General features: G+C 46.8%; 1 protein-coding gene, 1 long non-coding RNA gene and 1 other non-coding gene across 3 annotated transcripts in view; 2 read left to right on the forward strand and 1 right to left on the reverse strand.

Annotated features, from left to right (window-relative positions):
- Positions 1–7,493, forward strand: part of LOC137301947 (probable G-protein coupled receptor 139) — a 7,882-nt gene extending 389 nt beyond the window's left edge. Inside the window, exons 2-3 of the mRNA XM_067971667.1 lie at positions 5,076–5,192; positions 6,592–7,493. Of these exons, the coding sequence (XP_067827768.1) occupies positions 5,076–5,192; positions 6,592–7,493 (1,019 nt within the window). The remainder of the gene's footprint in view (positions 1–5,075; positions 5,193–6,591) is intronic.
- A 17,714-nt stretch (positions 7,494–25,207) lies between these two features.
- LOC137302024 (uncharacterized) lies at positions 25,208–50,791 on the reverse strand. Its single transcript, XR_010958401.1, has 3 exons — positions 50,473–50,791; positions 44,389–44,478; positions 25,208–26,655 (listed from the first exon to the last, which is right to left on the reverse strand). It is a non-coding gene; the product is annotated as an uncharacterized lncRNA (long non-coding RNA).
- A 14,459-nt stretch (positions 50,792–65,250) lies between these two features.
- On the forward strand, positions 65,251–65,322 carry trnah-gug (transfer RNA histidin (anticodon GUG)). The gene has a single exon. It is a non-coding gene; the product is annotated as a tRNA-His (tRNA).
- Positions 65,323–72,089: the final 6,767 nt, after the last annotated feature.

Below are 72,089 nucleotides of genomic sequence, written 5' to 3' on the forward strand. Positions count from 1 at the left end.
AAGGTTCACCCACAGTGCTGGTAGATGGGGAGTTCCAGGATTTTGACCCAGCGACGATGAAGAAACGGCGATGTACTTCCAAGTCAGGATGGTGTGTGAATTGAAAGGGACTGTGCAGGTGGTGTTGTTCCCGTGGACCTGCTGTCCTTTTCCTTCTCGGTGGTAGAGGTCGTGGGATTGGGCGGTCCTTTCAATGAAGCTTTGACGATTTGCTGCAGTGCTTCCTGTGGATGGTACACACTGCAGCCACGGTGTGCCGGTGGTGGAGAGAGTTAATGTTAAAGGTGGATGAGGTGCCAATCAAGCGGGCTGTTTTGTCCTGGAAGGTGTCGAGCTTCTTGAGTGTTGTTGGAGCTGCACTCATCCAGGCAAGTGGCGAGTATTCCATCACACTCCTGACATGTGCGTTGTAGATGGTAGAAAGGTTTTGGGGAGTCAGGAGGTGAGTCACTCACCACAGAATACCCTACTATAGCCACAGTATTAATGTGGCTTGACAATTTAAGTGTCTGGTGAATGGTGACGCCCAGGATGTTGATGGTGGGCGATTCGGCAACCGTAATGCCATTAAATGTCAAGGGGCAGTGGTTGGACTCTCTCTTCTTGGAGATGATCATTGCCTGGCACTTGTCTGGCGCGAATGTTAGTTGGATGTTGTCCAGGTCTTGCTGCATGCGGGCACGGACTACTTCATTATTTGAGGGGTTGTGAATGAAACTGAACACTGTGCAATCAATAGTGAAAATCCCCACTTCTGACCTTATGATGGAGTGAAGGTCATTGATGAAGCAGCTGAAGATGGTTGGGCCTCGGACACTGCCCTGAGGAACTCCTGCAGCGATGTCCTGGGGCTGAGATGATTGGCCTCCAACAACTACTATCATCTTCCTCTGTGCTAGCTATGACGCCAGCCACTGGAGAGTTTTGTCTCTGATTCATATTTACTTCAATTTTATTCGGGCTCTTTGATGCCACACTCGGTCAAATGCTGCCTTGATGTCAAGGGCAATCACTCTCACCTCAACTCTGGCACTCAGCTCTTTTGTCCATGTTTGGACCAAGTCTATAATGAAGTCTGGAACCGAGTGGTCCTGGAGGAACCAAAAGTGAGCATCGGTGAGAAGGTTATTGGTGAGTAAATGCCGCTTGATAACACTGTCGACGACACCTTCCATCACTTTGCTGATGATTGAGAGTAGACTGATGTGGCGGTTATTGGATGAATTGGATTTGTCCTGCTTTTTGTGAACAGGACATACCTGGGCAATTTTCCACTTTGTTGGGTAGATCTCACTGTTGTAGCTGTACTGGAACAGCTTGGCTAGAGGCGCGGCTAGTTCTGGAACACAAGTCTTCAGCACTACAGCCAGGATTTTGTCGGGGCCCTTTGACTTTGCTGTATCCAATGCACTCAGCCTTTCCTTGATATCAAGTGGAGTGAATCGAATTGGCTGAAGACTGGCTTCTGTGATGGTGGGGATCTCAGGCGGAGGCCGAGAAGGAGCATCCACTTGGCACTTCCAGCTGAAGATGGTTGCAAACACTTCATCCTTGTCTTTTGTACTTACATGCTGGGCTCTGCCATTATTGAGGATGGTTGTCCATCACCAATCAGGACTGGATGTGGCAGGACTGCAGAGCTTTGATTTGATCCGTTGTTTGTGGGATTGCTTAGCTCTGCTCTATAGCATGCCACTTCCGCTGTTTGGCTTGTATGTAGTCCTGTGTTGTATCTTCATCAGGTTGGCACCTCATTTTAGGTACGCCTGGTGCTGCTCCTGACACGCTCTTCTACACCCCTCATTGAACCAGGGTTGATCCATTGGCTTGTTGGTAATGGTAGAGTGAGGGATATTTCGGGCCATGAGGTTACAGATTGTGGCGGAATACAATTCAACTGCTGCTGATGGCCCACAGCACCATTTGGATGCCCAGTTTGGAGCTGCATAGATCTGTTCTGAATCTATCCCATTGAGCACGGCCACCACACAATATGCTGGACAGTGTGAAGACGGGACTTTGACTTCACAAGGACTATGCGGTGATCACTCCTACCAATGCTGTCATGGGCAGATGCATCAGCAACAGGTAGATTGGTGTGGAAGAAGTCAAATAGGTTTTTCCCTCGTGTTTGTTCTCTCACCACCTGCCACAAGCCCAGTATGGCAGTTATGTCCTTCAGGACTCGGCCAGCAGTGGTGTTACCAAACCACTCTTGACGATGGACAGGGAAGTTCCCCACCCAGAGTACATCCGGTGCACTTGCTACCCTCACTGCTTCCTCCAAGTGGTGATCAACAGGGAGGAGTAACGATTCATCAGCTGAGGGAGGGCGGTCAGTGGGAATCAGCAGGAGGTTTCCTTCCCTTTTTTGACCTGATACCATGAGATTTCATAGGGTCCGGAGTCAATGTTGAGGACTCTCACGGCCACTCCCTCCTGACTGTACACCACAGTGCCGCCACCTCTGGTGGGTCTGCCCTGCAGGTGGGACAGGACCTACCCAGGAACAATGATGGACAAGTCTCGGGCTTTGGCTGAAAGATATGATTCTGTGAGTGTGGCGATGTCAGGCTGTTGCTTGATCAGTCTGGGACAGCTCCCCCAATTTTGGCACAAGTCTCCAGATGTTCGTGAGGTGAACTTTGTAGGGTCGACTGTGCTGGGATTGCCTGAGCCTTTTCCAGTGCCGGGTGGCCCGTACTGTTTTATTCTTATTACGACTTTTATGTAACAGGATTGTGCAACTGAGTGGCTTGTTAGGCCATTTCAGAGAACCGTTAAGAATCAACCACATTGCTATTGGTCTGAGGACGGCATGTTTCCTTCCCTCAGGCGGGCATCAGTGAACCAGAGGGATTTTTATGACAATCCAGTACATTCACAGTTACCATTTCTGATAGTAGCTTTTCAGTCCCGATTTTATTTAATTAACTGATTTTAAATTCCCCAGCTCCTGTGGTGGAGATTTGAACTCATGACTCCCGATTATTAGTCCGGGCCTACTGGATTACTCGTCCAGTAACATCATCACTATGCGACCGTACCCTTTCCCTTGGGCGAAAGGGAGAGGAGATGGGAGCTGTACCAGGGTGGCCGAACAGTGTGAGAGAGAGTAATGGTTTTAATGGGGACAACTGCATCAAAAGTGGAGGTGAGAGTGTGATTGAGCAGATCGGTAGCTGCAGAAATGTCGTGGTGAATGGAGGGCCAAAGGCTGGACAGTTGGGACTTTGAAATTGTGATTGTAAGTTAAATGGTGGGAGGGTTCTTTTGATGGGTGAACACAGAAGGAAGTAGGTTTTGGAGGGGGAAGGGGGATGTGGGTACAGAGGGATACAAGTGATCAGGGATGGCCTTCTCCGTGAGTATAGTGATGAGTATCTTCGCCTGTCACGTCGAAAGACAGGGGTTCAATTCCTCCGACGGGGCGATTAAACTTTCTGCCTTCAAAAGCTTCACTTTCATTTATCTGCAATATTGGATGCAGGAAATACAGAGCAAAACTGACTCGGAGTTTCTCACTTGCCACAATTTAATTTCACTGATATTCCAACGGTTTTAAAATCTGCTCTCTGTCACTCTTCACCTCGATGTCAGAACCACAATAATGAGGAAGAAATGAAACGCACAATCTCACCGTGAATAACATCAACTGCAACTTGCATTTATATCGAGCCTTTAAGGTGGTGAAACGTCCCAAGGCGCTTCAAAGGAGCGATTTTCAAACAAAGTTTGACACCGAGCCACGTGAGGAGATATTAGGACAGGTGACCAAAAGCTCGGTCAAACAGGCAGGTTTTAAGGAGTGTCTTAAAGGAGGATGTGAAAGGTGCTATATGAATGCAAGTTCTTTGTTTCTCACAGGGGGCCGTGTCTTGTTCCTCGTCTCATTGAGATCTCAGTTAATTGGTCTGTTCTCTCCACAGATGGGGCCCGACTCGCTGAGTGTTTCTAGAATGTTGTGAGTGACTCGGGTTTTAGAGTAAATGATAAAAGGACTGTCGTCAAACACCAGGCCATGAGCTGCTGCCCAGCTGCTGAGTGACCTGTCGGGACATTGTTGCTTGCTTCCCTTCAGCTTGTGGTTCTGGATTTTTGGTGCACTGTCCCTTTAAGAGCTGTGGTCTGCCTGCAGCGGTGAGACAAGTCGCAAAGGCTCCCAGAACTATGCTTGGCTCTGTCTTTTACTGAGGTGCAGAGATCAGCCGGACTTTAACGTAAATTCCACCAGCTGGCAGAAAAGAGTGAGTAACAACTCGTTTGAACCCAGAGTGTGAGCTGCGGCCAATAATAAAGAAGTGAAAAATTATCTTAGAAGAACAGAAGTGGGTCATTCAGCCCCTCGATCCTGTGCCGCCATTCAGTCAGATCATGGCTGATCTGTACCTCAACTCCAATTACCCGCCTTTGATCCATATCCCTTGATATCTTCATCAAACAAAAATCTATCAATCTCAGTCTCAAAAATCATTTTGAGTTAACTAACGTTAGCCAGAAAGAGAGGAAATCAGGAAGAAAATGGAGTTCCAGAGAAAGAGGGAATAAAAGAGGTAGATTAACAGAGAGAGAAATTCGGGAGTCAAGTAAAAGGAGTGTGTGTGAGGGAGAGAGGCCTGGACATTGGGAGAGACAGAAAGAGGGGGAATGAGTGAAACAAGGTGACAAGGACTGTGCTAAATTACATAGTAGGGTGACAGGGAATAGCAGGACCAGCCTGGGAATGGGAGTACAGAAGATTCAAGTAAAAATGTCACATTGGTGAACTGGGTTTCGATATTTCTTACACTGTGTGCTTGTGGTTTCAATCTTCATGTAATTTATTAAACTTAGAAATTGTGACTCTGTCATTGTTGAATTCATTGTTCCAAAAGTTTACTCAGCTGGTCGATGTGTAATGTTCCGTCACCTTAATGAGTGTGATAGTCAAAGGTCAGATGGGACCAAAACTTATTTGTTCAGGAGTCTGTAAGTAATATGTGATGTCAGTCGGGATGCGATCTAATTGTCCCATTCGGGGTTTATTTGCAATATAAGTATCTCGCTGTTTTAACTTCGTTACCTGACTATCGCAGTTCACATACCTCTTTACAGCACCGAAAGAAATCGTCTTCGCAGAGAAATGGGTCTGCCGCTATTTACGCAGATAGAATTCATTTATTATCCTGTTCTGGCAGCAATTGGAGTACCTGGTAAGTCATTATCAGCACGTACGGTGTAAGTAACAGAATGTTTAACGATATTGCTGTTTGTGCTCTGAGCCTGGTAAATGTAGAATGTTATTCTTCACCGCTTTGTGATACAGTTAAAACTTCCATCCTTGTCCCATTGGTCAATGCACCGAGTAACTCACCCTCGCTCTGTGCTGAACTGTCGAGTCTGGGGTCCAAATGTGTCCTTGGTGCTCCCTGGCCAGGCAGGGGTAAAACAGGCAGGGCGCACAGTCCTGAGTGTAATCCACTGCCTCCTGGTGGACAGCGCGCCTGTTGTGGAGATCGGGCGAGGAAAGACCGGGTGAGATTGTCGTGTTTCCCGAGGACCGATCGCCTGGGGTTCCGGAGAGCAGATTGCGGCTGTGTATCCCGGCATGAGTCAGTGTCTTCAGGATAGAAGGACAGGGAACAAACGGAATACGCATCAGATAAATAAAACATGTGACAGAAACTGTCCTCCTCACTCGAAGGTACAATCTTGTGTTCCCGTCAAATGTTCCTCTCAGATCATAATTATATTTCAGCAAAATGGCTTCACAGGACTTTTGATGTGTTTGATGTTTAAAGTATTGTTTGGACTAGTTGAATGACGATGACTGTATACTTCAGTCCATGTGTGTTATTGTGGAGAGTGGGGAAACCAGTCTTGACACTGGTTCGGGAGGGGGATTAACTGGAGACCATGAGTGAGAGTTGGCGGTGATTTGTTCTTTTCCCGCGCGGCTCCTGGGATCGATCTCTTATTCCGAGGATCCGACTGTCCTTTGTTTTTCTCACGCCTTGTGCTGAGATATAAAGACTGGACCTGGTTATAACTGGAGCACGTTACAGAATTTAATTCCTTGACATATTGTGTCATGATTCATTCACAATACTCCACTGGAAACCTCATCTAATTAATTACTAATAGATGACGGGCAGCAACTCAATACCAGGCTCGTGTTTTCAATGTATTTTCTAAAATCAATGTCTCTGGTATTGTGTGGGTCAAATCATTAGGTTTTCCCCCCGTATTACGATTTAAACCAAATTTAGAGTCACCTTGTCTGTATTTCCTGATTTAACTCGTCTTGTCGCCTTTCACTTTCATAGTTGGTGACGTCCTGCCCCGCGGACCTCCCAGTGTCGGAATCGACAAAATAAACTGAATCTCAAGGATCACAAGTGAGGACTCAGCTGTCGGGTGAGGGATCCCGGGGCCACCGTCACCCGAAAGGAACCTCCCAGAATGAGCTGCTCCTTCGGAACAGGAGGCAGAAGCCAAGGGGCAAAACCAATAAATAAACACAATCATAGCCCATGTCCATCGGTTAAACTGAGAGCTCATTGATCAGCCCGGTTAGTGATTTCACTGTTTCTGTCTCTCTCTTTCTCTCAGTGAACTTGCTGGCGATTGTGATCCTGTCCCGTGGAAAGTGCGGTCTCTCCAAATGTATCACTCGCTACCTGGTGGCCATGGCGACGGCGGATCTCCTGGTGATTGTCTGTAATGTGATCTTATATCGGATTGCTCATCTTTATTGGGGGGACACTTTCCTGCTCTGCACTCCTGTTTGCAGATTTATTCTCTTCCTGGCTCCTACTGCCACAGACAGTTCTGTTTGGTTAACGGTCGCTTTTACCTTTGATCGTTTTGTAGCCATTAGTTGTCAGAAGCTGAAAACAAAATATTGCACCGAGAAAACTTCACTTGTGATTATCGTGACTTTGAGCACGCTGTTCGGTTTAAAGAACATTCCCCGGCCCTTTGTGTATATTCATTACTATACTGTTAACAATATACCGTGGGGTTGCCTTGTATCATCACAGTTTTATATTCTACCCACATGGATCGCATTTTCTTGGATTGAACAGCTGTTAACCCCGTTGCTTCCATTCTGTTTGATTTTATTGTTTAATGCTCTCACCGTCAGACGCATTTTAGTGGCCAGTCGGGCCCGAAGGAGCCTCCGGGACCTCAGCAATGGTGAGAATGACAAGGACCCTGAGATGAAGAACCGCAGAAGGTCCATCGTTTTACTTTTTGCCATATCCGGCAGTTTTATCCTGCTCTGGATGACAACGGTCGTATATTTTTTATATTACCGAATTTCAGGTGTCTTTAACCGCAGATCTTTCTATAACCCTTTCGCAACTTTCGAACAAGCGGGAATTCTGCTTCAGCTTCTGAGTTCCTGTACGAACACGGCCATTTACACAGTGACCCAGAGTAAGTTCAGAGAGGAGCTGCTCAATGCGATTAAATATCCATTCACTCTAATTGGTAAACAGGTCAAATGAGGAAAATGATTGAAGTGAAGCGGGAACTGACTTCCCAACATCACAACTCAATTCCAGATCACAATTATCACCTCAATTTACCAAAGGGACTCAGCATCAGGGCCATCGATATCTCCTTTAAACACATTTCTTATCAAAAGTTAGATCAAAATTAAATTTAACAGCAGCCGACATAAAATGAACAAAACTTTTCTCAAAACATGTTCCTGTATTCAGATCATTTTTTAAACACGTCCTCAGGGAGTCTGACCTGAAATGTAATTGTCCGGAGGAAGGGCTGTGAATTAGCGACTGGATATTAGTTTCCACTGGACCGGACTAATAATCGAGCCCCGCCTACAGCATCTGTGGGGTTAATTCCCTTTCATTTCCGTGCCCCCTGAAAGCATTCCTGTAACTCCGATTGTCTGTGATATTTGAACAGCTGTTAATCCTCAATAGTCTGGGAATTACTGGTGTTGATCACACGAAAGGAATGTTTCGCTTTCAAATAAAACTCTGGCGCTGTTTTACAACAGCCGTTAAGTCTTTTTAACAAAATAACCGGGTTAATGAGCAGTCAAAATATCGGATAGAGGAATTTCACAGGATTAGATTAAATTTCCATCCGCCATTTCTTTAAATGGGAGGAGTGAGGCCGCCAGGTGGAAGGGTTTAACAGTCAGGATTGAAGAATCATAGAATGATACAGCACAGAAAGTGGCCATTCGACCCATCGTGGCTTGTACTGACTCTTTGGAAGAGCTTTCCAATTAGTCCCACTCCCGCGATCTTTCCCCATATCGCTGCATTTTTTTCTTTTTCAAGTATACATCCGATTCCCTTTTGAAAGTTACTATTGAATGTGTTTCCACCGCCCTGTCAGGCAGTGCATTCCAGATCACAACAACTCACTCTGTAAAAAATATTTTCCTCATGTCGCCCCTGGTTCTTTTGCGAATTACCTTAAACCTGCGTCCTCTGGTTACCGACCCTTCTGCCACTGGAAACAGTTTCTCCTCCTTTCTTCTATAAAAACCCTTCATAATTTAGAACACCTCAATCAAATCTCCCCTTAACCTTCTCTGCTCTAAAGAGAACAACCCCAGTTTCTCTAGTCTCTCCGTGTAATTGAAGAGAGTAAGGCCGGGTTAGCTGGAGGCACTGCCCCAGATGGGAGAACCAATGAATGAGGGAGTGCACAGAACGTCAGTGCTGGAGGATCAAAGAGTGTGGGACATGGAGATGTCGGGTTTGGCAAAGCTCGGAGAGGGCAAACCGTGGAGGGACTGACAGGGAATGTGTTGAGGGACAGGAAAACGATGGAGGTCAATGAGAACCGAGAAGTGGAGGAGTGGGAGGGTGGAGGAATGGAGACTGGCAGGGAGATGATTGAAGAGATGGAGGAGTGGGAGGGTGGAGGTATGGAGACCGGTCGGGAGGTGATTGAAGAGGTGGAGGAGTGGGAGGGTGGAGATATGGAGACCGGCAGGGAGGTGATTGAAGAGGTGGAGGAGTGGGAGGGTGGAGGTATAGAGACCGGTCGGGAGGTGATTGAAGAGGTGGAGGAGTGGGAGGGTGGAGGTATAGAGACCGGTCGGGAGGTGATTGAAGAGGTGGAGGAGTGGGAGGGTGGAGGTATAGAGACCGGTCGGGAGGTGATTGAAGAGGTGGAGGAGTGGGAGGGTGGAGGAATGGAGGAGTAGGAGGGTGGAGATATGGAGACCGGTCGGGAGGTGATTGAAGAGATGGAGGAGTGGGAGGGTGGAGGTATGGAGGAGTGGGAGGGTGGAGATATGGAGACCGGTCGGGAGGTGATTGAAGAGATGGAGGAGTGGGAGGGTGGAGGTATGGAGACCGGCAGGGAGGTGATTGAAGAGGTGGAGGAGTGGGAGGGTGGAGATATGGAGACCGGTCGGGAGGTGATTGAAGAGGTGGAGGAGTGGGAGGGTGGAGGTATGGAGACCGGCAGGGAGGTGATTGAAGGGATGGAGGAGTGGGAGGGTGGAGGTATGGAGACCGGCAGGGAGGTGATTGAAGAGATGGAGGAGTGGGAGGGTGGAGGAATGGAGACCGGCAGGGAGGTGATTGAAGAGATGGAGGAGTGGGAGGGTGGAGGAATGGAGACCGGCAGGGAGGTGATTGAAGAGATGGAGGAGTGGGAGGGTGGAGATATGGAGACCGGCAGGGAGGTGATTGAAGGGGTGGAGGAGTGGGAGGGTGGAGGTATGGAGACCGGCAGGGAGGTGATTGAAGAGGTGGAGGAGTGGGAGGGTGGAGGTATGGAGACCGGCAGGGAGGTGATTGAAGAGGTGGAGGAGTGGGAGGGTGGAGGTATGGAGACCGGCAGGGAGGTGATTGAAGAGGTGGAGGAGTGGGAGGGTGGAGGTATGGAGACCGGCAGGGAGGTGATTGAAGGGATGGAGGAGTGGGAGGGTGGAGGTATGGAGACCGGCAGGGAGGTGATTGAAGAGGTGGAGGAGTGGGAGGGTGGAGGTATGGAGACCGGCAGGGAGGTGATTGAAGGGATGGAGGAGTGGGAGGGTGGAGGTATGGAGACCGGCAGGGAGGTGATTGAAGAGGTGGAGGAGTGGGAGGGTGGAGGTATGGAGACCGGCAGGGAGGTGATTGAAGGGGTGGAGGAGTGGGAGGGTGGAGGTATGGAGACCGGCAGGGAGGTGATTGAAGAGGTGGAGGAGTGGGAGGGTGGAGGAATGGAGACCGCGGTGCAGGGAGGTGATTGAAGAGATGGAGGAGTGGGAGGGTGGAGGTATGGAGACCGCGGTGCAGGGAGGTGATTGAAGAGATGGAGTCCAGAGGTAATGAACAAATGGGGAATAAAAACTTTGGAGGGACTGCACCTCAGAGAGTCGGAGACAGGGATTTTTATGGAAGCGGAAGGAACTGACACTGGTGAAGAATAAAATCGGGGAGAGCAAGCGCAGCTCTCAATCGAATAGGTTGTTCACTCCTGGTTCCGTGGGAGCCAGTTTACTAATAACCTGATGCTACATCTGACCAACTAGAGCCACTACACTATTTACACAATTCCACATCCGACACATTGTAGCTGATACGCTGTAAATATACTTGTTTTGTGCAGAAATACCACAGACACAATGCACAGAAACCCCAGTTTTTGCCACAGCAACAGACATGGTGCTCCAGGTCCATTTCACTGATAGACTTGGCGCTCTGCTCGATGGCCAATCTATTAACAATGAAATAAGGCAATCCGTTCTTTCTGTGGTTCACACATGTTTATTCTCAGGTAGATGTCTGACTCATAAAAATCCATCAAGGTTCTTAAGAATGAGGACAGGATGCGACTGGGAAATCCATATTAGTCCCTCCCGATGGTCTGATTTGTGAGCTCAATCTTTCCTTTCATGAGAACCATCCCACGTTCCGTATGTCCAGGGGCCTTGTCACCTCACAATGGAACCGCTCACCTTTTAACATGAACTTTCTGAGTGGACTTCACCAATTGTTTCCATGGATTGGGTGGTTAGCGTTGTTCACAAATAGATTTTTTCAGTGTGAAAGTGGTCTGATTGTTACCCTATTATTTTGTCAACATATCACCTTTCACCTTTGTTCGCTGTCTCTCTTCAACAATTCAATAAAACAAGGCAAAATATTTCTGTATTCGCAACTGCAAGATTGAAAATTCTCACGGAGCTCGGGAAGAACGATCTGTCGGAAAGATTCCATCTGAGCGCTAGAGTTAACCAAGTCCTGTCACTAAAATTTATGTAAAAGGCCTTTGTGATTTTGTTGCAATTAACGGAAAATGAAATATTTCCCCATAGAACTGAGAAACTTGCTCAATTTGGAATTGTTTAAAATTGATTGTCTGTCTGTTTGGTTTCACTTCTAAGCCTGAATTATGCTGAAATAAAGTACAAAAGTTGCATTTGGGTGTTCATTTGTATTTCTGTCTGCCAAGGGAGGAAGATTAACTCTGGCCACAATTCTTGGAAACGAAACAGATAATCTGTTTTAGTGATGATGCTTGAGGGATAAATTAGGCCAGGACATCGAGGAGAACTCCCATTCTCTCTTCCAATAGTCTCATGAATCTTTTACACCCATCAGAGAGGGCAGAAGGGGCCTTGGTTTAAGGTCTCATTCAAAAGGCCTCAGACAGGGCAGCACTCCCTCAAGACTGCATTGAAGTGTCAGCCTAGATTATGTGTTCAAGACCCTGGAGTGGGACTTGAACCCACAGCCATCTGACTCAGAGGCGAGAGTGCGACCATGGAGTAAAGGCTGACACTTGAGAAGGTGATGGTGGATCTTCTTCTTGATCCGCTGCAGTCTGTATATTTTGTAGCAGTTTCGTACAACTGAGTGCTTACTAGGCCACTTCTAGGACAGTGAAACAGCCATCCACATTGGTTTGGGACTGGGGTCATACATAAGGACATCAGCTTTGCTTTTCTAAAGGGCATTACTGAACCAGTTGGGTGTTTACGACAATCCAACAGCTCCATGGTCAGTTTTACTGATACCAATTTTTTATAGAGTCTTACAGCACAGAAGGAGGCCATTCGACCCATCATGCCTGTGCCGGCTCTTTGAAAGAACTATCCAATTAGTCCCACATCCCCAATCTTTCCCATTTACCTGCAGTTTTTTTCATTTTCAAGTGCATATCCCATTCCCTTTTGAAAGTCACTATTGAATCTGCTTCTACCTCCCTTTTCAGGCAGTACATTCCAGATCATAACAACTCACTGCATTAAAAAATTCTTCTCATTTCCCCCCTGGCTTTTTTGCCAATTATCTTAAATCTGTGTCCTCTGGTACCCAACACTGCTGCCAATGGAAACAGTTTCTCCCACCTACTCTATCAAAAGGCCTCATAATTTTGAACACCTCTATACACTTCTCTACATTAAATTTCATCTGCCACGTGTCTGCACATTTCCCCAGTCTGTCCATGTCCTCCTGAAGTCTTCTCATATCCTCCACAATGTTTAATACATTTCCAAGCTTTATGTCAGCAGCAAACTTTGAAATTATGCCCCCGATACACAAGTCCAGGTCATTAATATATATCAAAAATAGCAGTGGTCCTAATACTGGGGGACACCATTGTATATTTACCTCGGTCTGATAAACAACCATTCACCACTACACTATACTTTCTGCCTCTTAGACAATTCCGTGTGCACGCTGCCACCGTCCCTTTAATTCCATGAGCTTCATGTTTTCTAACCAGTCTATTATTGTCACTTGATCAAACACCTTTTCAAATTCCATATACACAATATCAACTGATCTACTTTCACCAACCATCTCCGTCGTTTCATCGAAGAACTCAATCAAGTTTGTCAGACACGACTTGCATTTATAAAATCCCTGTTGCCTGTCATTTATTAACCCATGTTTTTATGGATTATTGTCTGTACAAGTTTCTCCACCACCATCGTTAGGCTGACCGGCCTGTAGTTATTGGGTTTACCCCATCCCATTTTTTGACCTGGCGTGTAACATTTCCAACCCTCCGGTCCTCTGGCTCCACTCCCACATCCAAGGACGATTGAAATATTTTGGCCAGAGCCTCCACTATTTCCATCCTACCTACGCACATCAACCTGGGATGCATCCCATCTGGACCGGGTGAATTTTCTACTTTGAACGCTGCCAACCTTTTAAGCAACCAATCTTTATTTAATTTTTTACCCTATTCAATTTCTCTGTTCCTTTTTCTTTACTGAGATTAGCAGCATCCTATCAATGTGGCCGAAACAATGTTTAGCTGAAACCAGAAAGAATAAGAAGTTTCCCGGTGCAGAGGTTGAGAGAGGAAAGGTGAGAGGGTGCAACTGGATAATGTGTTCAAAGGAAGAGAAGGTGACAGAGCAGGAAGGGGTGAGGCCAATGTCTGTTTGGAAGAGATCCACGGCAACACCACAGAGGTTGGGGGAGAAGGTGAATTGTACCAACAGGCAGTGAGGATTCAGAAAGCCTCTTGTACCTTGTTTGATCGGCCAAGTTGCAGTCAGAGAGAAAAAGGCAGGGAGAGGGGAAAACAGCATATATAGATTCAGACATACAGGGATACAGGGTCAGACACACAGAGATACAGGGACAGACACACAGGGTTACAGAGTCAGACACACAGGGATTCAAGGGGTCAGACACACAGGGATACAGGGTCAGTCACACAGGGATTCAGGGTCAGACTCACAGGGATACAGAGTCAGACACAAAGGGATACAGGGTCAGACACACAGGGTTACAGGGTCAGACAAACAGGGATACAGGGTCAGACACACAGGTATAAGAACATAAGAAATTGGAGCAGGAGTAGGCCAATCGGCCCCTCGAGCCTGCTCCGCCATTCAATAAGATCATGGCTGATCTGATCCTACCACAAATCTAAAGAACACAAGAAGTCGGAGCAGGACCCGGCCACATAGCCCCTGGGCCCTCTCCGCCACCCACAGGGCATTGACCGATCCGAACTCAGCTTCATGTCCAATTTCCTGCCCGCTCCCCATAACCCCTAATTCCCTTTACTTCTAGGAAACTGTCTATTTCTGTTTTAAATTTATCTAATGATGTAGCTTCCACAGCTTCCTGGGGCAGCAAATTCCACAGACCTACCACCCTCTGAGTGAAGAAGTTTCTCCTCATCTCAGTTTTGAAAGAGCAGCCCCTTATTCTAAGATTATGCCCCCTAGTTCTAGTTTCACCCATCTTTGGGAACATCCTTACTGCATCCACCCGATCAAGACCCTTCACAATCTTATATGTTTCAATAAGATCGCCTCTCATTCTTCTGAACTCCAATGAGTAGAGTCCCAATCTACTCAACCTCTCCTCATATGTCCGCCCCCTCATCCCCGGGATTAACCGAGTGAACCTTCTTTGTACTGCCTCGAGAGCAAGTATGTCTTTTCTTAAGTATGGAGACCAAAACTGTATGCAGTATTCCAGGTGCGGTCTCACCAATACCTTATATATCTGCAGCAATACCTCCTTGTTTTTATATTCTATCCCACTAGCAATAAAAGCCAACATTCCGTTGGCTTTCTTGATCACCTGCTGCACCTGCATACCAACTTTTTGATTTTCTTGCACTAGGACCCCCAGATCCCTTTGTACTGCAGTACTTTCCAGTCTCTCGCCATTAAGAAAATAACTTGCTCTCTGATTTTTCCTGCCAAAGTGCATAACCTCACATTTTCCAATATTATATTGCATCTGCCAAATCTCCGCCCACTCACCCAGCCTGTCTATATCCCCTTGCAGGTTTTTTATGTCCTCCTCACTCTCTACTTTCCCTCCCATCTTTGTATCATCTGCAAATTTTGATATGTTGCACTCGGTCCCCTCCTCCAAATCGTTAATATAGATTGTAAAGAGTTGGGGACCCAGCACCGACCCCTGTGGAACACCACTGGTTACTGGTTGCCAGTCCAAAAATGAACCATTTATCCCAACTCTCTGCTTCCTGTTCGATAACCAATCCTCCACCCATGCCAGAATATTACCCCCAATCCCGTGATTTTTTATCTTAACTAATAATCTTTTATGTGGCACCTTGTCGAATGCCTTCTGGAAGTCTAAATACACTACGTCCACTGGTTCCCCTTTATCCACCCTATACGTTATATCCTCGAAGAACTCAAGCAAATTTGTCAGACATGACTTCCCCTTCATAAAGCCATGCTGACTTTGTCCTATTAAATTATGCATATCTAAATGTTCCGTTACTGTCTCCTTAATAATAGACTCCAAAATTTTACCCACCACAGATGTTAAGCTAACTGGCCTATAATTTCCAGCCTTCTGCCTACTACCCTTTTTAAATAACGGTGTTACATTAGCAGTTTTCCAATCTGCCGGGACCTCTCCTGAGTCCAGGGAATTTTGGAAAACTATCACCAAAGCATCCACAATCCCTACTGCCACTTCCCTCAAGACCCTAGGATGGAAGCCGTCAGGTCCAGGGGATTTATCCGCCTTGAGTCCCATTATTTTACTGAGTACCATCTCCTGAGTGATTTTAATCGTATTTAGCTCCTCCCCCCTGAGAGTCCCCTGTTTGTCCAGTGTTGGGATATTCTTAGTGTCCTCTACTGTAAAGACTGAAACAAAATATTTGTTCAGCATTTTTGCCATCTCCATGTTTCCCACCATTAATTTCCCGGTCTCATCCTCTAAGGGACCTATGTTTGCCTTAGCCACCCTTTTTCTTTTTATATAACTATAGAAACTCTTGCTATCTGTTTTTATATTTTTTGCTAATTTCTTTTCATAATCTAACTTCCCTTTCTTAATCAATCCTTTAGTTACTTTTTGCTGTCTTTTGAAGAATTCCCAATCTTCTATCCTCCCACTAAGTTTGGCTACCTTATATGTCCTTGTTTTTAGTCGGATACTATCCTTGATTTCTTTACTTAGCCACGGATGGCTTTCATTTCTTTTACACCCTTTTTTCCTCAGTGGAATATATTTATTTTGAAAGTTGTAAAATAACTCCCTAAATGAACACCACTGCTCATGTACCGTCTTACCCTTTAATCTATTTTCCCAGTCCACTTTAATCAATTCCGCTCTCATACCATCATAGTCTCCTTTATTCAAGCTCAGCACGCTTGTTTGAGAATCAACCTTCTCACCCTCTAATTGGATATGGAATTCAACCATGTTGTGGTCGCTGGTTCCAAGGGGATCCTTAACTAGGACATTATTAATTAATCCTGACTCATTACACAGGACCAGGTCCAAGGTTGCCTGCCCCCTTGTAGGATCAGTTACATACTGCTCAAGAAATCCATCCCTGATGCACTCAATGAACTCGTCCTCAAGGCTGCTCTGCCCAATTTGATTTGTCCAGTTAATATGATAATTAAAATCCCCCATAATTATGGCTGTTCCCTTATTACATGCCCCGACTATCTCCTGATTAATACTTCTTCCAGCAGAGTTGCAACTATTAGGAGGCCTATATACTACGCCCACTAATGTTTTTTTCCCTTATTATTCCTTATCTCCACCCAAACTGTTTCATTATTTTGATGCTTTGTCCCAATATCATTTCTCTGTATTACAGTGATTCCTTCCTTTATTAACATAGCCACCCCACCTCCCCTTCCTTCCTGCCTGTCCTTCCTGATTGTTAAATACCCTGGCATATTTAATTCCCAGTCGTTGTCACCCTGCAGCCATGTTTCTGTAATGGCCACAAGATCATACCCATACGTAGTTATTTGTGCCGTTAACTCGTCCATTTTATTACGAATGCTACGTGCATTCAGATAAAGAACTTTCAAATCTGTTTTGTGACGCTTAGTTCCTGCTTTTTCCTTTTTTAACACTTTACCTATTACTCCATACCTTCTGTCCCTTCCTGTTACGCTTTCCTCTCTCTCCCTGCTCAGGTTCCCAACCCCCTGCCACTTTAGTTTAAACCCTCCCCAACAGGGTCAGACCCACAGGGATACAGGGTCAGACCCACAGGGATACAGGGTCAGACACACAGGATTCACAGGGTCAGACACACAGGGATACAGGGTCAGACACACAGGGATACAGGGTCAGACACACAGGATTCACAGGGTCAGACACACAGGGATACGGGGTCAGGCACACAGGGATACAGGGTCAGACACACAGGGATACAGGGTCAGACACACAGGGATACAGGGTCAGACACACAGGGATACAGGGTCAGACACACAGAGATACAGGGTCAGACACACAGGGATTCAGGGTCAGACACACAGGGGTTCACAGGGTCAGACACACAGGGATACAGGGTCAGACACACAGGGATACAGGGTCAGACACACAGGGATACAGGGTCAGACACACAGAGATACAGGGTCAGACACACAGGGATACAGAGTCAGACACACAGGGATTCACAGGGTCAGACACACAGAGATTCAGGGTCAGACACACAGGGATTCAGGGTCAGACACACAGAGATTCAGGGTCGGACACACAGGGATACAGGGTCAGACACACAGGATTCACAGGGTCAGACACACAGGGATACAGAGTCAGACACACAGGATTCACAGGGTCAGACACACAGAGATACAGAGTCAGACACACAGGATTCACAGGGTCAGACACACAGAGATACAGGGTCAGACACAAAGGGATTCAGGGTCAGACACACAGGGATTCACAGGGTCAGACACTCAGGGATTCACAGAGTCAGACACACAGGGATACAGAGTCAGACACACAGGGATTCACAGGGTCAGACACACAGGAATACAGAGTCAGACACACAGGGATTCACAGGGTCAGACACACAGGGATACAGAGTCAGACACACAGGGATTCACAGGGTCAGACACACAGGGATAGAGGGTCGGACACACAGGGATACAGGGTCAGACACACAGGGATACAGGGTCAGACACACAGGGATACAGGGTCAGACACACAGGGATACAGGGTCAGACACACAGGGATACAGGGTCAGACACACAGGGATTGACAGGGTCAGACACACAGGGATACAGGGTCAGACACACAGGGATACAGGGTCAGACACACAGGGATACAGGGTCAGACACACAGGGATTCACAGGGTCAGACACACAGGGATACAGGGTCAGACACAAAGGGATACAGGGTCAGACACACAGGGATACAGGGTCAGACACACAGGGATTGACAGGGTCAGACACACAGGGATACAGGGTCAGACACACAGGGATACAGGGTCAGACACACAGGGATTCACAGGGTCAGACACACAGGGATACAGGGTCAGACACACAGGGATACAGGGTCAGACACACAGGGATTGACAGGGTCAGACACACAGGGATACAGGGTCAGACACACAGGGATACAGGGTCAGACACACAGGGATTCACAGAGTCAGACACACAGGGATACAGGGTCAGACACACAGGGATACAGGGTCAGACACACAGGGATACAGGGTCAGACACACAGGGATACAGGGTCAGACACACAGGGATACAGGGTCAGACACACAGGGATTCACAGGGTCAGACACACAGGGATACAGGGTCAGACACACAGGGATACAGGGTCAGACACACAGGGATACAGGGTCAGACACACAGGGATTGACAGGGTCAGACACACAGGGATACAGGGTCAGACACACAGGGATTCACAGGGTCAGACACACAGGGATACAGGGTCAGACACACAGGGATACAGGGTCAGACACACAGGGATTCACAGGGTCAGACACACAGGGATACAGGGTCAGACACACAGGGATACAGGGTCAGACACACAGGGATTCACAGGGTCAGACACACAGGGATACAGGGTCAGACACACAGGGATACAGGGTCAGACACACAGGGATACAGGGTCAGACACACAGGGATACAGGGTCAGACACACAGGGATTCACAGAGTCAGACACACAGGGATACAGGGTCAGACACACAGGGATACAGGGTCAGACACACAGGATTCACAGGGTCAGACACACAGGGATACAGGGTCAGACACACAGGGATTCACAGGGTCAGACACACAGGGATACAGGGTCAGACACACAGGGATACAGGGTCAGACACACAGGGATACAGGGTCAGACACACAGGGATTGACAGGGTCAGACACACAGGGATACAGGGTCAGACACACAGGGATACAGGGTCAGACACACAGGGATTCACAGGGTCAGACACACAGGGATACAGAGTCAGACACAAAGGGATTCAGGGTCAGACACACAGGGATTCACAGGGTCAGACACTCAGGGATTCACAGAGTCAGACACACAGGGATACAGAGTCAGACACACAGGGAATGACAGGGTCAGACACACAGGAATACAGAGTCAGACACACAGGGATTCACAGGGTCAGACACACAGGGATACAGAGTCAGACACACATGGATTCACAGAGTCAGACACACAGGGATACAGGGTCAGACACACAGGGATACAGGGTCAGACACACAGGGATACAGGGTCAGACACACAGGGATACAGGGTCAGACACACAGGGATTCACAGGGTCAGACACACAGGGATAGAGGGTCAGACACACAGGGATACAGGGTCAGACACACAGGGATACAGGGTCAGACACACAGGGATTGACAGGGTCAGACACACAGGGATACAGAGTCAGACACACAGGGATTCACAGGGTCAGACACACAGGGATACAGGGTCAGACACAAAGGGATTCAGGGTCAGACACACAGGGATTCACAGGGTCAGACACTCAGGGATTCACAGAGTCAGACACACAGGGATACAGAGTCAGACACACAGGGAATGACAGGGTCAGACACACAGGAATACAGAGTCAGACACACAGGGATTCACAGGGTCAGACACACAGGGATACAGAGTCAGACACACATGGATTCACAGAGTCAGACACACAGGGATACAGGGTCAGACACACAGGGATACAGGGTCAGACACACAGGGATACAGGGTCAGACACACAGGGATTCACAGGGTCAGACACACAGGGATAGAGGGTCAGACACACAGGGATACAGGGTCAGACACACAGGGATACAGGGTCAGACACACAGGGATTGACAGGGTCAGACACACAGGGATACAGAGTCAGACACACAGGGATTCACAGGGTCAGACACACAGGGATACAGGGTCAGACACACAGGGATTCACAGGGTCAGACACACAGGGATACAGGGTCAGACACACAGGGATTCACAGGGTCAGACACACAGGGATACAGGGTCAGTCACACTGGGATACAGGGTCAGACACACAGGGATACGGGATCAGACACACAGGGATACGGGATCAGACACACAGGGATACAGGGTCAGGCACAAAGGGATACAGGGTCAGAGGCACAGGGATTCGGGATCAGACACACAGGGATACGGGATCAGACACACAGGGATACAGGGTCAGGCACAAAGGGATACAGGGTCAGAGGCACAGGGATTCAGGGTCAGACACACAGGGATACAGCGTCAGACACACAGGGATACAGGGTCAGACACACAGGGATACAGGGTCAGACACACAGGGATACAGGGTCAGACACACAGGGATTCACAGAGTCAGACACACAGGGATATAGGGTCAGACACACAGGGATACAGGGTCAGACACACAGGGATACAGGGTCAGACACACAGGGATTCACAGGGTCAGACACACAGGGATACAGGGTCAGACACACAGGGATACAGGGTCAGACACACAGGGATACAGGGTCAGACACACAGGGATTCACAGGGTCAGACACACAGGGATACAGGGTCAGACACACAGGGATACAGGGTCAGACACACAGGGATTGACAGGGTCAGACACACAGGGATACAGGGTCAGACACACAGGGATACAGGGTCAGACACACAGGGATTCACAGGGTCAGACACACAGGGATACAGAGTCAGACACACAGGATTCACAGGGTCAGACACACAGGATTCACAGGGTCAGACACACAGAGATACAGGGTCAGACACAAAGGGATTCAGGGTCAGACACACAGGGATTCACAGGGTCAGACACTCAGGGATTCACAGAGTCAGACACACAGGGATACAGAGTCAGACACACAGGGATTCACAGGGTCAGACACACAGGAATACAGAGTCAGACACACAGGGATTCACGGGGTCAGACACACAGGGATACAGAGTCAGACACACAGGGATTCACAGAGTCAGACATACAGGGATACAGGGTCAGACACACAGGGATACAGGGTCAGACACACAGGGATACAGGGTCAGACACACAGGGATTCACAGGGTCAGGCACACAGGGATAGAGGGTCAGACACACAGGGATACAGGGTCAGACACACAGGGATACAGGGTCAGACACACAGGGATTGACAGGGTGAGACACACAGGGATACAGAGTCAGACCCACAGGGATTCACAGGGTCAGACACACAGGGATACAGGGTCAGACACACAGGGATTCACAGGGTCAGACACACAGGGATACAGGGTCAGACACACAGGGATTCACAGGGTCAGACACACAGGGATACAGAGTCAGACACACAGGGATTCACAGGGTCAGACACACAGGGATTCACAGAGTCAGACACACAGGATTCACAGGGTCAGACACACAGGGATTCAGGGTCAGACACACAGGGATTCACAGGGTCAGACACACAGGGATACAGGGTCAGACACACTGGGATACAGGGTCAGACACACAGGGATTCAGGGTCAGACACACAGGGTTACAGGGTCAGACACACAGGGATTCAGGGTCAGACACACAGGGATACAGAGTCAGACACACAGGGATACAGGGTCAGTCACACTGGGTTACAGGGTCAGTCACACTGGGATACAGGGTCAGACACACAGGGATACAGGGTCAGACACACAGGGATACGGGATCAGACACACAGGGATACGGGATCAGACACACAGGGATACAGGGTCAGGCACAAAGGGATACAGGGTCAGGCGCACAGGGATTCAGGGTCAGACACACAGGGATACAGGGTCAGACACACAGGGATACAGGGTCAGTCACACTGGGATAAAGGGTCAGACACATAGGGATACAGGGTCAGACACACAGGGATACAGGGTCAGGCACACAGGGATACAGGGTCAGTCACACTGGGATAAAGGGTCAGACACATAGGGATACAGGGTCAGTCACACAGGGATACAGGGTCAGGCACACAGGGATACAGGGTCAGACACACAGGGATACAGGGTCAGACACACAGGGATACAGGGTCAGTCACACTGGGATACAGGGTCAGACACATAGGGATACAGGGTCAGTCACACAGGGATACAGGGTCAGGCACACAGGGATACAGGGTCAGGCACGCAGGGATACGGGATCAGACACGCAGGGATACAGGGTCAGGCACACAGGGATACGGGATCAGACACGCAGGGATACGGGATCAGACACACAGGGATACAGGGTCAGACACACAGGGATACAGGGTCAGACACGCAGAGATACAGGGTCAGACACACAGGGATACAGGGTCAGACACGCAGAGATACAGGGTCAGACACACAGGGATACAGGGTCAGACACACAGGGATACAGGGTCAGACACGCAGAGATACAGGGTCAGACACACAGGGATACAGGATCATTCACATAACAACAAAAACAACTTGCATTTATATAGGGTGTTCCTAATACACGTTGTTGAGTCAGGGTCACACCTCCGCTCTGTCCACAAGCGTGACCCTGACCTGCCAGTCGCTTGTCATTTTAATTCCCCTTCCCACTCCTACTCTGACCTCTCTGTCCTCGGCCTCTTGCACTGTTCCAATGAAGCTCAATGTAAGTTTGGGGAACAGCACCTCATCTTTCGATCAGGCTCTTTACAACCTTCCGGACTGAACATTGATTTCAGTAACTTCAGATCATAACCACTGCTCCCATTTTTTCGGTCAGCTGGTGCTGGTAACGGTTCTGCCATTTACAGCAACTGATCAATCTTTTGTTTCTTAACCTTCCTTGCCTTGGACCATCATCCCTTTTGTCATTTAATCACTCGTACCCTCCACCCTGTCAGAGACCTTCCCTTTTGTTCTTTCCTCCTCTCCTCTCCCTCCCTCCCCTCCTTTTCCTGGCTCTGTACTTGCTCAAAAACTTTAACTCTTTTAACATCTTCCAGTTCTGAGGAAAGGTCTTTGACCTGAAACGTTACCTCTGTTTCTTTCTCCACAGATGCTGCCTGTCTTGCTGAGCTTCTCCAGCATTTTCAGTTTGTATTTCAGATTTCCAGTATCCGCAGTATTTTGCTTTTGATGTTGCCGTAAGGCTTGTTGAGTGAGTGAAGGTCCGTGTGTAGTCGAATTGACCGTGAAATGGTGAATTTTTGTGTCTTTATAGAATCATAGAAGTTACAACATGGAAACAGGCCCTTCGGCCCAACATGTCCATGTCGCCCGTTTATACCACTAAGCTAGTCCCAATTTCTTGCACTTGGCCCATATCCCTCCATACCCATCTTACCCATGTAACTGTCCAAATGCTTTTTAAAAGACAAAATTGTACCCGCTTCTACTACTGCCTCTGGCAGCTCGTTCCAGACACTCACCACCCTTTGAGTGAAAAAATTGCCCCTCTGGACCCTTTTGTATCTCTCCCCTCTCACCTTAAATCTATGCCCCCTCGTTATAGACTCCCCTACCTTTGGGAAAAGATTTTGACTATCTACCTTATCTATGCCCCTCATTATTTTATAGACTTCTATAAGATCACCCCTTAACCTCCTACTCTCCAGGGAAAAAAGTCCCAGTCTGTCTAACCTCTCCCTATAAGTCAAACCATCAAGTCCTGGTAGCATCCTAGTAAGTCTTTTCTGTATTCTTTCTAGTTTAATAATATCCTTTCTATAATAGGGTGACCAGAACTGTACACAGTATTCCAAGTGTGGCCTCACCAATGCCCTGTCCAACTTCAACAAGACATCCCAACTTTGTAGGCGGTACTAATAGAGGGAACAGAGATAAGGATAAGTCCTTCTTTCGTCTTCCTGCTATTATCACTAACCAAGGGATTGAAACTGAGGAATTGTCTAAAAAGGAGTGAGAATTGTGACTGGCGAGGATTGCTCTGTCCGACTTGACGTTATTTAACCTTCCGCATGTTCGAGTCTGCTCAGACCATTTTGTATCAAGTTAATTGTCAAATATCTTTCTAGGTTGTATTTACACTGAATATTTGTATTAACAAAGACAAAAACATCAGTGTTTTTATATTTGCTGTTACAGAACCGTATGAAACTTACGGGACAGTCGACTTGTTGAACAGTTACGGATGGTAACGAGCACGTGTGATCCATCATAGACCAGACACAACGCAAAATTTTATAGATGTGTTCGGTTATTGTTCAATTTTATCTTCAGGACCCGTCTGGTATTTAGTGACTAGACTATGGATCCCAGCAATTACAAAGGCTGGACTGGTTAATCTTTGAAAGGTCGGATAAAATCAGAAATACACATGTGGCTTACTTTATATTTCAGTGTTTTTTTAAACAGTGTTGAAATTCAAAGATTACCTTAATTTCAGTGCCCACGGACCATGTTCGCTGCGGTCAGGTGCAAGGCTTGCAGGCAGCAATTGTTATCACCTTGTAATTTGAAGTGATGGAATGATTTTCCTTTTCTCTGATTTTTTGTCCTGTCTTATTGTTTATTTTTCTGTTAAAGCTTGGCTCTCTTGCCTGAACATTATGAGTCGACTAACCCAGACTGGGCGCCTTCCTTAAAGCTCGAGCAGGAGAAGGTGAAGGAAACTTCAATTGCTGTATCTCGCCACGAGAGGCAAGTGAAAAGAAAGAAGCAGCAGCTGGATCCAGAAGCTGCATCAGCACTTTTGACTCTCGGGGAAGACCAGTCAATAATGGAGGATGGACAAGTGGACCAAGCAGGCCCAGGTGATGTGGCATCCCAGACAGAGTTAACTGGAGGCATGATCAGTGGTATGGGATCGAGATCAATCGCCTACTTCAGGATAACTCAAAAGTTGAAAGAAAATATACCGGAGGATTTATTTCAAAGTTATGAAAATATAATAAAGTTTTATACAAATCTTCAGAACTTCATGGTGCTTATAATTGTGTTTAATTTTCTTGAACCCTTCATTAATGAAACTGCTAGAAATTCCCTGACCAAGTTTCAGCAATTGATAATGACAACTTAAGAACATAAGAAATAGGACCAGGAGTGGCCATACGGCCTCTCGAGCCTGCTCCGCCATTCAATAAGATCATGGCTGATCTTCCACCTCAACTCCACTTTCCCACCCGATCCCCATGTCCCTTGATTCCCTTAGATTCCAAAAATCTATCGCTCTCAGCCTGAAATATATTCAAGGACGGAGTATCCACAGCCCTCTGGGGTCGAGAATTCCAAAGATTCACAACCCTCTGAGTGAAGAAATTCCTCCTCATCTCAGTCTTAAATGGCCGACCCCTTATCCTGAATCAGTGCCCCCGAGTTATAGACTCTCCAGTGATGAGAAAGTGGTGATACTTAGACTGTAATTAACCTGCTCTTGTAGCCAAGTATTTATGTGGCTGGTCCAGTTACGTTTCTGGTCAATAGTGACCCCAGGATGTTGATGGTGGGGGATTCGGCGATGGTAATGCCGTTGAATGTCAAGGGGAGGTGGTTAGACTCTCTCTTGTTGGAGATGGTTATTGCCTGGCACTTGTCTGGCGCAAATATTACTTGCCACTTATCAGCCCAAGCCTGGATGTTGTTCAGGTTTTGCTGCATGCGGGCACGGACTGCTTCATTATCTGAGGGGTTGCGAATGGAACTGAACACTATGCAATCATCAGCCGAACATCCCCATTTCTGACCCTATGATTGAGGGAAGGTCATTGATGAAGCAGCTGAAGATTGTTGGGTCCAGGACACTGCCCTGAGGAACTCCTGCAGCAATGTCCTGGGGCTGAGATGATTGGCCTCCAACAACCACTATCATCTTCCTTTGTGCTCGGTATGACTCCAGCCACTGGAGAGTTTTCCCCGATTCCCATTGACTTCAATTTTTCTAGGGCCCCTTGGTGCCACACTCGGTCAAATGCTGCCTTGATGTCAAGGGCAGACACTCTCACCTCACCTCTGGAATTCAGCTCTTTTGTCCACATTTGGACTAGGCTGTAATGCGGTCTGGAGCCAAGTGGTCCTGGTGGAAGCCAAACTGAGCATCGGTGAGCAGGTTATTGGTGAGTAAGTGCTGTTTGATAGCACTGTCAACAACACCTTCCATTACTTTGCTTGAGAGTAGACTGATGGGGTGGTAATTGGCCGGATTGGATTTGTCCTGCTTTTTGTGGACAGGACATTCCTGGGCAATTTTCCACTTTGTCGGGTAGATGCTAGTGTTGTAGCTGTACTGGAACAGCTTGGCTGGAGGCGCGGCTAGTTCTGGAGCACAATTCTTCAGCACTACAGCCGGGATGTTGTCGGGGCCCATATCCTTTGCTGTCCCTGAGTTACTTCAATGGCTTAAGGAAATGAGGCTGCACAGGTTTAGGTATAAAATCTGCATTGCATGGTTCCATTATGCTGAGAATGGCAGTCTTTGTTCCAGTCTGACTAAAATGCTCAAAAAATCTTGGAACATCTGCATCATTTGGTGGTGGGATATTGTGAGTTTGCCGTCGTCTCTGTGCAACTGGGTGTGGTACTGTTGGTAGGGAAAGTTGCATCCGGGCATCAAATCTCTTTTTGCCTTTGACAGATGTACAATCAATGTCAGCAATTGGTGAATATGTAACATCTTTTGCAGGAGTTGGAAAATAACCAACATGGCCACCGGAAGTTAAAGAGTGATGTCATTCGAAATACCCTATAGTGCCTTTAATGTAATTATATGTCCCAGAGCACTTCACAGGAGCGATTATCAAACAAAATTTGACACCGAGTCACATAAGGACATATTAGGAGAGGTGACCAAAAGGTTGGCCAAAGAGGTAGGTTTGAAGGAGCGGCTTAAAGGAAGAGAGGTAGAGAGGTTGAGGGAGGGAATTCCAGAGCTAAGGGCCGAGGCAGCTGAAGACACAGCTGCCAATGCTGGAGCGATTAAAATTGGGGATGCGCAAAAGGCCAAAATTGAAGAAGCACAGAGATCCCAAAGGGTTGTGTGGCTGGAGGAGGTCAAAGACAGGAAGGGGTGAGACCATGGAGGGATTTCAAAACAAGGATGAGAATTTCAAAATTGAGGCGTTGCTGGACCGGGAGCCAATGTAGGCCAGCGAGCTCAGGGGTGATGGCTGAACGGGACTTGGTGCGAGTTAGGATACGGGCAGCAGAGTTTTGGATGAGCTCAAGTTAATGGAGGGTGGAAGATGGGAGGCTGGCCAGGAGATTATTGGAATATTCAAGTCTAGAGATAACAAAGGCATGGATGAAAGTTTCAGCAATAGATGAGCTGAGGCAGGGGCGGAGACGGGCGATGTTACTGAGGTGGAAGTAGGTGGTCTTGGTGTTGGAGCGGATTTGCTGTCGGATACTCATCTCAGGATCAAATAGGACGCCAAGGTTGTGTACGCTCTGGTTCAGCCTCAGACAGTGGCCAGGAAGAAGGATGGAGTCGGTGGCTAGGGAATGGTGTTTGTGGTGGGGACCAAAGACAATGGCTTCAGTTTTCCCCATATTTAGTTGGAGGATATTTCTGCTCACCCAGTACTAAATGTCAGACAAGCAGTATGACAAATCAGAGATAGTGGAGGGGTCGAAGGAGTTGGTGGTGAGGTAGAACTGGGTGTTGTCAACGTACATGTGGAACCTGATGTGTTTTCGGATGTTGTTGCCGAGGGGCAGCAGCATGTAGTTGAGGAAAGGGGATTGGCCAAGGATAGGTCCTTGGGGGACTCCAGAGGTAACAGTGTGGGAGCGAGAAGAGAAGCCATTGCAGGTGATTCTCTGGGTACGAGTGGTTAGATAGGAATGGAACCAGGAGAGGGCAGTCCCACCCAGCTGGATGGTGAAGGAGAGGCGATGGAGGAGGATGGTGTGATCAACCCTGTCAAGGGCTGCAAACAGGTGGAGAAGGATGAGGAGGGATGGTTTACCACAGTCACAGTCACACAGGATGTCATTTGTGACTTTGATAAGGGCCATTTCAGTACCGTGGCAGAGGCGGAAACCTGATTGGAGGGTTTCAATGAGTTGCAGGAAAGATGGACACGGATTTGGAAAGTAACAACATGTTCAAGGACTTTGGAGAGGAAAGGGAGGTTGGAGATGGGGTGGTAGTTTTCAAGGACATAGGGGTCAAGGGTGGGCTTTTTCAGGAGGGGGTGATGATGACAGGGACACGGGGGTACAGGGCCAGGGACACGGGGTCAGACACAGAGGGATACAATGTCCGACACACGGGGATACAGAGCCAGACACACAGATTTTAAAAAAATAAACAAGGCTCCAGTTAGCTCAGATCCTGTCGACAGCAGGTTGCACACACTGGGCGTTATCACTGATATATGAATAACCCTCTTCGTTACGAAATGACGAATTTCAGGAATTTGTTGGATCCCTTTTGTACAATGTGTGACTTTACCAGTAAGGGTTTGATCTGTGTAAGAAATCTCCATGTTCTGTGTTGATAAAACTCTGCTTCTGGTGTCACTGGGGACCTGCTCTCCATTTACTATAATAAATCTCCAGGTGCTGACACACCCCGTACTGGGTTCATGAAACTCTCCATCCCACTCCAACTGGGGCTCGCTCACTGTTGTTTCCAAAATTTTTTACAAATGTGTACACAGAACGAAACTACACCCCAGACCCTGTAAACTACATTCCATGTCCTATAAGCAAAATTGCAGATCCTCCCAACTAAATCCCAGATCCTGTCACCCTATCGATTGAGCCAAGTCGGAGACAGGCAGAGAGAGACAGACAGGCAAGACACGCAGACAGCTGTGCTCATGCTGCAGGTCAGCCATTCTTTAAGATTATCTGGACTCTGGACACTGCACATGATCCGCTACAGAAAATCGATGAACCTAATTTAGCAAATGAGATCACTTGCAATTCAACATAATAAGTGCCCTGTATCTCAATAAAATGAATCATCTGTGAATCAAAATAGCTGAGATAATCTTAAAGAATGGCTGACCTGCAACATAAGCACAACTGTCTGCGTGTCTGCCTGTCTGTCTGTCTATGACCTTCCCGTTTGCTTCTCTTTCTCTCTCTGATGCGGCCTATACCTGTCTTCATCCCTCCCTGTCTCTCTCTAGTTCCCATTGCCTATCTCACTATTCCTGTTTCCACTGCTTTCTTGCCTCCAACTCCCTGTGTGCTTGTGTCTCTCTCGTTCTCCCTGTCTGTTTCACTCAAACGTCATCCCTCTCGACCTTGCTCCCCATCTCCTATTCTATCCCAACCCAGTTCTCCTCTCTGTGTCCACTTCAATGAGTCCCTATCCCTCCCTCTCTCCATTTCTTTTCGTCCTTCTCGATCATCCCCATCAATCGCTGTCTATCCTTTCTCTTCCCCCTCGCTCCATCCCGATACACTTTCTCTCTGTGCCTGGCCCTGCTCTCTCTAATTTCACGGACATTTTTTTCGATGCAATCCCCTCATTTTGGCCCGTCCATCCCGTTCTGCTTAAGTCACTCCCTTTCTTTTTCCACCCTCCCTCTTTCTGACTTTCCGTTTCTGTCTCTCCACATTCCTCCCTCTCCCTACCTGTCTCTCTCTACATATTCCATTTCTCTGCCTTTAACTGCAGCTGCCACCTATTGCTTCACTCACTCCATGGTTGGTGTTCAGAGGTTATATTTTCAGGCTGGTGATACATCAACACAAGTTGCTCAGTTTCCATTAAATTTTAGGGACAGTAAGTTGTAATTGTAATCACAGGGCCTGGGTTCATTATTTATAAACTAAACAAAGATTTGCTGTGTATATTGGAAGATTAAGTGAGTGAAGTTTCATTACTGTTGTAACCATACACCCCAATAGCACCAACATTTTCACCAGTCTGACACTCATTCACTTTTGACACCGGCCATACTCCAGCCTGTCTGAGTGAGATCATTAGTTAAAAGCAATATTTGCTGTGGGCCCATTCCCAGTAAGTAATGGATTGACGCTGCCCAGACTGATTCAATGCAGGATTCTAACAAGCAGCAGGTAGAACAGATTTGCCTCGTCAATGTGGGCTGTGTCCAAACACAGGCATTCGAGGCTGAAATTACCAACATCCAGCCCACAGGAACCCACAGACACCTCCACAAGAACAGAAACTCACACAGTAATAGTCTAAAATACAACAAGAGAAATAGATTGTGTGTCACAACACTATGTGACGTGGATACAACATTAACAATCCTTAGTGTTCGATTGGAAGGATTTCCCCATTGTGTAGTGATATGTGGAATAAATCCTCAGTTAAAGCTGTGACGATTCACTGGATAAATATTGAGGTGGAAATGATATTGAAGATTTCCAAACTGAACCTGAACCATAAACTGACCATAACTACAAAATGACCCAGAACCCGAAACTCATGTAAGACACTTGCACGACAAGGCAAACATATAATGATACAATCCTAAACTGACACTGAAACATAAATTGACCTAAATTCCCAAACTAACCCTTAATCAGATGCTCAATCATTCCCCCAAACTGAAGCAGAACCAGAGCAAGTCACAAACCTAAACTTAACCAGAACCCAACAAAGACTCTGAACAAAACAAGCAACAACTCTCAATCAGATCCTCAAATCTAAACAACACGAAGCCCAACACTGGAAGACCCTAAACTCATATACAAACCTCAAATAAACCAGAAACTGTAAAATGACCCAGAGACAAAAACTCTACCTGAACCCAAACTAAACTGAACTGAACATGAACGCCCAAACCTCTGAACAACCTCAACCTGATCTTAAAGTTAAAAGTGCCCTGGAACCCTGAAGATATGCAGAACTCTCTATGAATAAGAGCCCTTCGCTGTTCTTAAGAGCCTCTGATCCAAAGCATTTCAGAGACCAAGAACACTAAGCTGAGCTGAACCCTAAATTAGCTGACAATCCCACAGTGACTTAGAAACTTAAACTGACCTGGAACTCTAAACTGATCCAGAATCCCAAAAGGGACCAGGTTCCCTGAACTGGCCATCAACCGAGTACTGAGTCAGAACCTCAACATGACCCAGAATCTTACACTGACCATAACTACAAAGTAACCCAGAATCACAAACTCACATTAAGCCCCAAATTAATATGTAAATTGAAATGACTGGATACCCAAAACAACCCGAAACCCAGTGACACAAAACCCTAAATCGACATAAAACCCTAAACCTGTACAGAAACCAAAACTGAACCAGACCCTCAAACTGACACTTTCCGTGGCCTAAATTGTTAAAGCTCCAATGAAACCCTCGTCAATCCAAGAGCTCCGGTCCTCTGGTTTCCCCTCTCACAGTGGAAGAACGTTAAACTGTTCCAGAATCCTAAACCGACCTGGAACCCGGAATCAAAGCAAAACTGCAACCAACTCAGAATCACAGGCTGATCTAAACCCTAAACTGATCCATTATCCTAAACGGACTCAGAATATTAAAATACGGCAAATCCTAAACAGACCCGAAACACCAAGCAGACCTGGAAACCCGACCTGGCCCAGAACCCTCGCTGACTCCACTGGTTCACTTGTTATTTCTGTAGTTTGTTTCAGGCTCTTCTGCTGTTTTTAGATATGATGTAATGTTAGGGGTCATTGAGATCAGTCTGTGAGGATCAGTCTTTGCCGGGGTCCTGTGGAATATTTTGTGGGGCTGGGCGTTTTTGGATGCGTGGAGAATGTTAGTCTTGAGGGTTCTGAGTTAATTGGAGCTCTTGTGGTCAGTTTGTGTGGAGTATGTTACAACCAGATACTGAGCCAGAAACTCAAAACAACACAGAATCTCAAATTGACCAAACTGATCCAGAATATAAAACTGAACTGGGACCACTAACCAATCCTAATTCTGAAGTGACCAACTCATGTAAAATGAATTATAAACATAAAGAAAAGCCAAGAACTCAAATTTGTGTTGAAACTCAAAATAAGCCCAGAATCCAAGACAACCAAAGTCTTACACTGATTCATCAGCCTAAAAATACTCAATGCATGAAACATATCTCGAACCCAGAATGAACCCACATGACGAGGCTGACACCGAAGGCTGAGCGTCAGGGGTTTCTACAATCCCTCAGTGTTGGCATCAGTCTGGGCGTGTTGAGTCATCAGAGATCGTTGTCTATGTTTGTTGTTCTGTGTCAGTTTGTGGGTGTTGTGGTTTGGGGTTTCTCTGCTCAGTATTGGGGTAATGTGCACTGTTTAAGGTCCGTTTACAGATGCTGTGGTTTGCTGTGACAGTGCAGTTATCATTTTACAGGAGGCAGAAGCCCAACGTGTGATGCCATCGTTAGCTTTGGGTGTTTGATCAATGTGTGGATGGTGAGGTAAGTGTGTGGGGACTGGGTCAGTTTCTGGGTATTGTGTTTTTTTTTGTGGATGATGTGATCGGTTTGGGGCGTATTGTGGACAGCTTTAGGATGCTGACTCATTTGGGGAGATGGGATAGTCAGTCATTGAACACTGCCTCAGTTATGGTCCCTGAACCCAGTTTGCAGTACCAGAGTCAGTTTCAGGATGCTGTGGTCAGTTTCAGAGATACATGGTATTAGCTTGAGGTGCTGGGCCAGTTAGAGGTACTGTACTACTTGAAGAGCTAGGTTAGGTTAAGGTGCTGGACTAACTTGAGGTGCGAGGTTAGCTTGAAGTGTTGGATTAGTTTGGAGGCTGTATTATTTTGAAGTATTAGGTTATTTTGAGGTTCTGGGCTGGTCTGAGGTGCTGTTTTTGCTTGAGGTATTAGATTATGTTGAGGTGCTGGATTACTTAGGGCAGCAGCTTTAGTTTGAGGTAATCTATTTGCTGCAAGTGCAGTTTTAGCTTAAGTTACTGGGTTAGTTGGAGGTGCTGTATTAGATTGAGCTGCTGGGATAGTTTAAGCTTTTGTAAATGTCTGAGGTTCTTGATCAGCATGTTTCCAGCCTAACGAGGAAGGAAGCAGTGCTGGATCTAGTTCTGGGGAATGAAGTGGGGCAAGTTTCAATGGGAGAGTGTTTTGGAAACGGTGATCACAATATGATTAGGTTTAGAGTAATTATGGAAAAGTACAAGGACAATGAAAGTTGAAGATACTGAACCGGAAGAGGGTTAATTTCAGTGAGTTGAAAAGGGATCTGGCCCTTATGGAATGGGAACAAAGATTATCAGGTAAAACAGTTAAAGAGCAAAGGGAGGCCTTCAAGGAGGAGATAGTTCAGGTACTTCATCTAACCCTATCAGCATATCCTTCTATTCTTTTCTATGTTTGACCAGTTTATCAATTATCTCCCCTTTTCTATCATAAATGTCTTTACAACTTTTTTGATTTCTGCTTCTAATGTCTTATCCATCTTGTTAGTGTCAATATTGAGGCAAAGTAATGATTCCACATTTCTGCCGTTACCTGTGAGTTTACCTTGTGCATCCCATAGTGGCCCTACCCCGATCATGATTTTCCTTTTGTTATTTATGTGTCTGTAGAATACTTTACTTTTTAAAAAGTATTTTTTGATAATTTAATTTTGTAATTCCTCTTTGCCTTCCGAATAGGTTTTTTTAAAACTTATTTCCTAACCTCTTCGTATTCCATTTTGTCATCCTCTTCTTTATTGTCCAGGTGCTGAGTATATGCCTTTTTCTTTAGTTTCAATTCTGATCTTATCTCTTTATTCATCCATGGTATTTCATTATTAGTGTCAGCGTCCGTGGAACAGTATCCCAGTGAGAGACCGTGTCCGTGGAACAGTATCCCAGTGAGTGTCAGTGTCCGTGGAACTGTATCTAGTGAGAGTCAGTGTCCGTGGAACTGTATCCCAGTGAGTGTCAGTGTCCGTGAAACTGTATCCCAGTGTCAGTGTCCACGGAACTGTTCGCAGAGTGTGTCAGGATCCATGGAATAGTATTCGAGTGACAGACAATGTCCATGGAACTGAGAGAGTAGGTCCTCATGGAACTGTTCCCCAGTGAGAGTCAGGGTGCATGGAACTGTTCCCCAGTGAGAGTCAGGGTGCATAGAACTGTTCCCCAGTGAAAGTCAGGGTGCATCGAACTGTTCCCCAGTGAGAGCCAGAGTGCACAGAACTGTACCCCAGTGAGAGTCAGAGTGTACAGAACTGTACCTCAGTGAGAGTAGGTGCCCATGGAAATGTACCCAGTGAGAATCATCGCCCATGGAACTGTACCCCAGTGACTGTCAGGGTCCATGGAACTGTACCCCAGTGACTGTCAGGGTCCATGGAACTGTACCCCAGTGACTGTCAGGGTCCATGGAACTGTACCCCAGTGACTGTCAGGGTCCATGGAACTGTACCCCAGTGACTGTCAGGGTCCATGGAACTGTACCCCAGTGACTGTCAGGGTCCATGGAACTGTACCCCAGTGACTGTCAGGGTCCATGGAACTGTACCCCAGTGACTGTCAGGGTCCATGGAACTGTACCCCAGTGACTGTCAGGGTCCATGGAACTGTACCCCAGTGACTGTCAGGGTCCATGGAACTGTACCCCAGTGACTGTCAGGGTCCATGGAACTGTACCCCAGTGACTGTCAGGGTCCATGGAACTGTACCCCAGTGACTGTCAGGGTCCATGGAACTGTACCCCAGTGACTGTCAGGGTCCATGGAACTGTACCCCAGTGACTGTCAGGGTCCATGGAACTGTACCCCAGTGACTGTCAGGGTCCATGGAACTGTACCCCAGTGACTGTCAGGGTCCATGGAACTGTACCCCAGTGACTGTCAGGGTCCATGGAAGATGGGTTGGTCAGATGGGCGGAACAGTGGCAAATGGAATTTAACCCGGAAAAGTGCGAGGTGATGCACTTTGGAGGGACTAACAAGGCAAGGGAATACACAATGAATGGGAGGACCCTAGGCAAGACAGAGGGTCAGAGGGATCTTGGTGTGCAAGTTCACAGATCCCTGAAGGCGGCGGAACAGGTAGATAAGGTGGTAAAGAAGGCATATGGGATACTTGCCTTTATTAGCCGAGGCATAGAATATAAGAGCAAGGAGGTTATGATGGAGCTGTATAAAACACTGGTTAGGCCACAGCTGGAGTACTGTGTGCAGTTCTGGTCGCCACACTACAGGAAGGATGTGATCGCTTTGGAGAGGGTGCAGAGGAGATTCACCAGGATGTTACCAGGGCTGGAGCGCTTCAGCTATGAAGAGAGACTGGGAAGATTGGGTTTGTTTTCCTTGGAGCAGAGGAGGCTGAGGGGGGACATGATTGAGGTGTACAAAATTATGAGGGGCACAGATAGGATGGATACTAAGGAGCTTTTTCCCTTCGTTGAGGGTTCTATAACAAGGGGACATAGATTGAAGGTAAAAGGCGGGAGGTTTAGAGGGGATTTGAGAAAGAACTTTTTCACCCAGAGGGTGGTTGGAGTCTGGAACTCACTGCCTGAAAGGGTTGTGGAGGCAGGAACCCTCACAACATTCAAGAAGCATTTGGATGAGCACTTGAAATGCCATAGTATACAAGGCTACGGACCAAATGCTGGAATATGGGATTAGAGTAGACAGGGCTGATGGCCGGCGCGGACACGATGGGCCGAAGGGCCTCTATCCGTGCTGTATAACTCTATGACTCTATGACTGTCAGGGTCCATGGAACTGTACCCCAGTGACTGTCAGGGTCCATGGAACTGTACCCCAGTGACTGTCAGGGTCCATGGAACTGTACCCCAGTGACTGTCAGGGTCCATGGAACTGTACCCCAGTGACTGTCAGGGTCCATGGAACTGTACCCCAGTGACTGTCAGGGTCCATGGAATGTACCCCTGTGAATGTAGGCACCATAGAACTGAATCAAGTGAGAGTAAGGGCCCATTGAACTGCACGCTCACCCTCAGGAGTGGATCATTCATTCCCGCGATTCTGTTCTGCCATTCATTTAGATCATGGCTAATCTGTATCTTAACTCTTTTTACCCATCTTGTATATAATGGGCAGCATTTTAGCACCCGCTATCGGGTGCGTTCCTGGCGGGGGGGCCCCCGAAAATTGGGAAATCCCGGAGTGGGACCACGCACTTCTGGGTTCCCCACTGATGCGCCAGCGTGCGCGCGCAGCCCCCGCTGGTGGGAATCCCGCAGGCAATTATAGCCAGCGGGATGCCACTTGAACGTATTTATTTTGCTTGTTCAGGTCATTAACTGACCTGATTCAGGGATTATGTGAGGAGGGGTGGGATTTTAAAGGAAACTGGGACTGTTTCCCACACTGGGGGAAACACTCCCAGTTCAAATGGACCTGTTGCAGCTGTCAGCCTGTGGCAGCTGCAAAGGTCCATTTGACAGGTTGGGGGTGGGGGAGACCCTCACCCATTGCAGGAGGCCACTCAGTCACTTGGGACAAAGTTTGGCCTCCACCACCCTCCTCCTGACAACCAAAGTCACCAACTTGCACACTTACCCCGGGGTCCAGAGATATGTACCTACCTTGCGGACCCCTCAGATGTACATCTTCCGGATGGGGGCCGCCGTAGCTGCAGTCATGACCTCATTGGAGGGCGAACAGCATCACCAGCCTCACCGTCCACCTCTGACACGTGGAGCTCCACAACAGTGCGCTGTGACACATCCACCTGTCCAGCAGGAGGGAGGGCTACCGCAGAGAGAGATGCGTCGCAGAGGGCACTACCCTCGCCACAGGGTCCACAGACCGAGGCTCAGCTTCCTGGACCTCTCTGAGCAGCAGTGCACACGGAGGCTCAGAGCCACTCGACATGTAGTCGTGGACATCTGCAGCCTCCTTCATGCCAAGCTGCTCCTGGCTGGCCCGAGCACCATCTTCTTACCTGTTGCTGTCAAAGTCACCACTGCCCTCAACAACTTCTCCTCCGCATCCTTCCAGGGTGCAACCGGGGACATCGCCGACGTCTCTCAGCCGTCTGCACAAAAGAGCCCTGCAAATGCACCTACACCCACTCTGCAGTGACACAATGGGTGGCATCAGTTGTGGGTCTTAGTGATCCTCAGGAAAGGGCATTATTGCACAAACCAGACAAGATTCGCGAAGACATGGCAGCAGTGGTGCCAATATAATATGTGATGTGAGTTGCTCAGAAATTAAATACAGGTAAACACCATGACAAACCCTCAAACACGCTTGTGCATCCCCTTCATGCTCACGACACGTTTGCCTTATGCTTCCTGCTGCACATATGTGATGCATGCCCTGTGGCTGCAGCACAGGTAGTGGCAGGTTGAGTGAGGCTGACCGTGAAAGAGATGCATGAGAGGGTGAGGATGAGATAGAGCCATGATATTGTATGAGGATTGGGTTGAGTGGTAGTGGCGGGATGAGTACTGGCGAGGTGAGTAGGTGCAGGTAAGATGAGGATGAGGTTTGAGTGGGTATGAGGGGTGATGCGCCAGAGTAGTGTTGGCAGTGCAGAAGGAGGTGTGGGCGGTAATGTGGCAGATGGAGTGTAGGGGAATGAGTAAGTGTACTCACTTTGGCTGACCGACTGAGGTCATTGGAGCGCCTCCTGCACTGTATGCAGGTGGGCGATATGTTGGTGGTGCTGGTGACCTCCTCTGCCACCTCGAGCCAGGCCTTCCTGGTGGCAGAGGCAGGCCGCTTCCTCCCGCCCGCCGGGGGTGGGGGGGGGGGGGGGGGGGTGGAGGGGAAGATCTCTGTCCTCCCCCTCCACCTCACCCCATGTATTGATACCTGGAGTGAGGCAACATTAAACTGGGAGCAGCCTTCCCCCTGGGCTGCTCCATGCTGTAATTTTTTCTATTTGTTGCAGCATCTGTCAGTGGAGGACTGCCCCTTTAAATAGAGCTCCTCCAGCTGACGGATCTGACTGTGCACGCGCAGTCCGCCCGACGCGCAGATCAGCAGTGGGGAACCCGGAAGACCAGGTAAGTGGATCCAATTATGCTACGATCGCGCGGGGAGCTGACTGATTTCACCGGGCGCGTTACCCACGTGCCCGATAGCCCCCCCGCCGAGAACCCGCAGCCCTGGTAACACCGGGCCCAATGTATTCGGATTAGATGTCAATTATCTTCAATCTGTTTTTTTCTGGTTATCAACCCTCCTGTCAGTGGAAACAATTTCTCCTTATTTACTCAAAGGTCAGTTTATTTTTTAAACTTACCTCAGTGTGTCTTGCAGGCTTCTCGACAGGTTCCCCCTGCGGGGTGGCCTTCCTGCTCAGAAGTGGGTTAAATTTCAGGGGTTACGATGTGACCGAGGAGTCCGGCGGGAGACTCGTTAAAAGCCAAGATGAGTGGCGTTAAAACGGCCGATTGATGGGAATGGAGCGGGAAATGGAGCTGCTCCATTTTAACTGATCCTGCGATCAGGGAGAGTTAAAATCAACCTGTTTCACATTGCATGATAGTCCACATGTGCCACTGGAGGGAAAGCTATAACTGCAAGTTATTCTTGCAGGTGTTATGAATGAGTTCGGGTCTATTCGTAACTATTCACCACATTACTAGTCAATGAAACAATGCATTACTTTGCTTTTCAGTCATACTCCATCTAAAACAAGGGTACGTTTTAATATCTGCGTCTGTCTCTCCCATGTCTGTCTGTCTGTCTCTCTCTCCCCGTCTGTCTCTCCCGTGTCTCCGTCTGTGTCTCCTGTCACTCACACATATATTGTGGGGAAAGGCCTGTCGCAATTAAGCCTCAGGCCCTCTCCATCCAAAATAGTGCCATGGTATTTGCCACCTTTTCTGAGGGTGCCTCTGTGTATAAATGTGCCAAGGATCACATGCCAGGCACTGGACTTATGTGGCACATCACCTGTTCTCATTATAATGGACACATTTCAGCTGGCAGAAAGGTACAGGGTGAAATATGTGTTGCTTAATCACCCCTCTGCACCAACAATGTTTCAGTGAGTGATGGGGAGATGGGCTGAGATTTATAAATAGACTTGCAGTACATTCTCTCTCTCTCTCTGGTGTGCAACAGAAATGAGTCACAGTGACAGGAGCAGAAAACTGCTTGGACAGAGGATCTGACACAACACATTAAAGCTGGCGATGACTGGTGTGGCAGGATTGTAAATTTAAAGGGACATTACCATTTGGCTGGAGAGTTTTTAAGGGAAACGCGACTCCTCGAAGAGTTCACTTCTACCCGCCTGATAAGTTGGCTGCGGTGGACAATTTTCTCCGTGTGGACAATATATTTGCTGAATTGTAAACTACTCCACAGTGATGAACACTGAGCCTCGGTCATTTCTATATCTGAGGCCGTTTCTCCCCTTCTCTGGGTCTTCGACCTCCACCATTGCTGGTCTGAATCCAGCCACGAGAAGAGGGTGGAAGAGCAACCTGGGCAATTCTCCCTTGATCTCCCCCCCACCACCTGTGGAGAGTCCCTGCCTCCCTGGCCCAGCCTTTGTTTGGTATCTTCCCCAGTGGTAAGGTCGGGTTTAGAAACATTGCAGGTGGGTGAAAACCTGTATCTTACTGCTGGACCGGTCTTTTAAATTCAATTATAATTTTTATCCCTCAACCAACATCACTAAAACAGATGATCTGGTCATTATCACATTGCTGTTTGTGGGACCTTACTGTGTTCAATGTACTGCCGTGTTTCCTACAGTAAAGCAGCAACTAGACTTCAAAAGTACTTAATTGGTAGAGGAACCACCTGGGGAACAGGCTATTTGAGATCTCGTATTGTGTAATGAGACAGGGTTAATTAAAAAACTTATAGTAAAGGATCCTCTGGGGGAGAATGAACATAATATGATAGAATTTCATATTCAGTTTGAGAGTGATGTGGTTAAGTCCGAAACTCGGGTCTTAAATATAAACAAAGCCAATTATGGAGGTTTGAGGGGCGAGTTGGCTGAGGTAGATTGGGAAATTAGATTAAAAGATATAACGGGAGACAAACAATGGCAAATATTTAAAGAAATGATTCATAATTCTCAACTAATATACATTCCCTTGAGGAATAAAACTCCACGGGAAAAGTGGTACAATTGTGGCTAATTAGAGAATTTAAGGATAATATTAGATTAAAAGCAGAGGCTTACAATGTAGTCAAAAAGCGTAGTTAGCCTGAGGATTGGGAGGGTTTTAGAAATCAGCAAAGGATGACCAAAAATTCATAAAGAGGGAGAAAATTGAATCTGACAGTAAACCAACAAGAAATATAAAAACAGATTGTAAGAGCTTCCACAAGTATGTGAAAAGGAAGAGATGAGTGAAAGTAATCGTGGGTCCCTTAGAGGCAGAGACAGAAGAAATTATAATGGGGAGAAAGGAAATGGCAGAGATGTGAAACAAATATTTTGTATCTGTCTTCACAGCAGATGACACAAAAAACATACCGGAAACAGTGGGGAACCAAGGGCCTAATGAGAGTGAGGAACTTAAAGTAATTAATATTAGTAAAGAAAAAGTACTGGAGAAATTAATGGGACTAAAAGCCGAGAAACCCCCTGGACCTGATGGCCGACATCCTCGGGTTTTAAAAGAGGTGACTGCAGAGATAGTGGATGCATTGGTTGTGATCTTACAGAATTCCCCAGATTCTAGAATGGTCCCTGTGGATTGCAAGGCAGCAAATGTAACCCCGCCATTTAAGAAAGGAGTGAGAGAGAAAAGAGGGAACTATAGGCTAGTTAGCTTGACATCAATAGTAGGGAAAATGCTGGAATCTATTATTAAGGACGTAGTAACAGGGCACCTAGAAAATCAAAATATGATTAGGCAGAGTCATACGGTTTACTCTTCGAGTCATAGAAAGATTACAGCATGGAAGGAGGCCATTCAGCCCATCCAGTCCAGGTCAGCTCTGTGCAAGAGCAATCCAGCTAGTCCCATTCCCCCGCCCTATCCCCGTAGCCCTGAAAATTTTTTACTTTCAACTACTTATCCAGTTCCCTTTTAAAGGCCATGATTGAATCTGCCTCCACCACCCCCTCAGGCAGCGCATTCCAGATCATAACCACTCGCTGTGTAAAAAAGTTTTACATCATATCACCTTCGGTTCTTTTGCCAATCACCTTAAATCTATGCCCTCTGGTTCTTGACCCTTCAGCCAATGGGAACAGTTTCTCTCTAGACCCTTTATGATTTTGAATACCTCTATCAACTCTCCTCTCAACCTTCTCTGTTCCAAAGAGAACAACCCCAGCTTCTCCAGTCTATCCACATAATTAAAGTCTTTCATCCCTGGAATCATTCTAGTAAATCTCTTCTGCACCCTCTCTAAGGCCTTCACATCTTTACTAAAGTGCAGTGCCCAGAACTGGACACAATATTCCAGTTGTGGTCGAACCAGTATTTTATCAAGGTTCATCATGACTTCCTTACTTTTGTATTCTATGCCTCTATTTATAAAGCCCAGGGCTCATCTGCTTTTTTAACCGCTTTCTCAACCTGCCCTGCCACCTTCAACGATTTGTGCACAAATACCCCCAGATCTCTCTTTTCCTGTACCCCTTTTAGAATTTTGCCCTCTAGTTTATATTGCCTCTCCTCGTTGCTACCGAAATGTATCACCTCACATTTATCTGGGTTAAATTTCATCTGCCACGTTTCCGCCCATGCCACTAGCCTGTCCATATCCTCTTGAAGTCTATCACTATCCTCTGCACTGTACACTACCCTTCCAAGTCTCGTGTCATCTGCAAATTTGAAAATGTGCCCTGTACATCCAAGTCCAAGTCCTTAATATATATCAAGAAAAGCAGTAGTCCCAGAACCAACTCCTGGGGAACACCACTATGCACCTCCCTCCAGCCCGAAAAACAACCGGTCACCACTACTCTCTGTTTCCTGTCACTTAGCCAATTCTGTGTCCATGTTGTTATTGCCCCCTTTATTCCATGGGCCACAACCTCGATGACAAGCCTACCATGTGGCACTTTATCAAACGCCTTTTGAAAGTCCATATACACAAAATCAACCGCATTTCCCTCATCTACCCTCTCTGTTACATTATCAAAAAACTCCATTAGGTTAGTTAAACACGATTTGCCTTGAACAAATCCGTGTTGGCTTTCTCTGATCAATCCACACTCGTCGAAGTGACTGTTAATTCTGTCCAGTATTATTGTTTCCAGAAGTTTCCCCACCACCGAGATTAAACTGACTGGCCTGTTATTGCTGGGTTTATCCTTACACTCTTTTTTGAACAAGGGTGTAACATTTGCAATTTTCCAATCCTCTGGCACCACTCCCGTATCCAAGGTTGTTTGGAAGATTATGGCCAGTACCTCAGCAATTTCCCCCCTTACTTCCCTCAGCATCCTCGGGTGCATCCCATCCAGACCAGTTGACTTATCTATTTTAAGTTCAGCCAGCCTTTCTAGTACCTCTTCTTTATCAATTTTTAGCCCATCCAGTATTTTAACAATATCTTCCTTTACCGAGACTCTGGCAGCATCTTCTTCCTTGGTAAAGACAGATGCAAAGTATTCATTTAATCCCTCAGCCATGCCCACTGCCTCCATGAGTAGATCTCCTTTATGGTCCATAATCAGCCCCACCCCTCCTCTTATTACCTGTTTACTGTTAACATATCTGTAGAAGACTTTTGGATTCCCTTTTATGTTGGTCACTAGTCTATTCTCATACTCTCTCTTTGCTCCTCTTATTTCCTTTTCACTTCCCCTCTGAACTTTCTATATTCTGCCTGGTTCTCACTTGTTTTATCAACCTGATACCTGCCATACACCGCTTTTTTCCGCTTCATCTTATTCTCTATCTCCTTTGTCATCCAGGGAGCTCTGGCTTTAGTTGCCCTACCTTTCTCCCTCGTTGGAATGTACTTTGTCTGTACCCGAATTATCTCCTCTTTAAAGGCCGCCCACTGTTCAATTACAGTTTTCCCTGCCAATCTATGATTCCAATTTACCCGGGCCGGATCTGTTCTCATCCCACTGAAATTGGCCCTCCTCCAGAAAGGGATGGACTGCAGACAGAGAGATCTAGGGACGGGGCAAAACACGGGGATTGGGTAGAAAATGTGTCCGAGAAATTAAAAGGAGAGCAGGGTCAGGCACAGAGAGAAAGTGGATGGGGACGGAGCGGGAGGGAAGAGGGTAAAGAGCGATTGATGGGGGATGACAGAGAGGGATGAGAAGGAATGGAGAGAGAGAGGGGTAAGGAAACAGAGTAAGGTGGACGCAGAGATGAGAACTCGGTTGGGAGAGAATAGGAGATGGGGAGTAAGGGAGAGGGATGTGGAGCAAGTGAAATGGGACAAGGAGGAAGTGAGAGAAACCAGCATGCAGAGACTGGGCGGTACAAAAGCAGGGGAAACAGGAATAGTGAGAGAGGTCAAGGGACGGACCGACCGTGGGTGAGCGAGTGAAGCAAACAGGCAGGTTGGAGACAGAAAGGGAGACAGACAGGTAGATAGACAGACAGGCCCACACACAGCTGTGTTCATGCTGCAGGTCAGCCATTCTTTAAGATTATCTCAGCTATTTTGATTTACAGATTATTCATTTTATTGAGATTCAGGGCATTTATTACGTTGAATTGTAGGTGATCTCATTTGCTAAATCAGTTGATCCATTTTCTGTAGCAGATCACGTGCAGCGTCCACAGTAACACTTGGCTCAATTGGTCCCCACCAAAAACACCGTTCCCTGGTCACCGACTCCATCCCTCTCCCCGGTCACTGTCTGAGGCTGAACCAGACCATTCATAACCTTGGTGTCCTATTTGACCCCGAGATGAGTTTCTGACCATATAGCCGCTCCATCACGAAGTCCGCCCACTTCCTCCTCCATAACATCGCCCGTCTCCACACCTGCCTCAGCTCATCTGCTGCTGAAACCCTTATCCATGCCTTTGTTATCTCTAGACTTGACTATTCCAATACTCTCCTGGCTGGCCTCCCATCTTCCATCCTCCATAAACTTCAGCTCGTCCAAAACTCCCGTATTTTATCTCGCACCAAGTCTCGTTCACCCCATCACCCCTGTGCTTGCTGACCTACATTAGTTCCCAGTCCAGCAACACCTTGATTTTAAAATTCTCATCCTTCTTTTCAAATCTCTCCATGGCCTCGCCCCTGCCTATCTCTGTGACCTCCTCCAGCCCTACAACCCTCCAAGATCTCCACGCTCCTCTAATTCTGGCCTCACGCGCATCGACGATTTTAATCGTTCCACCATTGGCGGCCGTGTCTTCAGCTGCATTGATCCTAAGCTCTGGAATTCCTTCTCTTTCTCTCCTCCTCTAAGACGTCCCTTAAGCCTATCTCTTTGGTCAAGCTTTTGGTCACCTGTCCTAATACCTCCTTATATGGCTCGGTGTTAAATTTTGATTGATAATCACGCCTGTGAATCACCTGAGGGTGTTTTACGACATTAAAGGCGATATTGGCCAAGGTGCTTACCCCGAGGAAGGGAGGAACCATCACAGGCCGAGTCTCACTGGGCAGCTGTCCGACATCTCCTCGCGGCTGATTAGATTCCAGAATCTGTCACTGGAATACAACAGGACTATTTTTGAGACGATGATTATATTTAATTTGAATATATTTGTCATTAATGGCATTTGATTGATTTACTTTAACATTAAATTGTTCTTTTCTTTCCGCTCTTTACATGGATTAAATTCACTCACAATATCAGCTGCCAACTCCAGTTTGTGAGGGATATCAAGGACAACACTAAAGGTTTTTACAAGTATATTAAGAGAAAGAAGGTGACTCAGAGTAATGTGGTCCCTTAAAGACAGACGCAGGGGATTATAGTAATTGAAAGGGAGAGAGGGTGAAGAATTTGAAAAATTTGTACAGGAGAACTTTCTTAATTAGTATATTTCTAGCCCAACGAGGAAGGAAGCAGTGCTGGATCTAGTTTTAGGGAATGATGTAAGGCAAGTGGAGTGTATTTCAGTGAGAGAACATCTGGGTAATAGTGATCATAATATAATTAGGTTTAAAGTAATTACAGAAAGGGACAAAGAAAAATCAAAGGTGAAAATATCCAACTGAAAGAGAGCCAATTTCAGTGATTTGAGAAGGGATCGAGCACAGGTGGACTGGAAACAAAGATTGGCCAAAAAACAGTAAATGAGCAATGGCAGGTCTTCAAGGTGGAGATAGTTCGGGTATAAACCAAGGATTTTCCCATAAGGAGGAAAGATACGGCATCCAAAGCTCGAGCTCCCTGGATGACAAAGGAAATAGAGCTTAAAATAAAACAGAAAAAGGTTTATGACCACTGTCAGGTACAGAATACAGTACACAACCAGGAGAGTGTGCAGGGGGAAATTGAAAAGGATATAAGAAGGGCAAAGAGAGAATATGAGAAAAGATTAGCAAGTAACATAAATGGGAACCCAAAAACTTTTATAAAAATATGAAAAGGAAAAGGATAAAAGGAATGGTGGGGCCGGTTAGGGATAAAATAGGAAATCTGCTTGTGGAGGCAGAGGGCATGACTGAGGTACTGAATGAGGACTTTGCATCTGTCTTCACAAAAGAAGAGGATGAAGTTAATGTCGCAGTAGAGGAGGAGGGAGTAGAGATATTGGATAGGATCAAAATAGATAGAAAGGAGGTGCTAAATAGGTTGGCATCACTCAAAGTGAACAAGTCCCCCGGTCCAGGTGGGGTGCATCCCAGGCTGCTGAGGGAAGCAAGGGTGGTGATAGCAGAAGCTCTGACCACAATCTTTCAATCCTCCTTGGATATGGGAGTGGTGCCAGAGGACTGGAGGATTGCAAATGTTACACCCCTGTTCAAAAAAGGAGAGAGGGATAAAACTGGTCACTACGGGCCAGTCAGTCTAATATCAGTAGTGGGAAAACTACGAGAGACCATTGTCAAGGACAAAATTAATTCTCACTTGGAGAGGCATGGGTTAAGAAGGAACAGCCAGCACAGATTTCTTAAAGGCAAACCATGTCTGACCAACCTGATTGAATTCTTCGATGAAGTAACAGAGAGGGTCGATGGAGGTAGTGCAGTCGCTGTTGTATATATGGACTTTCAAAAGGCATTTGATAAAGAATCACATAACAGACTTATTTGGAAAACAGAGGCCCATGGGATCAAAGGAAAAAATTGGTGGTAACTTGGGTACGTAATTGGCCAGGGGAAAGGAAGCAGAGAGTCGTGGTGAACGGATGCTTTTCTGACTGGACAGAAGTATGCAGTGGGGTCCCCCAGGGGTCAGTATTAGGACCATTACTTTTCTTGTTATATCAAAATGACCTGGATTTGGGTTTCGGGAGCACAGTTTCAAAGTTTGCGACTGATACAGGACTTAGCAACGTAGTAAACAGTGAGGAGGATAGTAGCAGATTTCAGGAGGACATAGACAGACTGGTAAAATGGGCAGACACAGGGCAGATGCAATTTAAGACGGACAAGTGTGAAGTGATGCACTTTGGGAGGAACAAAGCGGACAGGCAGTATAATCTAAATGGGACTATTTTGAGGGGAGTGCAAGAACAGAGGGACCTGGGGTACATAGTCACAAATCTTTGAAGGTGGCAGGGCAAGTTGATAAGGTGGTTAAGAAAGGATATGGGAAACTTGGCTTTGTAAATAGGGGCATTGAATACAAAAACGAGGAAGTCATGCTGAACCTTTACAAATCACTGGTTAGGCCTCAGCTGGAGTATTGTGGCCAATTCTGGGCACCACACTTTAGGAAGGATGTCAAGGTCATGGAGAGCGTACAGAGGAGGTTTACCAGTATGGTACCAGGGATGAGGGACATCAGTTATGTGGAGAGGTTGGAGAAGCTGGGATTGTTCTCCTTAGAGCCGGGGATAAGGGGAGATTTAATAGAGGTGTTCAAAATCAAGTGGGGTTTTGATCGTTTCTCCCTACTTGCTCGGTTTCCTCTGGCAAGCGGGTCGGTAACCAGAGGTCGTAGATTTAAAATAATTGGCAAAAGAACTAGAGAGGAAATGAGGAGAAGTTTTTCTTCATACAGAGAGTTGTTAAGATCTGAAACGCACTCCCTGAAAGGGTGGTGGAATCAGATTCCATGGGAATTTTGAAAGGGCAATTAGACATATACTTGAAGAGGACTAATATGCAGGGTTATGGGGAAAGAGTTGGAGTGTGGGACTAAATTGGACAGCTCTTTCAAAGGCACGATGAATGGCCTCCTTCTGTTCTGTAAGTTTCTCTGAAAAGTGGGTAAAATAGTGTGAGAGAGGGAATGAGTCTCGGAGAATCTGTGTGAGAGAGGGAGTGAGTCACAGAGAGTCTGTGTGAGAGAGGGAGTGAGTCACAGAGAGTCTGTGTGAGAGAGGGAGTGAGTCACAGAGAGTCTGTGTGAGAGAGGGAGTGAGTCACAGAGAGTCTGTGTGAGAGAGGGAGTGAGTCACAGACAGTCTGTGTGAGAGAGGGAGTGAGTCACAGAGAGTCTGTGTGAGAGAGGGAATGAGTCTCGGAGAGTCTGAGAGTGTGTCTCGGAGAGTCTGCATCTGGATGAAGGAGAGTCTGAGAGGTAGGGTGGGAGGGAGATAGAGAGGGAGAAAGGGTTTGTGAGAACGGGCAAGAGAGAATATTGGAGACAGGAAAGAGAAACAGTCTGTGTGTAAGAGAGAGAGAGAGGAAAGGGGAAGAGAGCCTGTTTGTGCATGAGAACTTAGGGATAGAAATGTGAGAAGTTGGAGAGAAATGAGAGATTGCATGGATAAAAGGACAGAAAACTGAGAGTTGTGATTAACAGATGTTTCTTGCACTGGAAGGATTTAAACAGTGGCGATCCCCGGGGTCAGTGTTGGCACCATTGCTTTTCTCAATATCTGTGGATAGAAATGATCTGGACCTGGGTGTAGGGGGCACAATATCAAAATTTGCAGCTGCCACAAAGATAAGGAGTGAGATTAACCATGAAGAGGATTGTCAACAACTTCAGGAGGAGGCAGACAGGTGAGGAGATTGGACAGGTAGATGTGAGATGGAATTTAATGGGGAGAGATGTGAGGTGAGAAGAATAAGGAGAGGAAATAGACACTATACTGTAAAACTGTAAAAGGAGTAGAGGAGCAGAGAGATTTAGGGATTCAGATACACAAATCTTTAAAAAAGTGGGAGGACAAGTTGATAAAGCTGTTTTGCAAAAACCCCCATGGGATCCTAGGATTTATAAATAGGGGCATAGAGTATAAAAGGAAAGAGTTAATGCTACACCTGGACAAATCATGGGTCAGGCCACAGTCAGAATATTGTGTCCAGTTTTTGGTGCATTACTTCAGTAAGAATGTCGCGGCCATGGAGAGGGGCAGAAGAGATTCACTAAGATGATCCCAAGGATGAGAGTCTTGACATAACTTTTCATGAGAGCAGAGAAGTTTAAATAAGATCAGAGAGAGGGGATCAAAATTATGAGGGGGTTTTGATAAAGTAAATGAGGGAAAACTATTTCCACTCGTACGGGTACGGGAGCACAGTGGTTATGTTACTGGACTAGTAATCCTAGAGGCTCGGACTAATATTCCGGAGTCATGAGATCAAATCTACGGCAGCTGGGAAATTTAAATTAAATTAATTAAATAAAATCTGGAATTTAAAAAAAACTAGTATCAGTAATGGTGGCCATGAAACTACCGGATTGTCGTAAAAACCCATCTGGTTCACTGATGTCCTTTAGGGAAGGAAACCTGCCGTCCTTACCCGGTCTGGCCTATATGTGACTCCAGACCCACAGCAATGTGGCTGATTCTTAATCACCCTCTGAAATGGCCCAGCAAGCCACTCAATTGTTCAAGATAGGTGGCACACCACCACCTTCTCAAGGGCAACTGGGAAGGGCAATAAATGCTGGCCTTGCCAGTGACGCCCACATCCCAGTTCGTGAGTCGGTAACTGGAGGGCATCAAATTAAGAGAGGTTGGTTTTCTTTTTGATGCAGAGGGTTGTTCGGACAATGGAATGTCCGACCAGAAACAATGAGGGAAGCAGAATTTAAAAGGGAAGTGAATCAATATCTGAAGAAGAAAATCTTGAAAGATCTTGAAAGGCCTTCGATGAGGTACCGCATTGTAGATTCATGACCAAGGTCAGAGCTTGTGGAGTCAGGGGACAGGTAGCAGAATGGATAGCAAGCTGATAACAAAACAGAAAACAGAGAGCAGGGGTTAATGAGAGTCACTCAGACTGACAAAAGGTGGGAAGTGGTGTTCCACAGGGATCGGTGCTGGGAACACTGTCGTTCACCATTTGCATCAACGGTTTGGACTTGGGAATCGGAAGAACAATTTCAAAATTTGCGGACAACACCAAATTGAGGGATATCGTTAATAGTGAAGAGGACTGAGATAAAATACAGGAAGACATTAATAAACTTACAGAATGGGCGTGTAATTGGCAAATGAATTTCAATATAGACAAGTGTGAGGTGGTACAAATTTAGTGGGAAGAATAAGGAGGCCACATACTTCCTGGATAATAAGAGTCCAAATGGGGTAGAGGAGCAAATTGGGGTCAAGGGGTACAGATACACAAATCATTAAATGTAGTGACTCAGGTTCATAAGGCCATAAAAAAATAAACAAAGCACTGGGGTTCATTTCCAGAGGAATAGAATTGAAAAGCAGGGAAGTTATGTTAAACTTGTCCAGCACCTTGGTTAGGCCACACTGAGCACTGTGCACAGTTCTGGTCTCCATGTTACAAAAAGGATGTAGAGCCACTGGAGAAGGTGCAAAAAAGATTGACAAGGATGATACCAGAACTGAGAGGTTATAACTATCAGGATAAACTCAACAGGCTGGGGCTCTTTTCTCTAGAAAAGAGAAGGCTGAGGGGTGACCTGATAGAGATCTTTAAAATTATGAGGGAGTTTCATAGGGTCGACATAGATGTGTTTCCACTTGTGGGGGAGTCCAAAACTATGGGCCATGAATAGAAGATAGTCACTAATAAATCCAGTCAGGAATTCAGGAGGAACTTATTTACCCAGAGAGTGGTTAGAATGTGGAACTTGCTAACACATGGAGTAATTGAGGCAAATAGCATAGATGCTTTTAAGGGGAAGCTAGATAAGTACATGAGGGAGAAAGGAATAGAAGGATATACAGATAGGGACAGATGAAGAGAGGTGTGAGGAGGCTCGTGTGGAGCATAAACACCAGCACAGACCAGTTGAGCCGAATGGCCTGTTTCTGTGCTGTAAATTCTATGTAATTCTAAACGGTCCATAAATACGGAGAATAAAAGTGGGCCCAGCACTGACCCCTGGGGTAACCACTTCCAACCCTTCTCCAATCACTTCCACACCGCCTGAGGAAGGGGAAAGCCCCCGAAAGCTTGTGGGATTAAAAATAAAATCGTTGGACTATAACTTGGTGTTGTAAAATTGTTTACAATTCTCCAATCTCAGCAACTCCCATTAACCCGGACCCTCTGTTTCCGGTCCCCAGACAACTTTCTCCCCACACTGTTCCATTTCCTTTTAAACGGCCCACCTGAACAGACTGGACATTACCCCGGGGATCCCCCAGTTACCTTCACACCGTTGCTCGCCATGTCCCTGATTTCACTTGACATCCTTCACAGTCTCATCGAATTGTCTTGGTGCCTCCCGGCCGTGTGAACATCCAAAGAGGTTTCCAGTCAGCCTCAAGTATTTTCCAGCAGATTGATTCAAATCCAGTGCGGTTTTCCTCAAAACTCCTGGAAGTTCAGGCATGAATTTTCCTGTGGAAGAAAGTCACATCGTGTTACGGGACGGAAGAATTAACGATCCTTCTGAAGTACTCGGTGTCGGCCTTGGCTCATTTGTAGCACTCTCTCACCTCGAGAATCATAAAGGTTGTGGGTTAAAGCTCCCCTCCAGAGACCTGAGCACAAAATCTCGGCTCACACTCCAGTGCAGTACTGAGGGAGTGCTGCACTGTCGGAGGGGCCGTCTTTTGCACGAGCCGTTAAACCAGTCCGGCCCCTCAGGTGGATGTAAAAGATCCCGCGACACTATTCGAAGAAGAGCAGGGGAGTTCTCTCCGGTGTCCTGGCCAATATTTAATCCTCAACCAACACCTATAAACAGATTATCTGGTCATTTATCACATTGCTGTTTGTGGGATCTTGCTGTGCACAAAATGGCTGCCCACATGACAACAGTGACCTCATTTCCAAAGCCCCCCATTGGCTGCGAGGCTTTGGGTCGTCCTGAGGATGTGACAGGCGCTGGAGAAATGCAAGTTCTCCCTCCCCGGGGCCGCCCTCCGCTCTAATCCCATTGCCCGTCTCTCGGTCCTGTCCCCGGGCTCGGGGACTCTCGGCCGGTCCAGGCCCCTTTAAGAGGGACGCGCCACACTGCGCATGTGCGCCGTTTATTTAAATCAAACCGCGCGATTCAAAGGAAAAGTGACGTCAGTTTCCGTCACAATAAAAACCGCTCGTTCTCAACCGAAAAAACGGAAAGTTTGTCTCGCGACACAACAGGAAGCGGTCACTGATCCGGCGGGTGATGTGCGCATGTGCGAACATTCTCCCAGAGTGCAGCGCGGCCCGTCTCACAGATGCGGCCTTTTCTCCGCCGCTCTGCATTGTGGGAGATTCGGCCGCCATGACAGGCCCGGGTCACCGAGTTCATCCAATCACAGGTGAAGCTTCCCGGATTGGTGGAACCGACAGAGTGCAGGTGGTCTGTGGAGCGAGAGAATCTCTGAGAAGAGGGGCAGCCAATTGGGGAAATCACAGGAGGTGGTGACCGGTCATAAACCCAATCGGTGAATGACGGATTGAACCAAGGAAAGGAATGAAGAAACTCCACTGGGACCTGTGGGAACAGGCGGACTAATAAATTTAACCCGTGTCCAGTTCAGGTCACCACATTACAGGAAAGATGGGATTGAACCAGAGAGGGTCCAGAGGAGATTTACAAGGATGGTCCAGGACTGGAGAATTTTAGCAATGAGGAAGGATTGGATCGGCTGGAGTTGTTTTCATTGGAACAGAGGAGGCTGAGGGGGGATTTAATTGAGGTGTATAAAATTATTGGGGGCCACACGGACTGCATCACTTCAAGAAGGCAGCTCACCACCACCTTCATGAGGGCAATTAGGGATGGTTAATAAATTCTGCCATTGCCAGCGACGCCCACATCCCATGAACAAATAAAAAAGGATATTAAGGTCCTATTTCCCTCAGCAGAGAGGCGAATAACCAGGGGGCATATATTTCAAGTAATTGGTAGAAGGATTGGAGGGGATGTGTGGATAATTTTTTTCACCCAGAGGGTGGTGTGGGTATGGACCTTACTGGCTGAAAGGGTGGTCGAGGCAGAAACCCACATCGCTTTTTAAAAAGTACTTCGATGTGCACTTGAAGTGCCGTCACCGACAAGGCTGCGGACCAAGACCAAGAGTGCGATCAGGCTGGATAGCTCTTTTTCGGCTGGCATAGACACAATGGGCCGAATAGCCTCCTTCTGTGCTGTAAATTTCTATGATTCTATAACTCCTAGTGTCAAATGTGACATGGCAAAAGATACTTGTTCATGATTCAAAAAAATCTTTACAGAGAGGAAAGAAACAATGTAGAGCTCTGCCTGAAAGTGTTGTTCAGACAGACTCCATGAATTATTTTAAATGGGAGTGGTATAGGGACCTTGGAACAGAGGAACATTAAATTGGATGAGGGGAGAGGAAAGTCACCTGTTTCTGTACTGCAAGATCCTAAGCTTCATTGAGAATGAATTCTTGAAGCATTTCTACATGGTATTTTTTGCAACATTGTAAAAATATCGCAAAGTAGTTCTCCTGGTGACCTGGCCACTTTGTAAAGTCTCCCTGAAATGTTTACATGTAAATCAGACAACAGTCAGAAGAGGGTAGGATGGACCTACATTGCACTTGAATGTATTGTCATCTATTGGGTTTAAAGTTTCCAAACACTATTTATCAATAGTGTGAGGAAGCTGAGAGTGAAAGTGAGGAGGGGCCGTCTGACTGCAGTTTCCACTGGAAGAAAAATCACCTTCAGTGTGTACAGTGAGCAGAAATGAATTGCTATTGTTAAAAGTTCCCACTAACTTATTGTTATTCTACTTTAACAGAACGAGCCTGGATCGCCTGCTATGTTTAAACACTAAACTTCAGTGATTATAGCTCAAGTAAAATATTACTATGATTTGATTTAAATGGAGAAGTGGTTTCCACCCGCCAAAGAATGTTGTCTGAAGCGAGGGTGTTTACTGCTAACAGCTCCCATCCTGTTTAATAGACCCCCTGAATGTCTGATTAACCAAAAAGAAAAACCCAGCTCAGTAAAGTTAAACATTCTCTTATTAATCTGAATATTTTATGAACAAATTTCAGTATTTCACAAGGCAAGGGTGTCCCAGACATGGATTGTACCCAATTCACTGTAAAGTTATAAAAACAGCCAGTTTAGCGACCAGGGGACATCACCTAAAAATTAGAATCAGGACTTTCAGGAGTGAAGTGAAGAGACACTTCTACACGCAAAGAGTGGGAGAAGTTAGGAACACTCTGCCACAAATGGCAGTTGATGCAAGCTCAATTGTTAAATCTATTATCTCAGCTTAAAATGTTGTTAAGCAAAAAAAAAGGTAAGTGATATGACTAAGGCAGGTATATGGAGTTATGTCACAGATCAACCATAATTTCATTGAATGGTGGACCAGGCTCGAGGGGCTAAATGGCCTACTCCTGTTCCGATGACCACCCTTCAAATACAGTGAATGATAAACAATGTATTTTGAAAATAGGACTAACGACTTACAATACAATCCTGAGGGCCTGTCGTGAGGGGAAGCTGAGGATAAAGAAACTTCAATCTGTGCTCACAAGATGACAGGTGAAATTCAAATCCAACAGAGTTAAATCACAACCGCTGGGTTCCCCGTCCCTCACATTCTCACTGTGCCTGTACCCAATGGGCACATCATTGCCCCCCGTGTACATTAACCATTACACTGAACATTTGAAATCTACCTGGAGCCCCACCCCCACTAAACAAGAATCGTTCCACCAGGGGCAGAGATCTTCAATCTTGGAGGAGAGTTCCAAGTCCACCAACTTTCAACCCTATTGGTGTTTGGACAATTAGCTCCAAAAGGGAAAGTTTAACTGGAGTTTGGAGCCCGTGTGGGATTCGAGTGATCAATGGCCACGGGACACCAAGGGAATGATTGGGCCGTCAACCAGCTGCCACCAGTACCTCAGGCCAGTCCCACTGTCCCTTCAGAGTTCATTGACCTGCACAATGAGGGCCTGGCAAGCCTTCACCCATTGCTGCAGCCATCCCTGGACAGGGCCTGGATACACTATTACCAGCCATTCTGCCACTACTTACATGGACCCATTAAAACCCATTTCACTAACAGGAGGAACTGTGGAGGAGTGCGGAGTGTTACTAACAGAATTGAGCACTCGTTGCATGCTGATTGGAGCCAGATAATGAAAAATGAGCAACCAGCCATGAGAAGATACAAGCAGTCACTGCTTTATTGGTCATTTGATAACTAGTTGAACTGGGTTTGCTTGTGTTTCCTGTACAGGAACAAGGCGATCAAAGAAGCAGAGATCAGAGAGACAGCGGTCACAGTCAGGACCAGGATCAGGACCACCTCAGACTCCACACCTAAAAAGCAACAAGAAACCAATGGTCAGTGAAGGAAATACTGAGGGGAAAATGGAAACTAGCAGTCGGCCAACTCACCACCTGGAGACCTCTCCTGCATCCTTTGCTCAACCTCATTAAGGGACTCAGTTGCCAGGTCTGTCACATCAGGATCCAGAATGACCAGGGGTCCAAGTGAGGCCTCACCCTCCCACTTCAATTCAGCTTCACTCTCTGCAATATCAAACATTCCAGTTAGAGAGGGTAAAGGGTGACCACCAACACAGAGAGGATCAATGTCCTACCAGGTCCAGATACAAGATCCCTCCTTCCTCTGGAATCAGGTCGGAAATCCCTCGTGGCACTGCAGCTGCCCAGATGACAACAGGCACACACATCATTGGTCGATTCTTCCAATGGGGTCCAGCTAAACCAGAGAATCAGTTTATCAACCATGTTGTCCATCACCCTTTAATCAACACATCCCTGAGCGAGAGAGGGAACTTACCTATTCTGGAAAGTACAAGCTTTGTTCATGGAATCTCTCCGATCCACTGCAGCAACTTTCAAGTGACAAGTGATGAAAATCTGAGGGACACATTCAATACAAGTTGTTATTTAGTGACCTCCTCCCAACATGGGGAACCCAATGTTTGGCTTCCTCTTACCAGGGAACGGTCATCTCCAAAGAAGCGGAACGCATCCAGATCAAACTGGAGTTTGTCCAGCTCACGTTCACCTCTTGGCAACACAAAGGTTGAAAAGGAGCCCTCAGCTTTGCTGTCCAGGAGGCAACTGAAGAAAGATTTAAAAAAAGGACAAAGTGAATTAAGTGAACCTATTGAGACACAACGAGCTGGAGAAAGCAGAGAGCTCCTTACCCATGGTAGTCAATGATGTTGTATCTTGGGGTGGAATCCTTGTCTGGGCTCAATGTAGCTGCACAGCTGTCAATGTAGAGCTTCAAGGGCATGTGGTTGGTCATTGAAACAGAGGCCTCAATGTGAATGAGGTCACCCAGGTCGTAGACAGTCAAGGTGCGCTCTGTAAGCCAGTCATCTGAAGTACAAGAGGACAAGGGTTGGAGACAGTGGGTGTAACTCCCAGTGGGAGACGACAGAAAAGCACTCCCCATCCACCCATCACATACCGTTCATAAGACGCAGTGAGAATGACAGAAGCCCTTCTCCAGACTTGGTCGAGCTGAATGGGATCCAGGTGGGCTTGATAGGGTCACTGCTCACATTGCCCTTCCTGGAAGGACAGGAGTGTAATTTCAGGACAACTTTAGAGAACTGCACCTGCTATAGACCTTATTTGCCACAGAGTAAAGATTCTTAACGAAAATAGTGGCACTCAATGGGAATGATTGCTCCATTCGTTCTCACAATGACAGATCCACGAGCATTTGGGGTGTGGTTCAGGTGGGTAGTGTAGACCAGGAAATCTCCAGCCATCTGAAAGACATCAGCTTAAGGAATGAAGAGCTGGTCTCATTGGACAAAAGCTATTTCTGTTCATTTTCCTGCCCTGTTAAGCAGCAGTTTGAGGGGTTTCAGTTGTTCCTCAATGACACATGTTTGAAGCAGCTCCACCATTGGTTGAAGTTGCCTGGAGCAGCCTCTGTTACTCTGCTCAGTCCACCTTCTATTACAGGGGACTTCAGGCCTGCAGTCACAAACCCTGAAATGATTGGAACTGCCAGATTTGATGAGCATTCTTTCCCATATAGAATAGAGCTTTTCACCTTAAGGGGCTTCAAGTTACCCCTGATATGGAGCACAAAACACAACATCACTTTTAAACCTCATGTGTCTGCAGAATCAAGGGGTTTGGCAGGTGTAACAACCAAAAGTGGAGTTCCCCTTTAATACATTGGGATACAATTATTATTCCACTTGTTTCATCATTAAAGAAAAGTCTCAACAGGAACTTCCACACTGAACATTCATTGACCACAAGTTGAGGCAACAGGCCAGAATATCCACAGGAAGGCACAGAAAAGATAAATCAATTGAGGCACAAAAGAACAGAGTGGTTTGGAGAAATGTAGGTGAAGGTTCAAGGTCAATAGAATTGAACCTCAGAGTTAGAGAGTAGTAATGATCAATTCAAGAAAGATGCAGTCCCTCAGTGACAAGTTGAAGTTCTTTTTAAATATAAAGCTAAGATTAACATGTCAAAATAAAGAAAGTAGTTTCACACAGGGTGATATTTAACAGTGGGCAAGAATTTATACACAGATTTCATTCAGGGATCTCCTCAGTGGCTGGAGTTTCACCTGATGTTAATGAGTTCAGAGTGGGCAGTAATCTACACAGTGAAATTGGAGCAAGAGTTGAGGAATCACATTACCTGCAATCTGCTGCCACATTCATGGAGCCCATAGTCAAAGAGGACAGTGTGGTTCTGAGAGTAGATCCCAGTTGGCCGACAACCGGCTGTCCCCAGGGTCAGGTCAGCAGCTTTAATCAGGTGCCTGGTTCTAAATAAATCCATGTCCACCCTCACCAGCAGGTTCTGCTCTCCACAATGCACCATCACAGTCTGCAGTGGGGACAGACTTCTCCCCTCAGACACACTGAAATGGGAACCAAAGGGAGGGACAGGGGTGGGTTTTACTCTTCTCCATGGAAATCTCTGCCCTCGAAACTGTTGCCAAATATCAGAGCAACAAACGGCTCCAACTAACACCAGCACCGGGAACAAACCTCTCACCACTAAATCCCCCATGATACCAAACAACTCAACTATCACTTTACCCACCAACCAGCACCTTTTATACAAAACCTGCAGTCACCTGACTCCAATTCAATGATTCGCTGTTGTGATACGATTGGATGTGTTTCAGAAAAAAACTCAATGTCTTTAGAATCCTCCTTTCATTCAATCACTTCCATTGTCCTGTTTCATAAGTTTCATTCGAAAGAAAGGAAAAAAAAGGAAAGAAAAAAAGATGGAGATAGTGAGCGGTGTAACTGAGTTCAGAGATACAGAGAGACACCAGCAGAGGGAGGTAGAGAGCGGTGTAACTGAGTACAGAGATACAGAGAGACACCAGCAGAGGGAGGTAGAGAGCGGTGTAACTGTGTACAGAGATACAGAGAGACACCAGCAGAGGGAGGTCGATAGCGGTGTAACTGAGCACAGAGATACAGAGAGACACCAGCAGAGGGAGGTAGAGAGCGGTGTAACGAGGTGCAGAGATGCAGAGAGACACCAGCAGAGTGTCCAGGAAACCAACCTTTTATCTGAAATCTGAGGCGGGATCTAAACTGCACAGTAGAGGAAGCATTACTGTGTATCTAACCCGTGTTGTGCCTTTCCTGGGAGTGTTTGATTTGACAGTGTCGAGGGAGCTTTGCTCTCTATCTAACCCGTGTTCTAACTGCCCTTCCACAACTGGAATGTTTCTCCTTCTTGACTCTATGAAAACCCTTCACAATTTTGAACACCTCTATCAAATCTCCCCTTTACGTTCTGTGCTCTCAGGAGAACAGCCCCAAGTTTCTCCAGTCTCTCCACATAACTGAAGTCCCTCATTCCTGGCACCATTCTCGTAAATCTCTTCTGCATCCTCTCAAAGGCCTTGACATCCTTCCTAAAGTTTGGTGTCCAGAATTGAACACAATACTCTAGCTGAGGTCTAACCAGTGTTTTATCAAGGTTCAGTATCAACTCCTTGCTTTTGTATTCAATGCCTCAATTAATGAAGCCAAGGGCCCCATTTGCTTTCTTAACAGCCTTCTCAACTTGTCCTGCCACCTTCAAAGATTTGTGTAATTACACCCCCAGGTCTCTCGATTCCTCCACTCCATTTAAAATTGTTCCATTTAGTTTATATTACCTCTCCTCATTCTTCCTACCAAAATGTATCACTTCACAATTCTCTGTATTAAATTTCATCTGCCATGTTTCTGCCCATTTCACCAGTCTGTCTCTGTCCTCCTGAAGTCTGTTACTATCCTCAACATTGTTTATTACATTTCTGAGTTTCGTGTCATCTGCAAACTTTGAAATTATACCCTGTACACCCAAGTCCCGGTCATTAGTATATATCAAAACGAGCAGTGGTCCTAATACTGAGCCCTGGGGGACACCACTGTATACTTGCCTCCAGTCTGAAAAACAACCGCTCACCACGACTTTCTGTTTTCTGCCCCTTAGCCAGTTTTGTATCCACGCTGCCATTGTCCGTTTAATCCCATGGGCTTCAATTTTGCTAACAAGTCTATTGTGTGATACTTTATCCTCCCTTAATCTCTCCCTGCATAGAAACTCCCCGACCCATATTCATGGCCACCCCCTCGACCTTGCAATCACGTGGCCTCTCTACTCCCGATCGTGTCAATCATGGATAAGGCCATCTCTGATCACTTCCTTGTATTCCTCTCCACCCACATGGAATCATAGAATCATAGAAAGGTTACAGCACGGAAGGAGGCCATTCGGCTCATTGAGTCCATACCAGCTCGATGCAAGATCAATCCATGTAGTCCCACTCCCCCAATGCACATCACAGAATGAACACAGGAATCCCACTTTCTATGAGCGGTTATGGTGCAGACCGGGACCCAGGGCTGTGGTCATCAGTTACTCTGGGAGTGGCACAGTCTGGTTCATGACGAGCCGGGGGTGAGAGTAACACCAGGGAGTCAGGATGGTGTTTAGAAGGGTGTGGGTTCCAGCTCCCATTCCAGGACTGGGACACATGATCCAGGCTGACTGTGTCGTTCTGAGAGGCAGCTGCATCGTGAGAGGTGCTGCCCTTTGAATGAGGTGTTTCATGGGGGTCCCTTCTTTCTGCTCCGAGGTGTAAAAGATCCCGTGACAATTTGTGAAGAGCCGTGTCTCGTTCCTTGTCTCATTGAGACTCTCAGTTAATTGGTCTGTTCTCTCCACAGATTCGGCCTGACTCGCTGAGTTTTTCCAGAATATTCTGTGAGTGTTTCACTGAGCCTCGGGTTTTACAGTGAATGATAAAAGGATTGTAGTCAAACACTTGGCCATGAGGTGCTGAGTGACCTGTCTGGACATTGTTGCTTTTAGTGCACTGTCCCTTTAAGAGCTGTGGTCTGCCTCATTTCTCAGTGTGATTGTGGGTCTGACACAGAAGCGAGGGAGGAAGCAGCAGCCACAGCCCGGACTGCAGGCAAATTGCGAGGCTGGGACTGAAAAGCTGTTACGCCCACAGCGGGAGTCGAACCCGGGCCGCCTGGGTGAAAACCAGGAATCCTAACCGCTAGACCACATGAGAACTGAAGGGATGGTCAGCAGGAAGGGCACTGAGACTACACCCAGAAGGTTTAATGGAGGTTGACGATTATGACAGGTTTTGATACAGTAAATAAGGAGAAACTGTTTCCAGTGATGGAAGGGTTAATAACCAGAGGACACAGATTTAAGATCAATGGGCAAAAAAGCCACGGGCGGGGGAATGAGGAGAGATTTTTTAACGCAGCGAGTGTTTGTGATCGGGAATGCACTGCCTGAAAGGGCGGTGGAAGTGGGTTCAATCGTAACTTTCAAAACGGAATTGAGTGAATAGTTGACATGAAAAAATTTGGAGAGATATGGGGAAAGAGCAGGGGAGTGGGACTAACCCACTTCCTTCTGTGTTCATCCCTGGAAAAAACTCTCCCCCAGGTCACTTACAACAGCACTTTCAAATTCCTAACTGTCTGGACTTTGGCCCTCCATTCACCACGACATTTCTGCAGATACCCATCTGCTCGATCAGACCCTCACCTCCATCTTTGATGCCCTTCTCCCCATTAAAACCATTACTCTTCTCTCAACCCGGTCGATCCCCCTGGTACTGCCCTCATTTCCACTCCTGTGAGCCCAAGGGACGCAGACTTGAACATTTATGGTGGACAACTGGTTAACCATTCATCACCAGATCTGGCTGGACCACATAAAGCACTATCGGGTCCTGCTCTCCTCTGACAAAACTGCTCACTGTTCCAGGATCATCCTGGAATGTAAAGATAACCCCCGGCTTCTCTTCACCACTGCAGACCATCTTCTTACACTCCCCTCCCCCCATCTTCTGAAACATCTCAATTAGATCACCCCTTAACCTCCTATACTCAAGGGAATAAAAGTCTCGTCTGCAAGACCTGTCCTCACAATTTAACCCTTTTATCCCCGGTATCATTCTGGTGAATCTGTTCCACACCCAGTCAAAGCCAATATGTCCCTCCTGGGGTACGGTGCCCAGAACTGAACGCAGTTCTCCAGATGTGGTCTAACCAGAGCTTTATGCATCGGTATCATAACTTCCACCCTTTGTATTCCAGCCCCTTGAGATGAAGGCTCACATTCCATTAATTATTTTTTGTACCTGTCCACTAGTTTTTAGTGATTTCTGGAGATGGACCCCTGAACCTCTCTGCTCCTCCATAGTTCCTAGTTTCGCGTCATATAGAAAATACTCTGATTTATCTTTTTAATGTTCTAAGTGGATTATATCTCACTTCCCCACATTGAACTCCATCTGCCACAGTTTTACCCTCTCATTTAATCATCAATGTTCCTTCACTACTTCCTGCTCCCATCTACACTATTTACTGCGCCACCTAACTTGTTGGTTTAAGGGTGAAAACTGCCCTCCGCTTCACTGGAAGTGCAAGAGACAACTTTGTCGATGCCGTGTCGTGTGACAGACCGGCTCGTTGGACCTGCTCGTTTCATCTCATCTCATTTTCAGCAAACCGGAATATTCCTGAAATAGAGGATGGTGAATCACAGCTCGAGAAACCGATCCCCTCGACCAATGGGGACTGCGCCTTCCAACAAATAGGCATTGATGGGGCAAAGTGAGTCTGCTGCTCAGAAATAATACAGCACAGATCATCACTCGTGCAAGCTTCACACCCTTTAGTTTGGAAAAGTAAACTGATGGGAGACAGCTGCTGTCGTGAATGGGTTTCCAAAACTCAAATCAAATGGATTTGTCCTGTGTTGTGAATTACTATTTGTCTGATTCAGGTCATCAGAGCAGTGGGGACTGCATTTTGGACATTCCGAATACCAATGCCCTGTCACGTGAGCCTGTCGTTCTATTCCCGTTCCAAGTTCTCTTTTAAATTTCGATGACTTCCCCGAAATTTGCTTGGGGGACTGTTCGAATCGCAGTCCAGCCCTTCCCACTGTCGCATCCTCTAAATCTCCACCCAGGATTTTCACTGGTGCAACTTTCATCAACTTGGGCTACTTTTTAATTTCACAAGCAAAGTGCTGCGGATTCTGGAAATCTGAACTATAAACAGAAAATGCCGGATACACTCAGCCGGTCAGGCAGCATCTGTGGAGCGAGTTCTGATGAAAGGTCACCGACCTGAAACATTCCCTCTGTTTCTCTCTCCACAGACGCTGTCTGACCTGCTGAGAGTTCGCAACATTTTCTGTTTCTACTTTTTAATTTGTTCTTTGTATCAACTGTGCCGATCCGTGACTCGACCCACTGCGCGGCATCTGGTGGTTTGGATTCAGGGCTCTCATCGCCGCGGTGTGGGTTCGATTCCCGGTCAATGAAACAATTGTCACAAAACAATTGTGAACTTTATTAAATGAACACATGAAAGATGAAAAATTGTTGTAATCGCCATTAATGAAGCGATAACTTTCTGCAGACTGACTGACGGAAATACTAACCTGGTTACCCAGTGACACGTGGGGAAGTTATTGTGTTTTGCATGTGATCAACTTTTATCCGTTCTCATTTTAAAGACTGTTTTTTAAGAGTCTGGTTAAAATGTTCAGTGTTTATGAAAACAGGAATGTGGTGCAGCCGTTGTTAAATTCAACAGGAAAAGCCAATTATCTCCCACTTTTCACAAGAGCAAATTCTCAAATAACATTCCCACCTGGGGTCGAACCAGAGATCTTTCGTGTGCGAAACGAATGTGATAACCGCCACACTCTGGAAACCGCTGCTCATGTTCATTTCATCGCGTGACTTCTCCATGAAACAACATCACTTCTGTCCCACACTAAAAGCTCTCAATCCTTCCCTTTCACAAACATTTCACTGATCAAAACTTCACAAGTCACACAGGAAAAAGTCTTCATTTCAAAATCATTAAACTCCCGAAGGAGCTGCGGGGACAGAATGAGCAAACCTGCGTTCAGTCGTCAAAGGCGGTGTGTGAAGGGTGTGGGTGTGTTGTCATCCTGAGAGACAGCGACAGGCCCGTGACACAGAGCGAAGGCAGGAACTGAGAAATGTGGCCATTCAGGTCCATAAATAGGCAGACACTCAGTCCCAGTCATTCATTCCGACACACTGTCCGGTAGTTAGTCAGTCAGTCGGGTCGGGAGGCCTGCAGACAGCAAACAAAGAGCCAGAGAATGAAGCAGAGACTCAATCAGACGGATAAACCGGGAGACAGACAGACAGACAGTGAAGCGGGCAGGGACTCAGCCTTGTAGATAAGCAGACTGTATCCTTTGCCTTTGACCCTGATTTGTCAGTAATAATTTAAAACCGCTTCTGGTTCGGTCCCTTCCTTTAATCCTGGACAGCAGCAGTGACAAAAACTTTGTGGATTTGAGGGTTGAGCCGAATCCGAGTCAGTTCCCGGTCCCCGGGAGAAATTCCCTAATTCCTGGGCACTTTGTATCAATCAGCAGTTAGCAGCAAAAAGTGTTATTAATGGGAGTAGTGGGACTGAGAAATATTTAAACAGCCGACACCCTGTAAAACAGAGCTCCAAGTATCGGTTTAAATAAAGTTCTGAACTGACAGAGCGGAGGGCAGATGAGGATTGAATTAAATCCCAATTCACTGAATCGAAACAAGGTTTAAAGAAGTGAATCTGTCCGGAATGGGATTCCTGGGCCTGTGTGTGAGCTGCACCTGGATCGGTCCCGTTCAGTAAAGAGAGACCGGCAGGCGGCTCCCAGACACGGCTCAGGCCGGGACCGGCAGCTCTCCGCCGGCAGCGGCTGGATTAGAGAGCGGGGATCCTGAGCTGTTGTTGAGGCGGTCTGGCTGCTGCTGCTTCCGCCTCTCGCCCTCCGAGAGTCCCGGCGGCGGTCGGTACCGATCTCCCTCCTCTGGATCCGGATCCACCTCCTGTCGCAACTGACAGCGTCTGATTCCCGATCAGAAAACTGAGAGTTCAAATCAGGTCGGGATCACAGCATTTTCACAGCGGCTCAGGGTCCTGGGACTGGTTTTATATCAGTGTTTGAGGGATGGGCTGTTCAGGTTTTATGCTATAATAATGATCAGAATTAAGTTTGATGGATTAAAATGCTTTTTTCTGTTACTTACTATTTACACACTCATCAGTTTCAGACAGAAACGGGTAACAATGTTTCAGGGATGTGATGTGCAGCCTCATCTCCCATCCTTTAAGTCCAAGGTCGCAGACTTGAAAATTTATGGCGGACAACTGGTTCAGCCATTCATCGCCAGATCTGGCGGGAACACTTAAAACACCATCAGGTCCTGCTCTCTGCCAAAACTGCTCAATATTCCAGGATCATCCTGGAATGTAAAGATAACCCCGGCTTCTCTTCACTGCAAACCGGTTTCTTAAACCCCTCTCCCCTGCCCCTCCCCCCTCACCTCCAACAACAAGTGCGAGGAGCTCATGGACTTCTTTGTCACTAATACTGAGACCATCCGTTCAGCTGCCTCTGCCGTTTCCCTCCCTTCCCCCTCCCACAAGCTAAACTTCCCCTAAGGTTCCCCCTGCCCCAGCCCTGAACTTACATCTTTCTCTAGTTTCTCTCCTATCTCCCCTCTTGCCCTCTCTGAGCTCATCTTGACCATGAGACCCATCCCCTACTCCTTCGACCCAATTCACACCAAACTACTGACCACCCAACTTCCCTTCCTGGCCACCATGTTAGCCCAATATTGTTAACGATTCCCTCTCCTCAGGTACTGTCCCCCTCCCCTTCAAATCTGGCGTCATCACACCCTCCTCAAAAAACTCACCCTTGACCTCTCGGTCCTTGCAAACTACTGCCCCCATCTCCAACCGAGTTGAAAAGTGGGATCATTATATCAAATCGAGAGACTTTTCACCTCCCCCTCCAAATATTCAAACCACCGTTCAGGAGGAGAACCCCTCTGCTCGCTGACCTACATTGGTTCCCAGTCCACCAACATCTCAAATTTTAAATTCTCATCCTCGTGTTCAAATCCCTCCATGACCTCGCCCCTCCCTATCTCTGTAACCTCCTCCACCCCGACAACCCTCCGAGATCTCTGAGCTCCTCCAATTCAGGCCTCTTGCGCATCCACGATTTTCATCGCTCCACCATTGGCGGCCGTGCCTTCAACCGATAGGGCCCAAAGCTCTGGATTTCCCTCCCGAAACCTCCCCGCCTCTCTACCTCTCTCTCCTCCCTTAAGATGCTCCTTAAACGCTCTCTACTTGCTTAAAAACTGTTTAATCTTCAACCTTTTCCAGTTCTGACGAAGGGTCATCGACCTGAAACGTTAACTCTGTTTCTCTCTCCACAGACGCTGCCTGACTTGCTGATTATTTACAGCATTTTCTGTTTTTATTTCAGCTTTCCAGCATCCGCAGTATTTTGCTTCTAATATCTCCTTCTGTGGCTCGGGGTCAAATATTGTTTAAAAAAGCTCCTGTGAAGCGCCTTGGGACGTTTTGCTACCTTAAAGGCGCTATTTAAATAGTTCGGGCAGATCGCTCACCACTGACATGTGGCGCCGTGATCGTATAGTGGTTAGTACTCTGCGTTGTGGCCGCAGCAACCTCGGTTCGAATCCGAGTCACGGCATAGTGTGCGCTGCTTCTTTTATTCTCTCCCGCGCTTGCAAATATAATGCAACAATCGATCAATCCTTAATACGTGAAAAAAAAAAAATTTTGGTGGCGACAACCTATTTATTCCATCAAATCCCAGCACTCTCACATGCCTGTACTTGATGTTCCACAGTTCAAACCCGCCTCTTCTCCCAGCTTTTTCTTCCTTCCACAATCAATAGGCCGCCTTTACTTTCCTCCTTCCATTTCATGGACACTTTCCTGCTCCATTGCCGACTCTAACATTCACTTTCACGATCTCACGCCTTTAAGTTTGTTCTGCTCCGACCGCTGTTTCTATTGGGCACATGTCCCATTCTCACCAATGTTCATTTGTGCCTTGAAACCAGTCGATACATTTCGATCTGCGTGACCGCTCGACAGACAAACACGACGAAAGCAGGGCTGGTCTCTGGAAAGACAGCCGCCCGATTGTTCACGAAATTTACTTGGGGAATCTTGTGATCCAGGGGATGGTAACTGAAGAACTGGTTTTTGTTTTGATGCTTGTTGGCTCTTTTCTCTCAGCAGTTGATGTGCGTGAGTGACGGGCAGCGCGACAGAGCTGCGAATGGCGGTTCAAAGGTTCACATTTGGCAAGTTGGGGCGGTGCAGTAAGATCGGAAGTGTTCCGCCTTGATCTTAATAGTTCTGTTGAAACATGCGATTGAATCGAGTAGAGGATAAATGTAAAGAGCGCCTGTGGGGAAAAAGGAACGATTACAGGCCATGAGTGAAAGGTCTTTCAAATTCTCGTGGCGCAGGACGCTGTGTGTGGAAACGGCAGATTTTAAAACGCGTGTGTTGGAAAGTAAAGTGCGATCTTGTGTGTGAGAAGAGCACAAGAAAGTTGTGCTTGAAGCTGCGCCCTTGAGGCAAGTTGCAGGTTGTCAGGAAAACTGCTATAGTGAAAGCTCAAAAATAAACCCAGAAACTGCTGGTAACACTCAGCAGGTCAGGTAGTATCTGTGGGGAGATACTCAAGTATTTATCCAATTCTCCTTTTCAAGTTACGATTGAATCGAGCTCCACCATCCTTTAAGGCAGTGCGTTCCAGATCGTAACAATTCGCTGTGTAAAAAAAATCTCCTTATTTCTCTTCTCGTTCTTTTTCCAATTATCTTAAATCTGCGTCCGTTGGTTGACGACCCTCCAGCCAATGGGTGAAGTTTCTCCTTATTTACTCGATCAAAACCCCTCTTAATTTTGAACACGTGGGTTACTTCTACCCTTAACCTTCATTGCTCGAAGCAGAACAATCCCAGGTTCTCGAGTCTCTCCACACAACTAAACCCCATCCCTGGTATAATTCTGGTAAATCTCCTCTCCATCCTCTCCAAGACCTTGACCTCCTTAATAAATTATAGTGCCCAGAATTGGACACAATACTTCAGATGAGGCCTGAACAATGATTTATAAACGGTTAACATAACTTCCTTGCTTTTGTGCTCTATTTCTCTATTATTAAGCCAAGGAACTGGATGCTGTTTTAACGGCTTCACCAACTTGTGCTGCCACATTCAATGATGTCGCTGAAAACTGTCGAAACTTAACACTATACAAATGCATTAACACCCAAACAAGAAGTAGAATGAGAAACTTTATTGAACCACAACTTGTATACAAGTGGAAGTGCACCTCATACAATGGTTGAGGGTGCAACTTCGCCGAGTGAATGAAGCAGCTCATGTTTATACAATTCATTCGGCAACGCCCACCTGTTGCAGAATATGGGCGTACACGTACATTCTTTATTGGCTCAGGTAGTTGGTCAATCAAGTAGTGAGCCAGCCCCCGAACATCCAGAGCCATCACGGAGGCCTGAGCAGATGTCAGCTCTTTTCTTTCTCTCTGCATTCCTGTTCCTTGTTATCAGTAAGGCTGGAGCCAGTCTCAAGGCTTCATGGCCATTCATCAGCTCTATTATTATTATATTCTGTCCTTATCTCAAGGAAGGCCAGGCTGTGCTAGGCTTAATTATCAACACACCAAGGCTCAAACGCAATTACACAATTGTGCTTACATTGTGTTTGTGGCTGATCCTATCATGTGAGTTAATAAAGAGTTAATATGGTCAAGTATCCCGTCATGCACTTCCACAAAATTACCAGTAACACATTGGGTGAGAACGGATAACACAGCACAGGCCGGGATGGCGGAGAGAGACAGAGACACGTGTTGTGATCTGTAACTTTTTATAAACACTTCAGTTTATTTCACTCCGTGTCCAACACCGTGCGATCTCCCCTGGTGTGTCAGCTTTCTGTGTTTATACAGAGTGTAATGTATTGAATTGTCTCTTGGATCACACGGAGTGGTAGACGGGGGTCTGTGTGCGTTGGGTTTGGGGGGTGAGCTCTGATTCCCGCCCTCTTCTGGATTGAAAGGAGAAAAGAATGAATGAGAGAGAGAAGCGATGTGGGAGAAGGGATGATGGAAGAATTTGTCCATGAACCTGATTAAAGTGGCCCAAAAACAAGAAAATATTAAGATATCATCAGCAGAACATCAATACAAGATGTAAAACAAAAGCAAAATACTGCAGATGCTGGAAATCTGAAGTAAAAACAGAAAATGCTGGAAATACTCAGCAGGTCAGGCAGCATCTGTGGGGAAAGTTCTGATGAAAGGTCATCGACCTGAAAGGATGTTTCTCTCTCCACAGATGCTGCCTGACCTGCTGAGTGTTTCCCGCATTTTCTGTTTTTATTATTAATATAACCTGAGCTCTGTCGAGCGTTTGTTGGTCGATTCACTGATAAAGCTGGGAATTGAGGGGAAGCTGGTTCATGGCGAACCCCAGCTCTGAATCCCCCCGGCAGAGAGTTCAAGGAATGTTTAATATAAATGAGATTCAACGACAGTATCAGAAAATCTCTCCTTGATGGTCGGTCTCATTCTCCCGAAGTGAGGAATGAGCGGGAGGGGCAATTCCACCCGGGATTAGATTTTATTACAAGAGGCTGACCCAAAGGCCAGTTTGATGTGGGGCTGAAATTGCTCAGTTGGGCGAGCGTTCGACTGAAGATTTAAAGGTTCCTGGTTCGATCCCCGGGTTATTTTTATCTTCTTCTTTGGGCCGATTATCGAACATTTCTTTGCACTGACATTTTTACCCGACACTGAACGGTTGAGGATGGAATCGAGAGACATCAAGGATGTCTGTATTTAGCTTTTATTTCTCTGTTTCCTTCTGCCGTTCTCTCTGGTTTTTGTCTCTCTCGGTGCTCGATGAACATTTGATTTGATGCATTTGTCCCAAACTGATGCCTTTTCCACATCTCAGGGCGGTCAGACACGCTCTGTCTGTCTGTTACTGCTTGTGACCATTAATGGGAACAGGCCGCGAGTTAAACATTTATCAGCAAACCGCCAGAGAGATAACATAGCGGGAATAAAACACATTGCCTCACATTGTTAGACACCGAGTGACACAGATTGTAATGTGTGTCAGTAAACAGACCCGGAAAACAGAGTCCGAGAAAGGAAAGAAATAGAGAGATAGAAAAGAGTCATAAAAAGAAAGAAAACCCTTTCTCCACCCCAACAACAACAACTTGCATTTATATCGCGCCTTTAACGGAGTAAAACGTCCCAAGGCGCTTCACAGGAGCGATTATCAAACAAAATGTGACACGGAGCCAAATAAAGAGATATTGGGACAAGTGAGGTAGGTTTTAAGTGTCTTAAGGGAGGAGAGAGAGGTCGAGAGGCGGGGAGGTTTAGGGAGGGAAATCCAGAGCTTTGGGCCCAGACGGTTGAAGGCACGGCCGCCAATGGTGGAGCGATGAAAATCGTGGATGCGCAAGAGACCTGAATTGGAGGAGCTCAGAGATCTCGGAGGGTTGTAGGGGTGGAGGAGGTTACAGAGATAGGGAGGGACGAGGTCATGGAGGGAATTGAACACGAGGAGGAGAATTTTAAATTTGAGATGTTGGTGAACTGGGAGCCAATGTAGGTCAGCGAGCAGAGGGGTTCTCCTCCTGAACGGTGGTTTGAATGTTTGGGGGGCGGGGCTGTGATAAATATCTCGATTTAATATAATGATCCCACTTTTCAACTACCACCGAGTTATTACAATGCTGACCTGGAACAATCTAGAACATACCGCAAAACATGACATTAAGATCAATGGTCACTTTAGCAAGCAGTTTAAAAGATTCTTCTAAGAAGGAGAAGGCTCAAGAAAGGGACTGTGACCATTTCATGATGGCCGATTTATTTGTGTCGAGGGAGAGGGATGAGACACATGAAATGTTTCACACATTTCAAATCTCCCCGGTCAGACTGGCGATTGTTTACTGATCAGGAAGATGACTGGTAATAATCTGAGACCCAGTGAAGAGGTGAGAACAGAGCAGCAGGGAATGATCCCAGAACAATAGGAGCCAGCAGCTCACCGTCTGGTCCCTGTGTCAGGGACAATACACAACACCTCAGCTCCAGACCAGGAACAGAGAGCTGCTGTTAACGTGGCCCAGCCCTCGCAAACTGCTGGAACTGTGGGATGGAAATCAGACTTTGGGTCTTGGAGGCTGCTTTAGCGGCTCAGTGGCTCATCGAAAGAATGATTTCCATTAAAGAGCAGGGCTCTGCTCCATCACAGACTGATACTGTACAGTACATGGCAGAGTAAAGCTCCCTCTACACTGTGCCATCAAACACTCCGGGGGCAGGTGCATCAAGGGTTAGATCAAGATTAAATCTCCCTCCACACAGTCACAGAGGATGTCATTTGTGACTTTGACAAGGGCCGTTTCAGTACTGTGGCAGGAGTGGAAACCTGATTGGAGGGATTCAAACATGGTGTTGTGGGAAAGATGGACACGGATTTGGGAGGCGACAACACTTTGGAGAGGAAAGGGAGGTGGGAGATGGGGTGGTAGTTTGCAAGGACACAGGGGTCAAGGGTGGGTCTTTTATGAAGGAGGGTGATGATGGAAGATTTGATGGGGAGGGGGACAGTACCTGAGTAGAGGAGACCATTAACAATGTCAGCTGACATGGGGCCAGGAAGGGAGGTTGTGTGGTCAGCAGTTTGGTGGGAATAGGGTTGAGGGAGCAGGAGGTGGGTCAAGAGAGCTCAGAGAGGGCATGAGGGGAGGTAGGAGAGAAACTTGGTGGGCGAGGGGAATGGTGGGAGAGCGGCAGAGGCAGCTGAATGAATGGTCTCAATCTTAGTCACATCCCCCCATGATTGTCTTTCAATTTATCTTAAATCTTTCTCTTCTGGTTATTAACCCTTCCATCACTGGAAACAATTTCTCCTTCCATACTCTGTCAATACCTTTCATAATTGTGAATACCTCCTTTGAATCGTCCGTTAACTTTCCGGTTGTAGTCTCAGTGCCCTTCCTGCTAATCTGTTTTTCAGTTCCCATATGGTCTAGCGGTGAGGAATCCTGTTGTTCACCCAAGTGGCCCGGATTCGACTCCCGGTGTGGGGTTGGTGAACTTTTAGTCCCAGCCTCCCAATTTGCCTGCAGTCCGGGCTGTGGCTGCTCCTTCCTCTCTCGCTTCTGTGTCAGCCCCACAATCACACTGAGAAATGAGGCAAACCACAGCTCTGAAAGGGACAGTGCACCAAAAACCCAGTCCCACAAGCTGAAGGGAAGCAAGCAACAATGTCCCGACAGGTCACTCAGCAGCTGGGCAGCAGCTCATGGCCAAGCGTTTGACGACAATCGTCTTATTATTCACTGTAAAACCCGAGTCTGGGTGAAACACGCACAGAACAATCTTGAAACACTCAGCGGGTCGGGCCCCATCTGCGGAGAGAACGGACCAATTGACTGACAGTCTCAATGATTCGAGGAAAGAGACACGGCCCACTGTGAGAAACAAGGAACTTGCATTTGTATCGCACCTTGCACATCCGCAGGACATCCCAACGCACTTCACTGGAAGTTCAGTCACTATCGTTTTATAAGAGAACGTAGCAGCCAAGTTGTGTACAGCAAGATCCCACAAACAGTGATGAGATATTGAGCAGATCGCCTGTTTGTTGGGTGCTGATGGTTGTGGAAAGAATATTGGCCAGGACACCGGGAGAACTCCCTGCTCTTCACAAATTGCCACGGGACATTTAAAACCTCGGAGCAGAAAGAAGGGACCCCCATTAAACACCTCATTCAAAGGACAGCACCTCTCACAATGCAGCTCCCTCTCAGAACGACACAGTCAGTCTGGATCATGTGTCCCAGTCCTGGAACGGGAGATGGAACCCACACCCTTCTAAACACCTGCCTGACTTCCTGGGGTTACTCTCACCCTTGGCTAGTCATGAAACAGACTGTGCCACTCCCAGAGTAACTGATGACCACAGCCTCAACCCTGGGTCCCGGTCTGCACCATAACCGCAGCCTGTTACATCTCATAGAAAGTGGCGTGGGATTCCTGAGTTCATTCTGTGATCTGCATTGGGGGAGTGGGACGACATGGATTGATCTTGCTTTGAGCCGGTAAGGACTCGATGGGCCAAATGGCCTCCTTCCATGCTGTAAACTTTCTATTTTTCTATGATTCTATGTGGGTGGAGAGGGATACAAGGAAGTGATCAGAGATGGCCTTATCCATGATTGACACAATCGGGAGTAGAGAGGCCACGTGAGATGGCAAGGTCGAGGGGGTGGCCATGAATATGGGTCGGGAAGTTTCTATGCAGGGAGAGATTCAGGGAGGATAAAGTATCACACAATAGACTTGTTAGCAAAATTGAAGCCCATGGGGTTAAACGGACAA

Source organism: Heptranchias perlo, chromosome 35, assembly GCF_035084215.1.
Source record: "Heptranchias perlo isolate sHepPer1 chromosome 35, sHepPer1.hap1, whole genome shotgun sequence".
NCBI classification, from domain to species: Eukaryota; Metazoa; Chordata; class Chondrichthyes; order Hexanchiformes; family Hexanchidae; genus Heptranchias; species Heptranchias perlo.